The following is a 72,089-nucleotide window of genomic DNA, read 5'->3' as shown; positions in this document are numbered from 1 at the left end:
TTGCCATTTCCTTCTCCAACCCAGAAGGCTACAGACAATAAAAGCGACAAAAACAGGATAGTTTGAGTGCTTTTGCTTATGATGAAGTAAACTGCTCAGTAGAGGGAAAGGAACTGAATTAAACAAATTCCCTCTAATCTCTAGGGTCACAAGTTAAGAACAAATAACCCTGCACACTCTTCTGTTTACTCCCTCATCTCTCCATCTGTGTCTGTGCTCAGTCGAGTCTGACTCTTTGCAACCGCATGGACTGTAGCCCGCCAGGATCCTCTGTCTTTGGAATTCTCCAGGCAAGAATACTGGAGTGGGTTGCCATTTCCTCCACGGGGAGGATTTTTGCATGAAATGAATCAAGATTTAATGAATATCCACAGTAGCCTGAACAGGAAAACAAGTAGCAATTAAATGAAGGTGGAGATTACAGAAAATTGATTCTGAATCTTTTTTCCTCAGTACAAGGTTTACCCAAGTCACTGAATAACAGAAAACAATAAACAAATTAGATGGAAACAGCATTAGGTTCCAGGGTGGAGTAAATGCCACTCTCTTTCAAAGCCTGATTTAAAAATTGTGTAGTCTGAACATTACATATACAGAGTTTCCTATTTAAGATATTCGGTTTCAATTCAAGTCTCATTGATGAGGCAGGTCTATGTAGACCAGCTGATTTAATGTGTATCTGGTTTAACAGCTTCACCATCTTGTTCAGCAATTTACTGATAGAGTTTTCCTTGGACCACAAACTTAGATAATATCCTTATACTGTGTTTTCTTACTGGTCGTTGGATTATAGATAACTTTCTGAAATTTCCACTACCGTGGCTGAATTATTCTTAGTAATTATTAACTTTTATACCCATCTGACTCTCTTTTCTTTGATTCAATCAATACTTTTTAGCACCTTTAAAAATACAGAGCACTGAGTTAGGTTTACTATTTCAGCTCAGGGTAAATGTATTATATTTTTAAAGAATCTAGCCGGTAAAATTTCAGTTATCTTTCAAAATGCTACTGAAGTGTTATTCACTGCCCCATTGTTAAAGCAGGCAAGTAGCTAGGTTTGAGCAGAGAAAAGGGGTCAGGGACCAGATGGCAGGAAATTATGTATCTTGCAAACAGCGAGGGTCCATAGACAGACAAAAGAAAGCAGGAACTTTCAGACTGACAGGAAACCACACATTCGGGGTGATAACCTCCCAGTGGCAGACAAAGAAGGCGGGGAAAGGCAGGAGTCTTCCGCGTTCAAATGCAACCTTCCGCTCATTACGCTCTAACTCCCAGGTGGCACTAGAGGTAAAGAACCCGCCTGCCAATGCAGGAGACATAAGAGACACGGGTTGCATCCCTAGGTAGGGAAGATCCCCTAGAGGAAGGCGTGGCAACCCACTCCAGTATTCTTTCCCGGAGAGTTCCATGGACAGAGGAGCCTGGCAGGCTACAGTGCATAGTGTCCAAGAGTCAGACACGACTGAAGTAACTTAGCAGTAAAGTTAGCCTGACAGATAAGAAGTGCCCATCATGCACTGATGCCGTGACACTTCTGATCTAATAAATAAGGACAAAAATCCCTCCTCTCCTGGGAAAATGGAGCTGGGATGAAAATCATGAAAGATGACTTCCAGACTCCTCCTTCCCTCGAGACTATTCCACCCCTTCATTCATATGCCCCTCATAACCAACTTGGGGCTTCTCAGGTAGCTCAGTGGTAAAGAACACCCCTGCCAATGTAGGAGACTCAGATTCTATCCCTGGGGCAGGAAGATGCCCCAGAGAAGGAAATGGCAACTCACTCCGGTATTCTTGCCTGGGAAATCCCATGGACAGAGGAGCTTGGCGGGCTACAGTACTAGGGTCACAAAGAGTTGGACACAAATGAGCAACTAAATAACAGTGACATAACCTGCTTGCCACAGAAACTCAAGGCTGCAGCTCTTCATCTGTCTGCCCACTCTTGCTCTGAGAGTGTATTCTTGCTTAAATAACTTTCACTTTACTTTCTTAACCTCTCTGCTTTCACAACAAAGAACCTTAAATCCACCCAGAACACCATTACGAAGAAATACATTTAATCACCATTCTTTAATCATTTATACTAGCAAAAAAAAAATTACAATGAGGACCTTCCTGATGGCCCAATGGTAAGAGTCTGCCTTCCAACACAAGGGATAAGAGTTTGATCCCTGGTCAGGGAACTAGATCCTACATGCCTCACCTAAGAGTTCACATGATGCAAATAAAATATCATGCATGCTGCAACTTAAGGCCCAACACAGCCAAAAACAAATAATTTTTCTTAAAAAATTACCATGAAAAAGCTGAAAACTAAAGGAAAGACGTGATCCCTTAGCATTAGGTGTAATTTCCAAATAAGGAGATAAGTAAAACCTGCCAGCAAGATTTAATTTGCTCATGCTACAAAGAAACTTCTAAAATAAATAAATAAATAAGGAAACTTCTGAGAGTAACTAGGGCTTGGATAAGTAATTCTCAGTTGAGGATTAAAATGAAACAAAGGGCAAAACAGAGGCCTTCCTAAGGAGGAATAACCAGGATCTTCACAACAATGTGTAATTGGTGGGGGGGGGGAAGTATATTAACAATTAATAATATTAATATTTATTAATTCCCAAAGACATATTTAAACAGTAATTGATTAGATTTTTGTTCAGTTATTTCAAATAACATTAAAGGAAAGCATGAAGTTTAAAAATTATTTTTAAAAGTCAAAATGACTTCAAGCCTGAAAAAAGAAAAGCCTAGAAACAAAATATTCAGTTGTTGTCATAGTTGTCCTGGGCCTAATGGCCAGTGAGTACAGGGTAAGAAACCCTAGGCCAGCCTGACTTTAAATGCTGTTTGTGTTTCACTCAAACATGCCAGGCACATCCTACCTCAGGGCCTTTGCACTTACAGATATGCACTGACTTGCAGTATAAACATATTTCTTACTGTAGACCCTGACATAAAATATTTTAAAGACACTATATTACATCAAGCTGCTTCCACTTCTGTACATTCTCTTGCCTGAGGTTTCCTAAACCCAGGAACAGAAGTATATTATATTATATTTCTATATAATGAAATTAATTGATAAAGTAGTTGTATTTTTTAAACTAGATGATTGTGTCTTTCCATCGTCTTTCAGTTTATATATTACTGTGGATTTATTTGAGTATATCACACATTTTAAATTTCATGCAAAAATGTGAAAGAAAGAGAATTCCCTGGTGGTCCATTGGCTAAGACTCCATGTGTCCAGTGCAAGGGGTTCTGTGTTCAATTCCTGGTAAGGGAACTAGATTTCATATGCCAGAACTGAAGATCCTGCATGCTATGACTAAGACCTGGCACAGCCAAATAAATAGATAATTTTTTTTAATGTGAAAGAAAAATAATAATGTGTCAGAGTGGTATTTTCCTCACAGTCTTTAATTAAAAAGAAGATAAACAGTTTGATTAGATGTACTCAACTTGTGATTGTGAGAGAACTCAAGGTATCAATGTGTAACAGAAAGGTGGATAAAAGGTATAAAGTTCAGGAGAAAGATCAAGATCAGAGCAGTTCATTTGTGAGTCACTCTGCTATAGACTGAATATCCCCATATTCATATCTGGAGGAGAAAATGGCAACCCACTCCAGTTTTCTTGCCTGGAGAATCCCATGGACAGAGGAGCCTGGTGGGCTGTAGTCCATGGGGTTGCAAAGAATTAGACTTGACTGAATGAGCTCACATCCATGCAAATTCATATGTCATGGTATTTGGAGATGGGGCCTTTGAGGTGTAATTACATCACAAGGACAGAGTCCTCCTGAGTGGGATTTGTGCCCTTATAAGAGGGTCTGTATTTGGGCTTTTGACAAATAACCTAAAGTGTGGAAAGGAGCTTTGGAACTGAGCGGACATGGAAAGAGTTTTGAGGTACATGCTAGAAAAAGCTATATGGGGGCTTCCTTGGTGGTCCAATGGTTAAAGAATCTGCCTTCCAATGCAGGGGCTGCGGGTTCCATCCCTGGTTAGGGAACTAAGATCCTACATGCCACAGGCAACTGAGTCCATGCTCTGCTACTAGAGAAGCCTGCATGCCACAACAAAGGGCCCCATGTGGACAGTGAAGACCCAACACAGACAAAGACAGAGGAAACAAAAAGGAATCATTCACATTGCTCTGAATGAATCATTGAAGGTAATTCTGATGAGGACCCAGAAAGAAAAGAGGGAAGCTATAGAGAAAACCTGTCTTCCTAAGAACACCTCAATAATTCTGATGGTAGAAATGTTGAAATGCAGCATCACCCTGAGGGGCTCCTGGGAATGGTAGCCTTTCCACATACTCCATGTCTTGCTTGTAGGAAACAGGCTTCAGCCTCCATCACTTTGCCTGAGTTCCAAAGAGCAGGCTCAAACAATTGCTAATCAGGGAAGGAGGGGATGCTGAGATAAGGGAGGAGAGGTCAAGAAACAATAATGCAGCCTTGGAGCAAGGGCCAACTTCTGCCTCAAGTTCAATTCAGTCGCTGAGTTAACTGAAGTGTCCAACTCTTTGCAACCCCACAGACTGCAGCACACCAGGCTTCCCTGTCCATCACCAACTCCCAGAGCTTGTTCAAATTCATGTCCATCAAGTCGGTGATGCCATCCAACCATCCTTATCCTCTGTTTGTCCCCTCCTCCTCCTGCTTTCAATCTTTCTCAGCATCAGGGTCTTTTCCAGTGAGTCAGTTCTTCACATCAGGTGGCCAAAGTATTGGAGTTTCAACTTCAGCATAAGTCCTTCCAATGAATATTCAAGACTGATTTTCTTTAGGATTGACTAGTTTGATCTCCTTGCAGTCCAAGGGACTCTCAAGAGCCTTCTCCAACACCACAGTTCAAAAGCATCAATTCTTCTGCACTCAGCTTTCTTTATAGTCCAACTCTCACATCCATACATGACTACTGGTAAAACCATAGCTTTGTTGGCAAAGTAATGTCTCTGCTTTTTAATATGCTGTCTAGGTCTGTCATAGCTTTTCTTCCAAGGAGCAAGTGTCTTTTAATTTCATGGCTGCAGTCACCATCTGCAGTGATTTTGGAACCCCCCCCAAAAATAAAATCTCTCACTTTTTCCATTGTTTCCCCATCTATTTGTCATGAAGTGATGTGACCAGATGCCATAATCTTAGTTTTCTGAATGTTGAGTTTTAAGCCAGTTTTTTCACTCTCCTCTTTCACTTTCATCAAGAGGCTCTTCAGTTCTTCTGCCATAAGGGTAACTCAAGGGATATACTTAATACGCTTTCTGCCTCAAGGGATACACTTAATATCTTTGATCTTCTCTACTAAAAACTCCAACAAATGGAAGATTCCTGACGAAGCATTCATCATTCCAGAGAGCAAGTCCCAGTTTGATAACCTCAAGAATCCACAGAAGCTCATCAGGAAACCACTTGAGGTCAGATTAAAGGAATGTAGGCCCTGCACACACTCAGATCCTTATCAACAAACCCATCCTTGAATCATTGCTATAAAACTTCTTACCATATCCTCCCAGGTAGGGGGACACATAGTTTTGAGGGCATCGGCCTGCTGTGTCCTCTGCCTGGCAAAGCAATAAAACTACTCTTTTTTATTTTTAACAGTATAATTGCTATACAATGCTGTATTAGTTTCTGCTGTATAACAATGTGAATCAGCTCTATGTATACACGTATCCCCCACTTGGACCTCCTTCCCACCATTCCCATCCCACCCATCTAAGTGATCACAGAGCATGAAGAGGAGCTCCCTGTGCTAAATAGCAGGTCCACACTAGCTATCTAACTTACACATCAGTTCAGTTCAGACGCTCAGTCGTGTCCGACTCTTTGCAACCCCATGAACTGCAGCACACCAGGCCTCCCTGTCCATCACCAACTCCCGGAGTTTACTCAAACTCATGTCCACTGAGTCGGTGATGCCATCCAACCATCTCATCCTCTGTCATCCCCTTCTCCTCCCACCTTTAATCTTTCCCAGCATCAGGATCTTTTCAAATGAGTCAGTTCTTCGCATCAGGTGGCCAAAGTAATGGAATTTCAGCTTTAACATCAGTCCTTCCAATGAACACTCAGGACTGATCTCCTTTAGAATGGACTGGTTGGATCTCCTTGCAGTCCAAGGGGCTCTCAAGAGTCTTCGCCAACACCACAGTTTAGACACCATCAATTCATCTTGTCAGCTACAAACCGGCACTTGCCAATAGCATTTGCCAGCGATTGAACAGCAACAAGGGCGTTTGCCATCTGCCTGTGCTGCTGCAGCTGCTGACCTTTGAAATTTCCTGAAGGGATTTCAGGGTAGATAGTGAGGCACTCTGTGCTCCAGGAAAGCTGGTAGAACAGGTCTTTAGATAGTTAGATATTTTCAGGAACTGATTTCATGATCCCAATTCTTGGATCGCCTCATACCTAGAAAAGCACTAAATCCCTTCTTAGTGACATCAGGTTCTGACTAGCAGAAAACCTTTGGAAAATGAGTGCCTGATTGTACTGAACTCCCCCTTCACCGAAACCACCTTCCCCTACTGCCTCTTTGGAACAGTTCCTAGGAGCTATCTGAGGCACTGTCTCCCAGGCTGCTGGCCTCATTTTGCCCTAAATAAGACTTAACTTGCAACTCTCAAGTTGTGCATCTTTTAGTCGACAATCCCATGACCCAAAATCTGAGATTCAGTTCAGTACTGGTGCACAGAGGCTGTGTTCTGGTATCCAGATGGATGTTGAAGGCTATTCTGTTGAGGTCTTGATGCCAAAAGCTCAGCTTCTCTGTACAGCAGTGCTAAATCAAATCTCAGAGACAGAGATTTGGGTGAAACAGAAAAAGATAGCTTTTGTTTTTGCTTTGCCAGGCAAAGGGAGCCACAGCGGGATCCAGCTCTCAAAAGCTATGTGTCCCAACCTGGAGGATTTGATGAGAAGTTTTATAGCAATAGTTCAAGGGTGGGATTGCTAACATAATTAGGGTGTGCAGCATCTCATGTGGTTGGTTTCCTAATCTTAATGAGCTTCTCTTGTCTCTTTTGATGTCAAGGCTGTATATATTAAATATACTTATTTAACTCATATGCAGAGTACATCATGAGAAATGCTGGGCTGGATGAAGCACAAGCTTGAATCAAGATTGCCAGGAGAAATATCAATAACCTCAGATATGCAGATGACACCACCCTTATGGCAGAAAGCAAAGAAGGACTAAAGAGCCTCTTGATGAAAGTGAAAGAGGAGAGTGAAAAAATTGGCTTAAAACTCAACATTCAGAAAACTAAGATCATGGCATCTCGTCCCATCACTTCCTGGCAAATAGATGGGGAAACAGTGGAAACAGGGACAGACTTTATTTTCTTGGGCTCCAAAATCACTGCAGATGGTGATTGCAGCCATGAAATTAAAAGATGCTTACTCCTTAGAAGGAAAGTTATGACCAACCTAGATAGCATGTTAAAAAGCAGTGACATTACTTTGCCAACAAAGGTCCATCTAGTCAAAGCTATGGTTTCTCCAGTAGTCACATATGGATATGAGAGTTGGACTATAAAGAAAGCTGAGCACCGAAGAATTGATGCTTTTGAACTGTGGTGTTGGAGAAAACTCTTGAGAGTCCCTTGGACTGCAAGGAGATGCAACCAGTCCATCCTAAAGGAATCAGTCCTGAATATTCATTGGAAGGACTGATGTTGAAGCTGAAACTCCAATACTTTGACCACCTGATGTGAGGAGCTGACTCATTAGAAAAGACCCTGATGCTGGGAAAGATTAAAGGCGGGAGGAGAAGGGGACAACAGAGGATGAGATGGTTGGATGGCATCACCAACTCAATGGATATGAGTTCCGGGAGCTGGTAATGGACAGGGAGGCCTGGTGTGCTACAGTCTATGGGGTTGCAAAGGGTCAGACATGACTGAGCAACTGAACCAAACTGAACTTGTCTCTTTTATCTTACCTAAGGTGGTTTCTTCTCTCCTCCCTTAATTAGCAACTGTTGAAATCTGCTCTTTGGAACTCAGGGAAAGTCCTGGATGCTGAAATCTTTCCTATAAGAAATGGGAGACAAAAAAGTCCTTCACTGCCCAGGAGCCCCAGAAGAACTCATTTGGTTTCAGTCTCAGGTGGAAATGAAGAATATATTATTGGAAACTGTTATAAAGTGGCAAAAAACTTAGCCAAATTGTGTTCAAGTTCTAGTGTTTTGCAGAAAGTAGAACTTGCAAGTAGTGAAACTGGATATTTAGCTGAAGCTATTGGAGAAGGCAATGGCACCCCACTCCAGTACTCTTGCCTGGAAAATCCCATGGATGGAGGAGCCTGGTGGGCTGCAGTCCATGGGGTCGCTAAGAGTTGGACACGACTGAGCAACTTCACTTTCAATTTTCACTTTCATGCATTGGTGAAGGAAATGGCAACTCACTCCACTATTCTTGCCTGGAGAGTCCCAGAGACGGGGGAGCCTGGTGGGCTGCCGTCTATGGGATCACACAGAGTTGGACACGACTGAAGTAACTTAGCATAGCATAGCATTACTAAGCAAAGTGTTAAGGAGTGACCTGGATCTTCCTACCAGCTTTAGTATGATGAAACAAATTTTCACATATTGAAGTGAAGTCATTCTGGGGAAGTCATTCTGACTCATACATAAGTCAACTTGAATTTTTTTTTTTTCTTACCAAATTAGACAAGGAATTTTTATGCTTATACCAAATGAGTCATCCAAAATAACATAATATAATGATGTTTTAAGACTTACAAAATAATTTAGAGTACTGTCAACACAATTCAATAGGAAATGTGAAAACACACCATATCTGAGTAGGTCAAACATCTGCTATTTTGGTAAAGTGCCCACATTGAAAGCAGTTTAAAAAGCAGCCCCTGTTTTTCTAAAGTAAGTGCATGAGTGATAAGTTGCTTCAGTCTTGTCCAACCCCTTACAACCCTATGGACTGTGGCCTGCCAGGCTCCTCTGTCCATGGAATTCTCCAGGGAAGAATTCTGGAGTACGTTGTAATGCCCTTATCCAGATCTTCCTAACCCAGGGACCAAACCCTTATATCTCCTGCATTGGCTGGCGGGTTCTTTACCACTAGTGCCACCTGGGAAGCCCAAAGAAAAGTAGTGACAGTGAATAACTCATCATATTCTTTGGCTATTACACTGCTTTCATACAAATTCAGGAGAATGATACCCTGAACACAACATATTTCACATTAGTGAACAAATCTAAAATTTTAATGAAGTTTTGACTTTTGGCCAGAAGAGAAACTGTCTAACCTCTTAAATTCTAATTCTGAAAATGGCTCTATGACTTGTCTTTAAGTTTTAAAAAAAATGTATGAGAAGTATGAAATACATTTGTATTTATGTCTGAATTAAGAAACTAATGAGAAACTACTCAGTACAGGGAGCTCTCCTCAAAGCTTTGTGGTGACCTAGATGGGAAGGAAAGCTAAAAAAGAGGGGATGGTGTAGGCATGCATTCTTAGCATGCCTAACTCTTTGCAGCCTCATGGATTGTAGCCTGCCAGGCTCCTCTGCCCTGTCCATGCCTTATATGTATATATCCACATAACTGACTCACTTTGCTGTTACAGTAGAAACTAACACACCATTGTGAAGTAACTCTACCCTATAAAAATCAATTCAACTCCAATTTTATGCCAATTAAAATAGCCTATTCAAGCATACATTGTACATCTGCTCTAATTATTAAAGAAAAGGGCACACTGACCAGAAATAAAGAATGTCTGTCTTAAAAGTAAAAATGAAATGTCTCCCTGGAATGCCAATACTGTACTCCTTCTATGTAAGACTCCCTTCCCAGGTACTAAGGCCATACTGACTCACTATGGACGTGCTGATCTGTTTTTTGGAAATCTTGAAGGACTGTATTCCTGACATGTTTGATGTTCTTTGTTCTGACAAGGCATAAAACTGTCCTGTAAACCATGCTTCTCCAGAGTAGTTCCTCAGAGTTATCTGAGAATCTGTCATGGGGGCTGTGGACCTCAGTTTGGTGCAAATAAAATTCTTTTCTATTCCAATGATAGTTTGCTTATTGATTATTTTTATTGACAAGAAAAATGCAAAAGGAGGGAAATGACTTATTGATGTTACCGATCATCAAAAATGAAGTAGAGGATTTCCATGGTGGTCCAGTGGTTAGGAATCAACCTTGCCAGTGTGGGAGACAAGATTTCAATACTTGATCTGGGAAGATAGATCCCACATAACTCAGAGCAACTAAACCCACGTGCCACAACTTCTGAGTCTGCTCACTCAGGTATGATTCCTCCTGATGCAAATTGCTCTCCCGCTGTGAGCCTGTGAAACTAACATGCTATGTGCTGTCAAAATACAATGATGGGACAGACATAGGATAGGCAGTCCCATTCCTAAAGGGAAAAATAGGAGCAAAGAAAGAACAGGTCTCAGGTAGGTGCTCAACAATAAGAGAAGCCACCGCAGTGAGACGCCCGGGCAACTAGAGAAAGCTCGTGTGCAGCAGCGAAGACTCAGAGCTGCCAAATAAATAAATAAAATTTTTTAATTAAAAAAAAATGTAGAACATGAAGACTTGAAAAACTCTCAGCCTATTTATGTTGGGAAAAATGAGAAAGCAAGATTGAAACAGAAGGCTAAGTGTGTGCCCAAGTGATTGTTTCTTAAGGCGACTGGTATCGATCAACCATCTCACCAGAAGTTATTCTCGAAGAGAGCCAGAAGAACGAGCCTGAAGGCAGTTCAGAGATCTTTAGGGCTGCCCTCAGAAGCCCAGAGTACAAAGGCTCTGGAGGTGGAGCAATTTCTAAAGGGAGGGCATCCTGCGCCTACAGAACCTTGGCATGCCCTGCCCAGCGTGGCCTCACATCTTAGGTTCATTGCTTGAACTTTGGTGCCATGCCCTTTGGGCACACTGGGTGTGGGTTCCAGCGGGCTGGGGTAGCTGCCACTCCAAAGGTAGCAAGCTCTGGCAACATCAGTGCAGCACTTTCTTCATCGGCAAACAGAGTGTAAGGGCCCAGGGGCACAGCTGCCTCCACCTAGGTTTCAAAGGGCAGGGCCACCGCAGAGAGCCCTCCTTAGGGTCCAGTGGAGTGAGGGTGGGGCCCTCCACTGACTCCAGAGCGGCAGAGTCACCTTCACTTGACCTCAACCAGGAAAAGATGCAGAGTTAGGACTGCAGCCCCGGCGGGCATGGAAGACAGCGCATACAGTTGAAGAGGATTATTCCTTAGTCTCTAAGGCTTAGTTTTGTTTGATTCTTTAGGTTTTAGACTTATCTGGGATCTGTTCTTTCTTCGTTCCTATTTTTCCCTTTTGGAATGGGACTGTCTATCCATTGTATCCATTGCATCTTGGCAGCACACAGCATATTGGTTTCACAGCTGGAGAGCAATTTGCCGGAGGAGGAATCATACTTGAGTCTCACTATCTTATTTCAATAATATATAAATGAGACTTTGGATTTTAGATTTCGTACTAAAATGAGTTAAGTCTTTCGGCTGTTGGTATGTAATGAAGGTGTTTTTCATGTGTGAGGAACATGAACTTGGAGGGGGCAGGAGTGAAATGCTATAGACTGAATGTGTATGATCTCTTAGACATGACATCAAAAGAGCAAACAAATGGAAGTATACTTCATCAAAATTTAAAAGACACGTTTGTGCATCAAAGGACACTATCTAGCAAATGAAACAACAACCTGAAGAATGGGAGAAAGTATTTGCAAATCATATATCAGATGAAAGTCCAGTGTTCAGGCTATATAAAAACTCGGACAGCTTAACGACTAAAAGACAAGTAACTCAATTTAAAAATGGGCAAACAGAGACTTTCTGATGGTCCTGTGACTGAGACTCTGCATTCCCAAAGCTGGGAACCTTGGTTCAATCCCTGGACAGGGAACAAGATCCAATGTGCCACAACTAACATCCAGTGCAGCCAAATAAATAAATATTTTAAGATACATAATATACATGTAAGTAGGAATGGGCAAAGGACTTTAAGAAAATATACAGATGGTCAACAAGCACGTGGTAAGGTGCTCAGGCATCATTATTTAGTTCAGTTCAATTCAGTTCAGTCGCTTAGTCGTGTCTGACTCTTTGTGACCCCATGAATCGCAGCACGCCAGGCCTCCCTGTCCATCACAAACTCCCGGAGTTCACTCAAACTCACGTCCATTGAGTCGGTGATACCATCTAGCCATCTCATCCTCTGTCATCCCCTTTTCCTCCTGCCCCTAATCCCTCCCAGTATCAGAGTCTTTTCCAATGAGTCAACTCTTCGCATGAGGTGGCCAAAGTACTGGAGTTTCAGCTTCAGCATCAGCCCTTCCAATGAACACCCAGGGCTGATCTCCTTTAGAATGGACTGGTTGGATCTGTTGCTGCTACTGCTGCTGCTGCTGCTAAGTCGCTTCAGTCGTGTCCGACTCTGTGCGACCCCATAGACGGCAGCCCACCAGGCTCCCCCGTCCCTGGGATTCTCCAGGCAAGAACACTGGAGTGGGTTGCCATTTCCTTCTCCAATGCATGAAAGTGAAAAGCGAAAGTGAAGTCGCTCAGTTGTGCCCGACTCTTAGCGACCCCATGGACTGCCGCCCACCAGGCTCCTCCATCCATGGGATTTTCCAGGCAAGAGTACTGGAGTGGATCTGTTAGGGAACTGCAAATCAAAAACCACAATGAGCTGTGGTATGTGAATTATATATTTATAAAGCTGTTAATAAACAAAACTTGTGGACATAAATTCCAGCCCCCCTAAACTTGTCAGCATTACCTTGGCAAGTTACTTGACCTCTCTGAACATATCTTCCTTTGTAAATTGTAAGGTTTTTTTTTCTTCTCATTTATTCAATGTTTATATACCGTACCCTTCTCAAAGGGGAACTAAAAAGTCAAAGATATATCACAGGCTACACTTGCAACCTGAAACTATTGGTAAATGATCAAGTGGTTCCTGTTGATAGGGATAGAATAGGATAGTTATACAGGTAGCTGTGGAAATCTCAGTATGGAATTATAGATAGAGAGGAAAACCGAGAGAACTTTGGAAAACCCCTGTAAATTAATCTTTGCTCAAGAAAGCTATCAGATTATCATGGAACAAAGGAGGCTTGCTTAATTATAATGCCATAAATAAAAGCATGAGATATACCACATGTCATTAAGTGAAAGAAAAAATAAAGCCTGATTGTGAAGCAATTATCCTTCAATAAAGAATAAATTAATTTTTAAAAAATGAAGCCTGAGTTCTGCTGGTCAAATTCAGCAAGGTAACAATCCTGAGGATCAAGGACAGAAATTTGAGGGAAAGGTGACATTTCAAAGTAGGAGGGCCTCATTATATGGAAGTCTGAGATGATGCAACATACTTTAGTATATGTTACGATCCTTTTGCTAATTTGAATAAGTGCTATGACAGTCCTAGTTTGACCTCATAGGGTCAGACATTCTCCTGCCCTGTAAGAAGAAGGAGCTAGTGGTGTAAGCCTAACAATCTTTTCCTCCTCCCCCACTTATGTGGATTATCAAATTGTAGCCCACTTAATCCTGGAGTAGATAGAGTCCCTTGCCTGCCTGCTTGCATCTTTCACAAGCATCCTCTATTAATATAACTACATCTTGCTTACCACTTTGTCTCTCATTAAATTCCTTCTGCACTGAGACACAAAGAACCTGAGCCTCAGTAAGTCCAGACACCAGGTGAGTGATTCTGATTAAAAGACCGTGGGTTCAAGTCCCAATCTGAGTTTAGGCTGGGTTTGACTCTGGGCATGTAGGTTCAAGTCCAAATCAGAAGTGCATGGTTTCACTGTCAAACTCTGAAGTATTTGGGTTAATTCAGATTTGACTACAATAAAGGCTTTCAGTTTTGTCTGAGACTCTTGGTCACATCTGCAACAGCTTACTATGTACCAAATCCTATTCTGAGCATCCTATAAATATTATCTCATTGACTCTTCATAATAATCACAATACAATAGATACTATTCTTTTCTTTTACGGATGAGAACACTGAAACCAAATAGTTATATAACTTGCCTAAAGTCACAGATAGCAGTAAATAATTAGTTGAGCCAGGATTGAACTTCACGCCATCTGGCTCCAGAGTCTATTCGCTTAACACTTTGCTCTGTTGCCTCTCAAGTAGCCAAGTACAAGTAGGCCATACATCCATCACACACACACTCCTCCACCCCATCTATCTGCCTACAGAAAACTGGAATAAAAGCTTCACTGGAATACTTACGCAGAAGAATGTCCTATAGTCTTTGCTGTAAATAGCCCCTTCCCTGGTGGCACAGTAGTAAACAAATCTGCCTGCAATTCAGGAGATGCAGCTTCGATCCCTGGGTCAGGAAGATCCCTTGCATAAGGAAATGGCAACCCACTTCAGTATTCTTTCCTGGGAAATCCCATGGACAGAGGAGCCTGGCAGGCTACAGTCCATGGCATTGGAAAAGAGTCAGACTTTAAACAACAATTTGCTATAAATATTCTATATATAATATTTTAATGCTAATATTACCCTTTAATTGATTAGACAACAAAAAAACTCCGTGACTCACTAATAGATAGTGGTGTACAACTTACAAAACACAAGATTGGAACAGCAAAACTCTTCCCCAGTTGGTTAGAATTTCCTTTATTCTGCTTAGTTGCTGATGAAGCAAGTAACCTTGAGAACACTGAATGGATTTTAGAAAGTTTAATGATCTTAACCAAAATAGAGCTCACTATTCGAAAATGAGGGCTCTTCTTACATGGATCAACATAATTCTTTTTTCCTGAGTAGATTTAGGAGCAGGATTGAAAATAGCCTGCCCCAGTAGCTGCCTGAGTCATACCCACTCTCAGAACACAACTCAAATCCAACTTTCTCATAAGTCTTTCCTAACCACTGAAATCGATCTCCCTCTCTTTCGGGGCTTCCCAGGAGGCTCAGTGGTAAAAGAATCCACCTGCCAATGCAGGAGACTCAAGAGATCCCTGGGTCAGGAAGATCCCCTGGGGTAGTAAATGGCAACCCCCTCAAGTATTCTTGCCTGGAAAAGTTCATAGACAAAGAAGCCTGGTGGGCTACAGTCCATGGGGTCGCAAAGAGTCAGACGTAACTGAGCACACACGCACGTGCAAATATTTGCTTGTTTTCCCAGGGTAACTTACTGGTCTGACCTCTTACTTAGACTATAGATTGCTAAGGAGATGCCTTTTTCTCTACTTCATACCCCTCACCGGGCATTGCATATTGGATGCATAATAACATTTACTGAATTGGATTAAATAGAATTGATGTGCTGTGCTCAGTCATGTCTGACTCTTAGCGACCCCATGGACTGCAGACTGCCAGGCTCTTCTGTCTATGGGGATTCTCCAGGCAGAATATGGAAGTGGGTTGCCATGCCCTCCTCCAGAAACAGAGTTGATAGTAATTCCTTAATAGTATTTTAGTAGAAAGAAAAAAAAAGACACTAAAAGAGTCTGTAAAATACAGCTAAATTGATTAGAAGCATTTGATCTGAGAAATAAAACAGGGTAGGTCTGGGAATTCCCCGGTGGTGCAGTGGTTAGGACTCGGCACTTCTCATTGTTCGAGGTCAAGTCCTGCAAGCCTCATAGTGTGGCCAAAAAAAGCAAAAACACAAACAAATAAAACAAAACAAAAACCCCCAAAGAGTGTAGGACTAGGGACTGTCTTTTTGTTATCTTTCCTGTTGAATCATTTCAAACCAGATATATTCATTATTTTGAATTCATAAATTCAATACTTACTAAAGAAAAAATATCCAGTTGGATAAGCTAACATCTAAATTCTTCCAGTTCTAAAATTCAGACTTTAGAGCCAAGAGTGAAGGCTTCTACCCCAGAAGGACAAGATAACTATTGGAAGTACCTCCTTCATCACAACCTAGTCATCATTTCTGCACAGTCCTCCTCAGTACTCTTTAAAGTAACAGGGCAACTGTCTTTACTGATCTGTGTAATCACTAAGTTTCATGGCCTTTTGTTTTGAATCCATTAGAACTACTTGAGAAATAGCTGGTATGAGAATACTCTCTGTCTTCCTGAAAGCAAGACATAAATCTCCCCCATGAAAGGTACTGTACTATCATAAAACTTGGATTTGGCAGCTACAGGAAAAAATTGCAGAGACTATTCAGAATTTTCAGGAAATCTATAATGGAATTCTACATTGTGGAACTGTCACTTTATCCCCTATAACGGTGTAGGGCTGTTTAAATAAGAGGGAGAAATGAGTGTGACTTATTTGTGAACTTCCGTCTTCTGTGGTCTCCCTGCCTCTTATATATACAGGGTGACCATTAGTGATCCACATGACAGAAGTCTCTTTCCAAGCGCCGCAGAGTCTCACAAAAAGCCCCACACTTCAATTACAGTCAAGAACTGAATTGAGGGCTTCTCTGGTGGCTCAGTGGTAAAGAATCCGTCTGCCAATGCAAGAGACATGGGTTTGATCCCTGATCGGGAAGATCCCGCATGTCTCAGAGCAACTAAGCCAGTGTGCCCCAACTATCACACCTGTGCTTTAAGGCCAGGGAGCCCCAGCTACTGAAGCCCACCCACCCGAGAGCCCGTCCACAGCAAGAAAAGCCACCACAATGAGAAGCTCAAGCACTGCAACTGGAGAAAAGCCCCCCAGCAACGAAGACCCAGTGCAGCCAAGAACAAACAAATAAATAAAAATTCTTTTTTTTTTTTTTTAAGAAAAAAAAGAACTGAGTTGATAGATAACTAATGAAAACCTACTGTATAGCTCAGGGAATCCTACTCATTGCTCTGTGGTGACCTAAATGGGAAGGAAATCCAAAACAGCGGGGGTATATGTACACCGACAGCTGATTTCACTTTATTGCACAGTAGAAACCAACACAACATTGTCAAGCAAACATATGCCAATAAAAATTAATTTTTAAAAAAAGAACTGAATTTTTAAAATACATGTAAGGGACATTTATTAGGCTCTTCCTTCACACGAGACCGGAGTTCGGGTCTTTTATTTCAATAAACCATATGTAAGATTTTTTGTTTAAATCACCACTTATACATTGAATACTCACACACATCAGCTACTAAACAAGATTACATAGGTAATCTTTAGGCAAGATGATCTTCCCACTTTGTTATTTATCTGGGGGGCAATGATGTTTTTAACCTGGATAAAGATACAACAACTAAAGCGTAATATATGTTTTTGTGCAAGTTCTAACAGATGGAGTGAAAAAAAAAAAAACTTATCCAAATCCTTCCTTGTGGAAGCAGTCTCCCCGGATATGATCAGAATTTCCCTGCGGCTTGGTTATTGCCGCCCTTGAAAGGACAAAACTTCCTCGTCCTCCAGAAACCTGTGCAGAGCTCAAACTGAAATCTGGTATAGCGTCCTTTTCTCAGCCAGCGACAACAACCGGTCTTCTCTCGAGATTCCTTTTAAACAAGAAACCACATTTGCATCCCTTAACCAGGGTGGGGGAACCGTCAAGTCTCAAGAAAGCCTCTGGACTGAGGACACTGGCAGTTAGCCTTGTAACTTTAAAAGGAATTGATCACATTTACCAAAATAAGTCGCAACTAACCCTCCAAGGTCGGCCCGCAAGACCAAGAGAAAGTGAGGAAAAGATGAGCCTGGAGGCGTACCCACAACTCGGAAGCCTCGCTCTTGGCTGGGTTTTGCCCTCCCAGATTTCTGAGCTGGCGAGCAGTTTCTCCGCACTGCAGCCTGAGCCAATTGCTTAAGACCTAGCCAAGCCCAGCCCAGCGGAAGGAACCGTTACGGAGTTGTTCGTTTCTCTGAGATAAAGGAGCCCTTCCTTGTTCTCGCTTTTGTACTCGCCAGTCTTTGACGGAACAATCTCCCAGAAGCAATTTAGAGTGACTGGTAAAACGAAATATACCCAAAGCTCGCAGCAACAAAAAGGATGCAATTCTTTCTGGCCAGCTTCCTGCTTCTGCCCTTTCTGCTCGTCTGCCTCGTAGAGTCTCTCCTGAAGCTTTTTATTCCTAAGAAGAGAAAATCAGTCACGGAGAGATCGTCCTGATTACCGGAGCTGGACACGGAATTGGCAGGCAGACTGCCTACGAATTTGCCAAACTTAAGTGCAAGCTGGTCTTGTGGGATATAAATAAGGTAATAGTGTTTCCTGTGTTTTACTTTCTAGTACCTTTCATCTGTGTTGCATTTTGCTGGCAACAGCCCCTTACAGCATTTCTGTTAAGTAGGTAGGTAAAAATTACTAGTATTGCCATTTTATAGAAGGGGAAAACATGCATCAATTAATGTGTTGATGTTCACATGATAAACGAACCTAGAGGATGTAAGATTTCCAGTTACTGCTTGTCACTAATTTGACATTGTAAATTTATCTTCAGTTCAGTTCAATCGCTCAGATGTGTCCAACTCTTTGAACCTGATTTCACTAATCCCTCTGGCTTTTATTTTTTGACTGCTGGGCAGCATGTGGGATCTTCCCCAACCAGGGATCAAACTTGTGCCCCAACCAGGGATCAAACCTGTGCCCTCTACATCGGGAGGGTGGAGTCTTAACTATTGGACCACCAGGGAAGTCCCTGATCCCTCTATCTTATCCTGTAGGAAAAGTCATAGTTTTAGGAAGAGTATTAAAAAAGAGGTTTGCACCTATTAAGAGAAAAATCTTATGGTTACTGAGATAAGTACGTTTAAAAGATACCCAACAGAAAGCAACGTTACTCTGTCATAGTAACTTTCAAGAGAAATTTTTAAATCACCTTTTAGTTAAAAACAATGAAAAAAATCAAAAACAAAAACCAACTTTCAATGTAATTCCCAGAAAAGGTGTACTCTAAGGAAGGGAGATGAACTTAGACTCTTACCTTTTATTATTTGACCAGTGTTGGATGGACAAAGGGGTTTGGGGGAGCCACATGATGCCAAGAAACACCATCCCTTACACAATATCCAATGCCATAAGTGAATTCAGGGGGCTGGGAGCTAACCTGGCTTCCCTGGTGACTCAGAGGAAAAGAACCTGAAATGCAGTAGCCGTGGGAGACGTGGGTTCAATCCCTGAGCGGGGAATATCCCTTGGAGGAGGGCATGGCAATCCACCCCAATATTCTTGCCTAGAGAATTCCATGGACAGAGGAGCCTGGCAGGCTAGTTTATAGGGTCAAAAAGAGTCTGGCAAAACTGAAGCAACTTAATACACATGCATGAGAGCTACCCAGTGAGTGACTAATTGAGATGCCATCAACAGATACCATTCACTGTCTGTTGCTCAGATGTTAAGAACACAGTGGCAAGCAAGAGATAGAGTCCGCTGCTCTCAATCTTGTAGGGAAATAAGCATAAGTAATTACATGTCAGTGAAAGGTGGAAACTAGGCCCAACCTCCTCTGGACGTGGTCACAGCAGTAAGCTGGGGGAAGAGTGGTGTGGTCAGATGAACTCCACACTTCACGGCTAACTTACTCAGCATTGTGGGTAGCTTCCTAGAGCCTTAGGTTCCTTTACTGCAAAAGCAATAAGATAAGCGTACTTTCCTTAGAGGGATGGGAAATAAATAACTCACACAGAGCATGTAGAGCAGTGTCTGCCACATGGTTAACACACTGTTAGTTATTATTATCCCGTCACAAAATGAAGTTTAAGCTAAAGTTCAAAGATGTATGAGCTTGGTTACGCGTCTAGATTCGTAACTCCCGAAGTCCGGTGCTAGTTTATACAAAGTTTTTTCTGATCTGGAGTGAAGTACATTTGGTGGTGGTGGTTTAGTCGCTAAGTCGTGTCCGACTCTTTCTGCCCCATGGACTGTAGCCTGCCAGGCTCCTCTGTCCATGGGATTCGACAGGCAAGAATACTGGAGTGGGTTGCCATTTCCTTCTCCATTACTAAACAAATATTTATTGAGCACCTACTATCTGCCAGACACTGTTCTAATGCAGAACTGAGGATACAGCAGTGAGGAAAACGTTATGAGCTAGGGACAATAAACAGTATATACTAAAATGTGTAATTGTTGGATGTTGTTAAGTATAATTAAAAAATAAAACATGAAAGAGGATAGGGACTCTGCTTGTACTGTGGGGATGGCAGAGGTGGGAGTGTTGATCTTATACAGAAGGCCTCACCAAGATGGAGGCAGTTGAGTCAAAGTCAGAAGAGGCTGAGGGTACAGTGAGTCCCTGGCTTATCTCTGCAGAGAGGGATCCACAAAGGCAAAGCTTGGCACAGAAGGGAGAGAAGTGAAAGAAAGCTCTGTGCTACTGTTGTTTGGGTGCAATAGTAAATATTAGTCACCAGCCACTTGTGGCTGTTGAGTGTTTGAAATGTGACTTGGCAGAATTAGGATGTGCTTTAGGTATGCATGGCTTCCCTGGTGGCTGAAACGGTAAAGAATCTGCCTGTAATACAGGAGACTAGGGTTTAATCCCTGGGTCGGGAAGATACCCTGGAGAAGGAAATGGCAACCCACTCCGGTACTCTTGCCTAGAAAATCCCATGGATGGAGAAGCCTGGTAGCCTACAGTTCATGGGGTTGCAGTTATATAAAATGAACTAAATTTAAAAATTTTAAAAACAGTTAAAATTAAATATATGTGGCTTGCACTATATTTTTGTGAGATGGCTCTGGCCTAGAAACTGAAGCAACAGCAGCTCCAATCATGAAGGTTCCTGTAGGCCGTTTGTGCTTCAGCTTTTACTAGGGAAGCCGGTGGAGGGTTTGGAACCCAGATTCTGTGAAGAGGTTCCTCTGGCTGCTGGGTTGCAGGGAAAGCAGATAGGAGACTATTGTGATAATCCAGGTAAGAAGAGATGGCTTCCCTGGTGGCTCAGCTGGTAAAGAATCCACCTGCAATGTAGGAGACCTGGGTTCAATCCCCTGGGTTGGGAACATCCCCTGGAGAAGGGAACCTCTACCCTTTCCAGGATTCTGGCCTGGAGAATTCCATGAACTACATAGTCCATGGGATCGAAAAGAGTCAGACACGACTGAGCAACTTTCGCTTCACTTCAGGTAAGAGACAATGTCGGCTTGTCAGACCCGGCTGGTAGTAGCAGAAGTGGTCAAAAATTAAGGATAATATAGGGAACATGTATTATGTTAAATTCATTTAATTTAAATAATTTATCTTTTACTTTGAGATGATGTTCTTTCTACTCTTTGGTGGATTCTGTATATAGATATAAATCTATTGTTCAGTCGCTCAGTCATGTCCAACTCTTTGCAATCGCATGGACTGCAGCATGCCAGGCTTCCCTATTCCTTCACCATCTCCAGGGGCTTGCTCAAACTCATAACCATTGAGTTGATGATGCCATCCAACCATCTCATCCTCTGTCATCCCCTTCTATCTATATATATCTATTTATTTAATGAAATTATAGTGATAGTAAGTATAAATAGCTGCTGTGTTAGTTTTTAATGTCCTTAATTGGCTAAATAAAATTTTGGCAGTCCTAGTTCAGTATATTCACCCATCTACTTTTCATGGAGTTTACAGATTTTCAAAGTATGAAAGTCTGAGAACCACTAAAGCTCACTGGGAAAGGAGAATAGATGGAAATTTCAAGCAGGCCAGGCAGCAGAACCTTGAGAGGTAAAACTCTGGACTGGTAGATCTGTGGAGAATGAGAAAGAATGTGAAAGAGAGTTTAAGATTGTTTTAGGACCCAATTGAAAGGGTTGGGAGGGGCCATATCAAATGCTTTTCACCTAGGGAACAAAGATTGTTCCTGGGGCAATTTCAAGTGTTAACTCAAGTGGCAAGGCTAACAATCTCCAACTCTCCAACTATCTCCAGCTCTCCAACAATCTCCAACTCTTCAACAGTCTCCAACAATATCCATCTCAGAATGTGAGGGACAGAGGTCTTCATATTCATCATGAAGTCTGCAAAAAAATTTGAATTTAGGGAGGGATTAAGGATGTCTTCTTTTTTATTCTGAGGCTAATGCCATGAATGATTCATTCTGTTTTATGCAGATAATCCCATACTTCTTTTTTTTCTTTCAATTGCGCTGCACAGCAAGTGGGATCTTAGTTCCCCAACCAGGGATCCAACCTGTACCACCTTCACTGGAAGGTGAAGAGTTTTAGCTAGACCACCTGGGAAGTCCCAATCCATTATTTCCTGACCATTCTCACCCCCATACTTGGTTAGGTAAGCTTGGGAAGATATAGTATGTATTAGACAGTGTATTAAAAGGCAGAGACATCACTTTGCCGACAAAGATCCGTATAGTCAAAGCTATAGTTTTTCCAGTAGTCATATACAGATGTGAAAGTTGGACTGTAAAGAAGGTTGAACACCGAAAAATTGATGCTTTTGAACTGTGGTCCTGAAGACTCTTGAGAGTCCCTTGGACAGCAACAAGATCAAATCAGTCAATCCTAAAGGAAATCACCCCTGATTATTCATTATGCTGAAGCTGAAGCTCCAGTACTTTGGCCACCGGATGCTAAGAGCTAACACATTGGAAAAGACCCTGATGCTGGGAAAAATTGAGACCAGGAGAAGAGGGCAACAGAAGATGAAATGGTTTGAACAAACTCCAGGAGATAGTGAAGGACAGGGAAGCCTGGCATGCTGCAGTTAATGGGGTTGCCAAGAGCCTCACAAATGACTGAGCAACTGAACAACAACAATAAAAATTTTTTATTGAATGATGAAGTGGATTAATGAAGAATTGGAAAATAGTATTAGAAAGAATCAGAAAAACATTATGGTTAGTGATCTAGGTAATGGGCAGAAGGTTTTAGTACTGGGGATAGAGGGCAAAGAGTGATTCATGAAGACTAAAGAGGAGCCCAGGATTTAAATTTGAGAACTGGATTCAATACATGAGGGGAAAAAAGGTTACCAAGGGAAATCCTGAAAAATGATGAGGAGTTCCACTGTGCTGAGAAAAATGTTAAGGGAGGAAAGCATTCTTTCTGCAAGTCTGCTTATTTTTTCTTTCTTTCTTTTTTTTTTCTTTTTCCTATGTGGGACCTTAGTTTCCTGATCAGGGATTGAACCTGACCCTCCTGCAGTAGAAGCACTGACTCTTAACCACTGGGCTGCCAGCAGAGTCCCAATATTTTTTCTTTCTATTTTTTTCTTTTTTTGGTCTTTAAGTTTTTATTTCTAGCTCTAGATTATTCTATATGTTGTACAATATGACTTTGTATCAATCTTCTAAAATGTATTTATCTATTCACACAGTGATGAATATTTGGAGTTGTTTTCTTTTTTTTTTTTCATTACTATGCAAATAATGCTACACTGCAAACTATTGTTCATGTCTTCCTGCATATAATACCACAAGAATGTGATGCAAAAATCAGTCCCAACTATCAAAAGAAGTTCATGTCAGTTATTCAGTTAAATATTCACCCGACATTAACAATTTACTATTAGGGCTTCGCACGTGGCTCAGTGGTAGAGAATCCACCTGCCAGAGCAGGAGACGTGGGAGATTTGAGTTTGATCCCTGGGTCAGGAAGATTCCCTGGAGTAGCAAATGGCAACCCACTCCAGTGTTCTTGCTGGGAAATCCCATGGACAGAGGAGCCTGGAGGGCTACCATCCATGGGGTCACAAAGAGACAGACATGACTTAGCAACTGAGCATGCAATGAACTTGGACACTGTCTAAAACTTTTTTCTGGAGGAATTCAGAACTTAAATTTGTTGCATAGTTCAGAAGGGGTGGAAAGGAGACCTAGGCCCTAAGAGAGGAAGACCAAGGAAATTCAGGAAAAGTGAAGCTGCAGATGTAAAGGAAGGACCTTTTCGCCTCTACACACTCTGTCCACTGACAGAGAAAGCCAACCAGTAATGAGCAAATCTCAGAAAATAAAATAAATGGTGAATGGATTTTATTATAAAATTTGCTCCAAATAAGCCCTGAATCTTATAAAGACTCAATCCCCACCAAAACAGTCAACATGCTTTTTATCCTTTTTTTAAATTGTGGTAATATATATATAACATAAATTTTTTCACTTTAGCAATTTTTAAGTACAGTGGCATTAAGTATTAATACATTCATAAATATCAAGCAATGATCCCTGTTGCCCATCTCTAGAACTTTTGCATCATCCCAAATGGTAACTCTACCATTAAACGAATTCTTCCCACTTCTCTGTCCCCGTAGCTCAGTTGGTAAAGAATCTGCCTGCAGTGCAGGAGACCCAGGTTCAATTCCTGGATTGGGAAGATCCCCTGGAGAAGGAAATGGCAACCCATTCCAGTATCTTTGCCTGGAAAATCTCATGGACAGAGGGCTGCAGTCCATGGGGTCGCAAAGAGTCGAGCACAACTGAGCAACTAACACACAACTCTCTCCCCTGGCCCCTGGTAGCCACATTCTACTTTCTATCTCTGAATTTGACTCTTCTAGGTAGCTTAGATAACTGGAATTATATAATATATGACCATTTGTATCTGGCTTATTTCCTTTGTAGCATGTGTCAAAATTTTATTCCTTTTGAAGGCTAAATAGTATTCCATCATATGTATATTCCACATTAATAAAATATACTTTTCAGGAAAGTGTTAAAAGCTGTCTGTTAGATATAGGAAAGTAACCTAAGGGTTGTTGTTTAGTTGCTACGTCCTGTCCAGCAGGAATACTGGAGTGGGTTACCATTTCCTTCCCCAGGAGATCTTCCCTACCCAGGGATTAAACTCACATCTCCTGCATTGGCAGAAGGATTCTTTACCACTGAGCCATTTGGGAAGCCCAACATAAGGGTTATCTGAGATATTTCCTTGTTTTTGCTTGTTAGTTTTTCCTTTGGCTATGCTGCTTGGTTTGTAGGATCTTAGTTCCTGGACCAGGAATTGAACCCGGACCCTGGCAGTGAAAGCACCAAGTGTTGACTGCTAGGCTGCCAAGGAATTCCTCCTGAGCTATCTTGATGTCTCTTGGGGAGTAAGCGCTCCTCAGCACAGTATACTATTGAATACAACTTGTATAGGAGATTTCGGCAAAGGGAAAACACTCTGTTTCCTTTAACTACCCCAATAAGTTCACTGCACAAACTGCTACTTCTTTCCTTAGCTGTCCAAATTTGGTTTTTCTGCAAGAGCAATTGCTGTTTCCCAGCAAATTTGCACACTGGTGTTCTGTTTACCCATTCGCCCCATGGGAAAATGTAGTAAATTCTGTTACTGCATTTACTGCAGGTCAGTGTAGTAAGCCTGTGCACTCGTGTACTAGCCGAAAATAGTCTGGGCATACAGGATTTACAGACTGAACCTCTCCCCAAGGTGTCTTTTGAGACATTCTTCATAGAAAATTTAAACAGTGGATCAGGAGCAAGCCAACAAACAAGCAAAAACAGAAACAAAAAGACAGGGATTTCCCTGGTGGTCCAGTGGTTAAGACCCTGCCTTTCCAGTGTGGGGTCACAGATTCCTTCTCTGGTCAGGGGACTTGGATCCTAGTTCACTTAGTTGCTTCTTTTGGTGGGGCAAAAAAACAGGACCTTACCATCTGATCCTGAATTTAAAGTGGCTCAAAAGTAATGCCCCCAGTTGAGATCATCATTGCTTGTCTCAAATCTGGTCTCTTCTTGTGATTGCCAGCTGACATGTAGCCAAGGACCAAAACTGAAAATTAAGGGCATCAGCCTTGGTTCCCTCCCACCTTTTTCATCCAGTCACCAAATCCTGATGCTTTTGCCTCCTGGAGATACATTTTAAACATTATTTTCTTCTCTACACCCTTTCAACTGGAACCACAATTCAAACTTGTATCATCTGTTCTGAAACTGCCTGCTAACTTTTCTCTCTTCCTTCAGTATTGACCCCTAAAATCTGTCCTCTGTACATTTTTTTTTAAACAAGTTTATTTGGCTGTGTCGTGTCTTCATTGCAGCACGTGGGATCTTTGTTGCATCATGGGGGGTCTTCTGTTGTGGTTTACGGACACAGGTTCAGTAGTTGCGACAGGCGTGCTTAGTTGCTTCTCCGCATGTGGGATCTTCGTTCCCCAACCAGGAATCAAACCCCTGTCCCCTGCATTGCAAGGTTGATTCTTAACCACTGGATCACCAGGGAGGTCCCTGTCCTCCGTACATTAGAAAAAGTAATCAATAGAATACACAAATTTGATTCTGTAATTTAATCAGTGGTTCTACACTAACTTTTTGGATAAAATGTAATACGATATCTATTGCCCTTTAATCTGGACTCTTGCTGGCCTTGAACATTATGACCAAACAAAAACAATCTGCTAGTGCTTATCTTGTAGGACCTTTCTCCTGCCATCCCTGTGCTTACACTGCTGGCATGCCCTTTCCCCTCTTTCTACCTGCCTGCTCTCCTCACCAGCTCAGGGGCCTCTTCTAGAATTACACTGCACACTCATCCTCCTTATTCCCATAACTCTTTTTATGTTATTATACTCAACACAATAAATTAGTTTGAACCGTATGAAACTGCCAATATTCAGTCCTTTATTCCAAAGCAGTAGCAATTTCATACGGTCCTACCTAAATGTTAGGGCTTTCCTGGTGGCTCAGACGGTAAAGAATCCACTTGCAATGCAGGAGACCCAAGTTCAATCCCTGGGTCGGGAAGATCCCCTAGAGAAGGGAATGGCAACCCACTCCAGTATTCTTGCCTGGAGAATCCCATGGACAAAGAAGCCTGGTGGGCTACAGACCATGGGGTCACAAAGAGTCGGATATGACTGAGCAACTTAACACTACCTAAATGTTATACTTATTTTATGTTGTTTACTACACTGAAAATTCTTAAAGAGATGGAAATATCAGACCACCTGACCTGCCTCTTGAGAAACGTATATGCAGATCAGGAAGCAACAGTTAGAACTAGACATGGAACAACAGACTGGTTCCAAATAGGAAAAGGAGTACGTCAAGGCTGTATATTGTCACCCTGCTTATTTGAAGAGGAGCTAAAAAGCCTCTTGATGAAAGTGAAAGTGGAGAGTGAAAAAGTTGGCTTAAAGCTCAACATTCAGAAAACAAGATCGTGGCATCTGGTCCCATCACTTCATGGGAAATAGATGGGGAAACAGTAGAAACAGTGTCAGACTTTATTTTGGGGGGCTCCAAAATCACTGCAGATGGTGATTGCAGCCATGAAATTTTTTTTTTTTTTTAGTTTTTTATTTTTTAAATTTTACAATCTTTAATTCTTACATGCATTCCCAAACATGAACCCCCCTCCCACCTCCCTCCCCATAACATCTTTCTGGTCATCCCCATGCACCAGCCCCAAGCATGCTGCATCCTGCGTCAGACATAGACTGGCGATTCAATTCACATGATAGTATACATGTTAGAATGTCATTCTCCCAAATCATCCCACCTCTCCCTCTCCTCTGAGTCCAAAAGTCCGTTATACACATCTGTGTCTCTTTCCCTGTCTTGCATACAGGGTCGTCATTGCCATCTTCCTAAATTCCATATATATGTGTTAGTATACTGTATTGGTGTTTTTCTTTCTGGCTTACTTCACTCTGTATAATCGGTGCAGCCATGAAATTAAAAGATGTTTACTCCTTGGAAGGAAAGTTTTGACCAACCTAGATAGCATATTAAAAAGCAGAGATATTACTTTGGCAACAAAGGTCCATCTAGTCAAGGCTATGGTTTTTCCAGTGGTTGTGTATGGATGTGAGAGTTGGACTGTGAAGAAAGCTGAGTGCCGAAGAATTGATGCTTTTGAACTGTGGTGTTGGAGAAGACTCTTGAGAGTCCCTTGGACTGCAAGGAGATCCAACCAGTCCATTCTAAAGGAGATCAGTCCTGGGTGTTCATTGGAAGGACTGATGCTGAAGCTGAAACTCCAGTACTTTGGCCACCTCATGCGAAGAGTTGACTCACTGGAAAAAAACCCTGATGCTGGGACGGATTGAAGGCAGGAGGAGAAGGGGATGACAGAGGATGAGATGGTTGGATGACATCACCGACTCGATGGAAATGGGTTTGGGTGGACTCCGGGAGTTGGTGATGGACAGGGAGGCCTGGCGTGCTGCGATTCATGGGGTCGCAAAGAGTCGGACATGACTGAGCAACTGAAGTGAACTGAGCTTGCTGAAATCTGGACTTTATCTCACTCATATGTGTGTCTGCAGGTTCTGCTAAGCACGGTGACAGTTAAAATGTTGGAGGAATGGATGACTGAATCAATGGATGAACTGTAGTTAACTCATTATTTATGTATTTTGCAGCCAGAAAGTTGATATCCATGAATAGTGTTTAGTGACATAGAAAGAAATCTCAATATCATTATTTAAAGCCTGATACAGAATACACAGGGCTTACCAGTTGGTGCTAGTGGTGAAGAACTCACCTCCCAATAGGAGACATAGGAGGTGAGGGTTCGATCCCTGGGTCAGGAGGATCCCCTGGAGGAGAGCATGGCAACCCACTCCAGTTAAGAGTATTCTCCCATGGACAGAAGAGCCTGGCAGGCTACAGTCCATGGGGTCACAACGAGTCAGACACGACTGAAGTGACTTAGCATGCACGTGAAATACACACATACGTAGAGTCACAGAGCATGACACGACACCATAAAGCAGCTATACTCCAGTAAAAATTACTTTAAAAAAGGATGTGAAATTCATGCATACATGCTCAGTATTTCAAGACTTTTCTCTGCTTTTAAAAGCTTGCTTTCAATTCAGTTCCAAATAAGAGAAACTAGTTGTAGTACAGAGAGTGAAGTGTGCCTATATCCCTGTCAAAAATACATCAGTTAAATTCTTGCCCAGTGCTAGACCAGAGAATCTGAATCCCCTTAGCTGTTTTCAGCTGTGTGTATAATCTGATCATGTCATTTATCTTGTTCTCCTTGCCCTTCGTTGCTTTTTGCAGCATGGACTTGAGGAAACAGCCACCGAATGCAGAAGACTGGGTGCGAAGGCTCATACCTTTGTGGTAGACTGCAGTAACCGAGAAGATATTTACAGCTCTGCAAAGAAGGTAAACTTCTTTTAAATTTGGTTCCAATCGTATCGTACCAGAACTGGGGAGGATTTGGGAGATGACCCAGTTATGATGTAGGCAAAGTAAACAGAAGTTTTGTGGTTCCTCCAAGGTTGTCCGCCTGGCCATTGGCAGGTCCCGAACCTGGAACTGAGGCTCTCAGACTGTAGTGTGTTCTGGAGTTTTCCGGGGAACTTGGTAAAAATAAATATGCACCCCGAGGACTTCCCTGGTGGCCCAGTGGTTGAGAATCTGCCTTGCAGTGCAGGGGACACGGGTTAGATCCTTGGTTGGGGAACAAAGATCCCACATGTCGTGAGGCACCTAATCCAGGGAGCTGCAACTACTGAGCCGTGCAGTCTGGAGCCAGCAGGCAACAAGAGAAAAATCTGCGTGCTGCAACCAAGGCCCAACGCAACCAAATAGATAAGTATTTTTTAAAAATATGTACCCCAGAGGTTTTCTTGTAGTTGGCCAAGGGCTGAACCCGGGAATCTGTCTGTTTAGCGCCCTCCACACCTACACTTTGCCCATCTGATTCTGCTGCAGGTGAATCTTTGATGACCTGCAAAATCACTGATGGGATCTTCTGAAGCTCAGTCAAAGAACTGGGTTAGTAAATTAGGATAAACCGAACTATTTATCAGGCTTCGATCATATGTAAATCTATAAAAAGCTATGACAAACCTAGACAGCTTATTAAAAGCAGAAACATCACTTTGCCAACATAGTCAGAGCTATGATTTTTCCAGTAGTCACGTACAGATGTGAGAGTTGGGCCATAAAGAAGGCTGAGTGCCGAAGAATTGATGCTTTCTAGCTGTGGTGCTGGAGAAGACTCCTGAGGGTCCCTTGGACTGCAAAGAGGTCAAACCAGTCAATCCTAAAGGAAATCAACCCTGAATATTCATTGGAAGGACTGACTCTGAAGCTGAAGCTCCAATACTTTGGCCACCAGATGCAAAGAGCTGATTCATTTGAAAAACCCTGATGCTGGAAAAGATTGAGGGCAGAAGATGAAGGGGCCAACAGAGCACAAGATGGTCGGATGGCATCACCAACTCCATGGTCATGAGTATGAGCAAACTCCAGGAGACAGTGGAGGGCAGGGAAGTCTGGCGTACTGCAGTCCATGGGGGTTGCAGAGTCGGACATGACTTAGTGACTGAACAACAACAACAATCCTTGTTCTAGAAAGCGTTATTTTCCTCTTCTATATACAACCAAGATGTGCTACATATATTAGGCTTTTACGCCGAATGCGTTTATGCACATCCTTGTTAACTAATTACTGTAATGGTAGAAAGGTCATTTGGACCTGGGAAATTCTTTAAAATACACATTCCTGGACCTCACCTCTGTACTGATTCAGTACAGTATGAAGATTCCAATTCTACTAGACTTCAGAATCTCTTTGTTTAGGAAATGTTAGATTTGGGAACCTTTTTAACTTCTCTTTTCATTTTTTTATTGGCCACACTGAGCGGCATGTGGGATCTTAGTTCCCCGACCAGGGAGCAAACCTATGCTCCCTGCATTGAAAGCTAGGAGTCTTAGCCACTGGACTGACAGGGAAGTCCCAACTTTTATTTTTAGATTTTAATTTTTAATTTCAAATGGATGCCTCTTTATTATAAGTGATACCTAAGCTAAGTCAAAAGAATAAGTAGAAATTACCCAGGCAAGTGATGGGAAATGGCTTTCCCAGAAAGAGGTACAGTGAGAGCAAGGCCTATAGGTAAGAAATGTCCGCATTTTGTTAAATATCTGTTAAACATTTGTTAAAAATGCAGATAAAATATCTGCATTTAACAATGACTGTTTTACTTAAGGTAACAGTGATTCTCCTTCATATAGATGAATGCTCTTTCAGTTAACTGTGCAACTTTGAGCAAGTTGCTTAACCTCTCTGTGCCTTTTTTCTTCATCATATACTTTAAATGGATGTGTTTATTACACTGGTTTATTATATAAAAAGTTTTTTAAAAATCCACAAACCTACAGTTTAAATATATAAGGTCTTTCTTTCTTTTTCCTCTGCCTAACTTTTCTCAATTACAACATGGGGATCACAGCAGTATCTACTTCATAGGGTTGTTATGAGGATTAACTGGATTAATGATGCAGACTTCTTATAAAAGTACTTGGCACTTAGTAGCCACTTTGTAAGAATAGTTGTTAGTATTAATAGAATCACCAATCTAATAGAATCACCAATTAGTAGAATCACCAGTGCTATCTATGTAATTTTGTTATTGCCCATTGTTAAGGGGATTTACTTGGAGAAGGCAGTGGTACCCCACTCCAGTACTCTTGCCTGGAAAATCCCATGGACAGAGGAGCCTGGAAGGCTGCAGTCCAGGGAGTCGCTAGGAGTTGGACACGACTGAGCGACTTCACTTTCACTTTTCACTTTCATGCTTTGGAGAAGGAAATGGCAACCCACTCTAGTGTTCTTGCCTGGAGAATCCCAGGGACGGGGTAGCCTGGTGGGCTCCCGTCTATGGGGTCGCACAGAGTCGGACACGACTGAAGTGACTTAGCAGCAGCAAGGGGATTTACTAGTTACCTAAAATGGAATACATTCATTTCCAGACTTATCTGGGCAAAGGCTTTCTGGAAAAGATAGTTTTATTATTTGAACCTATTCATGTGTTTTAATTATTGTGTTTTTACTAAAATTATTCCAAAATAAACTATATACTTAAGCAGAGTTTACACAATGGAGTTGTGATTATCAGATAAAAGCATAGGCTTTCTAATGTCTCTTTTGGTTTTTATGCAACGTAAACAATTAAACTCTCAGCCTGCTTTCATTATTAAGAAATGTGAAAGCCCTAGGGTGGCATATTATGTGATGATGAGGAGCTCAAGGATGAAGATAAGGTCAAGAGTGTCACTGGCAATATAAAACAGTAATTTATATCTTGTTCTTGATGTGTGTGTGTGCTTGGTCATGTCTGACTCCACGACGCTATGTCGCCAGGCTCCTCTGTCCATGGGATTTCCCAGGAGAGAATACTGGAGTGCGTTGCCATTTCCTTTTCCAAGGTATCTTTCTGACCCACGGATCAAACCTGTGTCTCCTACATTTCAGGCAGATTCTTTACTGTCCGAGCCACAAGGGAAGTCATGAATTTATATCTTGAGTCCTGTTACTTTGGAGGCATAATGGCAGCTTCATCAGTTCAACCACACAAAATGTCCTGTTTTTCTCAATAACTTAGGAGCTTTATTCTGAACAACAGTTTTTATATTGTGCTAGAGACGTGGATACAGGTACACAAAGTGTTTGTCAAGGGCCAGACCACTCAGCTTGACCACTCAGTGATTTACATACAACCTGATGAAATTCATTTCTGACTGCTGAGCATTTGGCAGTGACACACTCATGTCCTCCTGATGTGCTGACCGGCCTTCACTCCGACTTCCTTTCTGTCTGAAGTGGCTTATCTTGGGCTCTGAAGTCAGATAATCTGGGAGAGTCTCATCTCCATGTGACCTTAGATATCCACGTGACCTTGGGCAAGAAACAGCCCTTCTATGTTTCATGTTTCTGACCTTTAAAATGAGCATATAAGAGTTACTACTTCGTAGAATGGTGAGACTTCAGTGGGATAAATACTGCAATCGTGTGAAATGCATACCGTAGTGAAAGGCTTTAATGGGCTACATACCACCTCTCCTTCAGTCCCCCAGCTGCTGCGGGGCTGAGGGGGGCGAGGGCGGTGGGTACTGGCCCATGACCTGTTAGGAACCAGGCTGCACAGGAGGTGAGCAGTGGTTGAGCAAGTGAAGCTTCATCTGTATTTACAGCTGCTCCCCGTTGCTCGCATGACCACCTGAACTCCGCCTCCTATCAGATCGGTGGCATCAGATTCTCACTGAAGTGCTCACCCTACTGTGAATTGTTGTTTATCTGTCACTGATTAGGTTTTTGTTAGCCAAATGCCTCTTGGGTTCTAATCAATAGAGACCAAAGTCAAGAGACTGAATTGCAAAAGAAAATTTCTGCCTATTAGACTTACAGGCAGGGCCATTTTGCAATTAAGTACTTAAAAAAAAATTTTTTTTTCCCCGCTTGACGTATAGGTGGGGAAAAGTCAAACGACTTTTTTTTTCACATATAATAGAAAGAGTTATACTCTGTTAAGAGTCATTGCATGCAGACCTATTCCCAGACCTCTAAATGTTGCAAATATTTTAATTTTATTTTTGAAGGTGAAGGCAGAAGTTGGAGATGTTAGTATTTTAGTAAATAACGCTGGTGTAGTCTACACATCAGACTTGTCTGCTACACAAGATCCTCAGATTGAAAAGACTTTTGAAGTTAATGTCCTTGCACATTTCTGGGTAAGTATGATTTCTTTTACCAAAAACATTCCCTTTTGTGCAACCCGAGGATTAAGTTTAAAGTGAAGCTTTCAGCAGACATAAGGTTGAATCAAATCAATACTGACATTTTCTCCAGATACTGAGAATAATATTATACAAAGAAATCATTTTGCATCCTATGACCAAATCCAATCAATCATTCTTCTCTTCCCTAAAAAATTATGAATAATATGAATTAATAATAAGAATAAACTTTAGGTGTTATATATGTTTTCATTCTAAGCTAGATTTTTACATTTCTGTGTGATCTGTTTAGAGATGAGGGAGGGATTAGAGATTATCTGAGTCACTTTCTGTGATTCTATAAAAGGTGAACCCAGTCTACCTGTTTACTTTCAGAGTCTCATAAGACTCAGGCCTTATATTATTTCTTGGTTCCAAAATTGCAAACTTTATCAGGAACTTCACCATTCAGGATCTTAAATGGTGAGAGAGAGAGAGAATGAGAGAGAGAGTCTAAATGTTGGTCAAATAACCATTACATAAAAGAGCCCCTTAAAGATTTCTTGGATGTGAGTTTGGGATGGATAATCTCAGAATGTAAATTGGTATAGTCACTGTAGAAAATAGTATGGAACTGCCTTAAGAAACAAAAAAGAGAGCTACCATATGACCCAGCCATCCCACTCCCAGGTATATGTGCAGAAAAAATGAAAACCCTAATTTGAAAAGGTACATATACCCCAGTGTTCATAGAAGCATTATTTATAATAGCCAAGACATGGAAACAACCCAAGTGCCCAGCAACACACAATTGAGACTTAGAAGGTGTAGCAAATATGTATACAATGGAAATTTACTCAGCCATAAAAAGAATAAAATATTTCCATTTGCAACAACATGGATGGACCTAGAGAATATATTTAGTGAAGTAGATCAGATAGAGACAAATATATGATACCCTTTACATATGGAAAATGAAAAATAATATAAATTAATCTATATACAAAACAGAAACAGACTCACAGACACAGAAAAACTTACGGTTATCAAAGGGGAGAGGGAAGAAAAAGGGACAAATTAGGAGCCTGGGATTAACAAACTTCTAGGCATAAAACTTCCCTGGTGGCTCAGACGGTAGAGTGTCTGCCTACAATATGGGAGACCCGGGTTCGATCCCTAGGTTGGGAAGATCCTCTGGAGAAGGAAATGACAACCCACTCTAGTACTCTTGCCTGGAAAATCCCAAGGATGGAGGAGCCTGGTAGGCTACAGTCCATGGGGTCACGAAGAGTCGGACACGACTGAGCGACTAAACTAAACTAAAACTAGGCATAAAACAGATAAGCAACAAGGATCTACTGTATAGCACAGGGAATTATATTTAATACCTCATAATAACCCATAATGGAAAATAATATGAAAGTGTGTGTGTGTATATATATATATATATATATAAAACTGAATCACTTTGCTGTGTACCTGAAACTAATACAATATTGTAAATCAACTTTGCTTCAGTTTAGAAGAAGGGATATTGGGGTTGTTGAAAATGCAGTATTGTTTCATTTTATCAGCCCAAGTTATTGACATCCATTTTTTATGTTCTTATGCCTTTAAAGTTTGTGTCTTTCTGCCACTCTGAAAAATGTAGTTTTTTCTGAATCCTCAGCATATAGTAGGTGCTCAATAAATACTTATTGTATAAAATCATTCAGTGACTGTTGCAAGATTTTTGTCCCTTCAATATCTTGATGATATAACCAAACTCTTTTCTAACAATTTCACCTTAAATGTAAAATTTTCCATAACTCTAGATATTATACTTGTTCAATATCTGAGAAGAGAGAAGGCATCAGTGATGGAAGGTGGAGGAACTGGAGACATAGGAAATTGACAATTTAATTGAGATGGATTCTCAAAGCTTCCAGTGTTCATTGTTTCATTTAGCTTTTCTAATCTGGGTGTCCTATCTGCATTATGTTGCCACATCTGGTTTTTTTTCTCCTATGAAAATTAATCTAGGTTTTTTTCATTGATGAAATGTTATGGACAATGTTAAAATACACCTTCATTTTGAAATATTCCCACTGGGTTTGCAAATCAGAAATAATTGTCTCTTAATAAAACCATTTCTAGACTACAAAGGCATTTCTTCCGGAGATGATGAAGAATAATCATGGCCATATTGTCACTGTGGCTTCAGCAGCTGGGCATATTGGGGTCCCCTTCTTACTGGCTTACTGGTATGTGAATATGTGTTTTTTTCATTGGTTCCTGTGCTTAACTCGAGTGTGATTTCTTGAGTGTAATGAAGACTATTGTTAACAATGATAGGCTTTCCTGGTGTCTCACATGGTAAAGAATCTGCCTGCAGTGCAAGAGACCTGATTTCAGTCTCTGGGTTGGGAAGATCCCCTGGAGAAGGGAATGGCAACCCACTCTAGTATTCTTGCCTGGACAACTCCACAGACAGAGGAGCCTGGCAGTCTTCAGTCCATGGGGGGCACAAAAGAGTCAGACACAACTGAGCAAGTAACACACAGACTTCCAGTGTTGCTGAAATAAGCAGATGGAGTTGCACAAAGTCTCTTGCACAACAGCCTTATCAATCATTAATCCTCTCCTAGGCTGACCATTTGAGAGGTGGCTACAGGGAAATTATCCAATAGGAAGCCAAGTGCTTCAAGCATTTCTCATCCCTTTTAGCAGCAAGGAATTAGAACGAGGGCAGGATTTTTGCAAGATGAAAAAGTTAATACCATTTTAATAAAGTAATTTTGGGGAAACTAACCATTAGAAAGAGAGAATATAATCTGGGATTCCAAATTAAAAACATCCAGACAATGAAATTGTTGTAAAAGTGAATTTTAATAGTTCTTCTAAAAACCCATGCTATTATAATAACTAAGAAGTTACTGTAACAAGTAGGGCACAGTAATGGTGTGCTCCCCATGTGGAGAATTAATCCGTGAGGTCATAATAGCCGTGGTCTTCCTGCTGGTTGCAGGCACCCTGGTAGTTGTTAGCTGTTTCTGTATGCTAGCAAATTATCACCCTTTAATGTTGAATTATGACCGTGCAGGTAATAGATATTGCTCAAATTTGTTTTCCACCAAACAAATGTGATCTTTTGGAATTAAGTGTCTAAATTTTAGAAATAACACAGATGTAATTGTAAATGTAGCCATACTGCTACTGCTGCTAAGTCGCTTCAGTCATGTCTGACTCTGTGCGACCCCATAGACGGCAGCCCACTAGGCTTCCCCGTCCCGGGGATTCTCCAGGCAAGAACACTAGAGTGGGTTGCCATTTCCTTCTCCAATGCATGAAAGTGAAAAGTGAAAGTGAAGTCGCTCAGTAGTGTCCGACTCTAGCGACCCCATGGACTGCAGACTACCAGGCTCCTCCGTCCATGGGATTTTCCAGGCAAAAGTACTGGAGTGGGGTGCCATTGCCTTCTCCGAATGTAGCCATAGATATGTGTATAAATATGGGATTTCCCTGATAGCTTAGTTGGCAAAGAATCTGCCTGCAATGCAAGAAACCCTGGTTCAATTCCTGGGTTGGGAAGATCCGATGGAGAAGGGATAGGCTACCCACTTCAGTATTCTTGGGCTTCCCTTGTGGTTCGCCTGGTAAAGAATCCACCCATAATGCGGGAGACCTGGGTTCGATCCCTGAGTTGGGAAGATCCCTGGAGAAAGGAAGGGCCACCCACTCAAGTATTCTGGCCTGGAGAATTTCATGGACTGTGTAGTCCATGGGGTCACAAAGACTAAGACACAAGTGAACGACTTTCACTTCACTTCACTTCAGGCTCTGGTGGATAACTTATTTTCTTATGACATAAACATATGAGCCTAGCAGCAGAACCTGAAACTATCTTTCATCAAGGGAGTGATATACACGTAAAAATCGAATTAGCATTTAACGGCTAGGGGCTAATTACTTCAAAAGAGACAGTATGCAGTCTAGGCACAATAGGCCTGTCCTGTGACTGCTTTAGCAGTATTTCATCTTTTTTTAAAAAAACTCAAGTCAAGGTTATATTTATTTCTAAAACTATTAGAAAATAAATATATACCAACAGAGAAAGAAAGAAAATGTAGATGAACAAAAGAACAAAATAAAAATCACTTCTCTTGCCATTGCCTAAGAACAACCAACCAGTCTGTGGATATGGTTAGACTAACTTTGCAAATTTGTTTGTTCTTTTTGTTCATCTATAAGCTCTAGCTGATATATTTTGTCAATTCAAATAGCCAATTTATAAGCATGAAAGTTACCAGTATGGAAAGACATGCCAAAATTGAGTTCTAATCATTAGCTTGTAATGGAATGTTATCCAAAAGAATAATTTGGAATAAGAAAATATTAATTGAGGTTATTGATAGTAAGAAGAAACTTAGTGGGCTTTCCTGCTAGCTCAGATGATAAAGAATCTGCCTGCAATGCAGGAGACCTGGGTTCAATCCCTGGGTCAGAAAGATCCCTTGGGGAAGGGAATGGCTACCCACTCCAGTATTCTTGCATGGAGAATTCCATGGACAGAGGAGCCTGGCTGGCTACAGTCCATGGGATCACAGAGTCAGACACGATTGAGCAACTAACGCTTTCACACACACAAAGTGCAGTAAAAAAATCCACTTAGAGTTAGCTTTTATATATATATATCTAAAAACAAATTCACTCAAGTTCAAAAATACAAAATTCTTTCAACACACTCAAGATCATTATGAGTTTTAATATATTTCTGCATTGTTGGTTCACTTCAGAAAAAAACAGTTTACTAGAAGAGAAAAGAATATTTATTGATAATCTCACCACACAGAAATAACCATGATGAGTGTTTCTTATCATTTTTTAGGACATTTTTAATGTAGAAATACAGTCATACCTTGAAAAAGATATACATATGTAATCTTTTTTTTAAGTGAACATTTTGCATGTTAAATATATATATGCAATGTCATTTTCAGTTTTTGTTGGATAATTTATTTTTCCAGATTCTTTCAGTTGCAAGGAACACAAAATGTATACTGCCTCACACCAAAAGAGGAGAAGTCTTAGGGAGGCTCTCTGTTGCCAAGATGGCTACCAGCCTTGCTGGAATAGTATCTTCTCAACTCCCAAGTCTAGCAGCAGTGGGGAAAAGCCACACCTCCCAGTGTTCTAGTCCTGGAGTTCACTCTTAACTAGACCAACTTGGATCCAACTGCTGAACTGGGGTGTAAGCCAGCAAAATGAAAGCCATCTTAGCAGAAAGAGGGAATATGAATGCTAACAGAGGCAAAAACAGCCTCTGTCCACTACAGACATTTTCAGCTCTTTCCAACGATTTGACTTCATGAACTGGATACCCCAGGGACTATCCTTGATTATACATCTTTAGAAACATGATTTTTTATTTCCTTGGGATAAGAAATTAAAAGAGAAATTACTGACTCTAAGAGTATAGCATAGATAGATAGAGAAATGGTTAGATAGATAGAATTTTTTTTATTTGGCTGTTATCTCGTGGCATGTGGATCTTTGCTCCCCAGCAAGGGATTAAACCCACACCCCATGCAGTTTAAGCACAGTCTTAACCACTGGACTACCAGAGAAGTTTCAAGCATGGCGTATTTTTTTAATGAATTTTATACCTTTTGCCAAATTGTCTTCCAGAAAATGCTGCCAACTAACCTGTACTTTGGAAAACTGCCATTTAACCTATACTTTGGAAATTCTGTTGAACGTTCTCTCATATTTTTTTCTTAAAGCTGAGACATATGATTTAAAAATATTGCCAATCCAATTCTATAAAATGAAAGTATTTTGTACACTGAAAACAACTCAAACAAATAAAAAATTTCCTACTATCCTTAATGTTACTCCTAGGCACAACTTTTATTTTGTATTTATTTTGTATTTATCTTGTATTTTGTATTTATCTTGTATTTATTTTGTATTTATATTAATTACCCCTGAAAAGATAAAACATTTCATATACATATATCTATTGGTTTTGGGGGGCTTCCCAGGTGTCACTAGTGGTAAAGAACCTGCCTACCAGTGCAGGAGATGTAAGAGATGCGTTCGATCCCTGGGAAGATCCCTTGGAGCAGGGCATGGCAATCCACTCCAGTATTCTTGTCTGGCAGGCTACAGTCCATAGGGTCGCACAGAGTTGGACAGTTGACTGAAGTGACTTAGCACTCATACACATTGGTATTTTTATTTTGTAAATTTTCTGCTAACGCCCTTAGGCATTTATCCATTGAATATTGTCTCATTCATTTGACTTGCTCAGTGGCTCAGTGGTAAAGAATCCACCTGCCAATACAGGAGATGTGGGTTCGATCCCGGAGTTAGGGATCTTGCCCTGGAGAAGGAAATGTCAACCCAATCCAGTATTCTTGCCTGGAAAATCCCATGGACAGAGGAGCCTGGCGGGCTACAGTCCATGGGATAGTAAAATGGGTCAGACATAACTGAGCATGTTCATTCATTTATAAAAATTGTTGTTTATTCACCTAATTCTTACTTCACCCTAATCCTTACTTTACCCTAATCCTTGTCCTGTAAGTTGCAAATGCTTTACCAGTTTGTCATTTACCTCTTAACTTGGTTGTTGTTGCTTTTGTTTAGTCACAAAGTCAATTTCCCAGGCAAGAGTACTGGAGTGGGTTGTCATTTCCGTCTCCAGGGGGTCTTCCCCACCCCGGGATCAAACCCGCGTCTCTTACATCTCCTGCATTGGCAGGCAGATTCGTTACCGCTAGTGCCACTGGGAAGCCCTTAACTTGGTTAGGAGCTGATATAAGTTTCAACCATATCATATTAGAGGTCTGATTTGCCACCCAAATTTAAAGCCTAATTCCACTACTTTGTTTTTTGTCTTTGGGCAAGTTCTATAATCCCACCACTACCTAAGTTTCTTTTTTGGGAAATGGAGATCATAACAATATCGGTTTCACAGAATTGTTGTAAGGGATTAAATCAAATAATGCATCTGAATAACTGAGGTCAGTGTCTGGCATATAGTAATCAATTTTAGATATGATTATTTTTGTTTCTGTTGTGTACAGAAGATTTACATTTTATGTAACTGAATCTAGCAATCTTTCTTTTAAGGCTTCAATAAATGTCTAAGCTTCAGGAAAAAAAAAGTAAAAGAGAACTGTCCACAGCTTTCTGTTTTCCAAAGCACAGGTTAATTGGCAAGAATTTACTTTGTATAATTGCTAATCTGTACAGGCTTAGAGAAAAGCAATCTGTCTAGTAATTAATGGTACTGAATTATACACTTAAACATAATTAAAATTGTAAATTTTACATTAAAAATATTTTGTATAATTTTAAAAATTAATAAAGTAATATTCTAAAACCCATTGAATTGCATTCCTAAGTGAGTCAATTATATGGTATGTTACTTCATATTTTTCAGTAATGCTACTTTCTCTAAAAGCCTAGTTGGAAAAGTAATGTCCACTTAAAATATGGCTAATTTCCCTTCTCTTTCCAAATGAAGGCACTATGATGATAAGAATTGCTTTACATTTTGATTTATTCACTTGAAAAATATTTACTGAACACCTATTATATGCCAAGCACTGTGCCAGGTCCTGGGGATTCATTGGAGACCAAAACAGTCATAGCGATTATTATAGTGAAGTTATGGGGCCAGACGTTTAAAAAGTTCATCCAAATGAATATTTAATTACAAATTCAAGATGTGCTTCATGGAAAACTGAAGATTACTGTATAAAGGGGAAATAATTTAGACTAGGGTTTTGGAAATGCCTCTTTGAAGAAGACAAGCTAAGACTTTAAGGAAGAACAGGACTTATCCAGGAGAATTTCCCAATAAATTCCGTGAACACGTTGTAATAAATAATGAACAGCCTATAGTGACATTACATTTTAGGGAAATAGCAACAACAAAACCGAACACCCTACCAGTTTTCTTAACAAGACATTTAAGCCTACTCAGTTCTCTGATAAATGCTGAGATGCAGTAAATGCTTCTTAGACTTTGTTGTTATTTGTTGGTTTAGTTGCTAGTGGTGTCTGACTCTTTTGCAACCCCTGGACTGTAGCCTGCCAGGCTCCTCTGTCCATGGAATTTTCCAGGCAAGAATGCTGGAGTGGGTTGGCATTTCCTTCTCGAGTGGATCTTCCCAACCCAGGGATTGAACCCAGGTCTCTTGCATTGGCAGGCAAGTTCTTCAGCGCTGAGCCACCTGGGAAGCCCTCTGCGACTTTACTATGCCTATCAGTTTGCCCAAGGGTCATCTAAAATGCAGATTCTAATTCAGCAGGTCCTGGCCAGGCCTGAGATTTAGATGTTGCCCATGCTGTTTGGCAGAGCACCACACTTAACTAAGGAAAACAGATGTGTGAGTTAAATACATGTAGCCGCTTTCTTGAATTATTTTATGAACTCTGTTTATTTTCAGTTCAAGCAAGTTTGCTGCTGTTGGATTTCATAAAGCTCTGACTGAAGAATTGAGTGCCTTGGAAAGAACTGGAGTCAAAACAACATGTCTCTGCCCTAATTTTATAAACACTGGCTTCATCAAAAACCCAAGTACCAGGTAAGTTGACGCAAAACATGGAGACAGAAGGATTGGTGGTTGCTATGAATATCAACCATTCTATAGGTTTTCCTGAGTATTTTAATCCTTAAAGCATCTCATATTCGAGGCCCTTAGCTCATCTCAGTTTCAGCTTCTGGAGACTATGGGAGTATCTAGAGAAAGAGAGAGAATGTATGGAAACAGATATGAATGACACCGTGAAGTTGCTTAGCCTTCCTTTTTTCTTCGCTTAGGTGGTGGTTCTCAGACTTCAGTACTTACACCTTTCTCTAGGAGTACTGGGAACCATGCAGGGGTCCCACCCCCAGACTTGTGCATTTCTTCATTTTGATCGAGATAGAGTAATGGTGGAGAAGGGAGCCTGGAACTCTGTATATTTAACAAGCATCATAATTAGTTCTTTTTTTATTTTTAAAAAATATTTATGCATTTATTTCACTGTGCTAGATCTTTTTGTGGCACGTGGGATCTTCCTCCTTTGTAGCATCACGCGAACTCTTAGCTGTAGGATCGAGTTTGCTGATCCGGGATTGAACCCAGGCCCCCTGCATTGGGAATTCGGAGTCTTAGCCACTGGACCTCTAGGAAAGTCCCACATCACAAGTAATTCTGATAGAGGTGACCAGTACCAGTGTAAAAAGAAAAAAGAGCTTTCCTTTGGTAATCTAGAGATCATCCTTCAGATAAGTTCAGTTCAGTTCGGTCTCTCAGTCCTGTCTGATGCTGCAACCCCATGGACCGCAGCACGCCAAACCTCCCTGTCCATCACCAACTCCCGGAGTTTACCCAGACTCACGACCATTGAGTCGGTGATGCCATCCACTATCTTATCCTCTGTCATCCCTTCTCCTCCTGCCTTCAATCTTTCCCAGCATAAGGGTCGTTTCAAATGAGTCAGCTTTTCACATCAGGTGGCCAAAGTATTGGCGTTTCAGCTTCAACATCAGTCCTTCCAATGAACACTCAGGACTGATCTCCTTTAGGATGGACTGGTTGGATCTCCTTGCAGTCCAGGGAGGCTCAAGTGTCTTCTCCAACACCACAGTTCAAAAGCATCAATTCTTCTGCACTCAGCTTTCTTTATAGTCCAACTCTCACATCCATACATGACTACTGGAAAAACCATAGCCTTGACTAGACAGACCTTTGTTGACAATATAATGTCTCTGCTTTTTAATATGCTGTCTAAGTTGGTCATAACTTTTCTTCCAAGGAGTAAGCATCTTTTAATTTCATGGCTGCAGTCACCATCTGCAGTGTTTTTAGAGCCCCCCAAAATAAAGTCTGCCACTGTTTCCACTGTTTCCCCATCTATTTCCCATGAAGTGATGGGACCAGATGCCATGATCTTCGTTTTCTGAATGTTAAGCTTTAAGCCAACTTTTTCACTCTCCTCTTTCACTTTCAACAAGAGGCTCTTTAGTTCTTCTTTGCTTTCTGCCATAAGGGTGGTGGTATCTGCATATCTGAGATTATTGATATTTCTCCTGGCAATCTTGATTCCAGCTTGTGCTTCATCCAGCCTGGCATTTCTCATGATGTACTCTGCATATAAGTTAAATAAGCAGGGTGACAATATACAACCTTGACATACTCCTTTTCCTATTTGGAACAAGTCTGTTGTTCCATGTCCAGTTCTAACTGTTGCTTCCTGACCTGAATACAGATTTCTCAAGAGGCGGGTCAGGTGGTCTGGTATTCCCATCTCTTTCAGAATTTTCCACAGTTTACTGTAATCCACACAGTCAAAAGCTTTGGCATAGTCAATAAAGCAGAAATAGATGTTTTTCTGGAACTCTTTTGCTTTTTTGATGATCCAGCAGATGTTGGCAATTTGATCTCTGGTTCTTCTGCTTTTTCTGAAACCAGCTTGAACATCTGGAAGTTCGCGGTTCACATTTTGCTGAAGCCTGGCTTGGAGAATTTTGAGCATTACTTTACTAGCGTGTGAGATGAGTACAATTGTGCGGTAGTTTGAGCATTCTTTGGCATTGCCTTTCTATGGGATTGCAATGAAAACTGACCTTTTCCAGTCCTGTGGCCACTGCTGCCTTTCCCAAATTTGGTGACATATTGAGTGCAGCACTTTCACGGCATCATCTTTCAGGATTTGACATAGCTCAACTGGAATTCCATCACCTCTGCTAGCTTTGTTCATAGTGATGCTTCCTAAGGCCCACTTGACTTCACATTCCAAGATGTCTGGCTCTAGGTGAGTGATCACACCATTGTGATTATCTGGGTCATGAAGATCTTTTTTGTACAGTTCTTCTGTGTATTCTTGCCACCTCTTGTTACTATCTTCTGCTTCTGTTAGGTCCAGACCATTTCTGTCCTTTATTGAGCCCATCTGTGCCTGAAATGTTCCCTTGGTATCTAAGTTTCTTGAAGAGATGTCTAGTCTTTCCCATTCTGTTGTTTTGCTCTATTTCTTTGCACTGATCACTGAGGAAGGCTTTCTTATCTCTCCTAGCTATTCTTTGGAACTGTGCATTCAAATGGGTATATTTTTCCTTTTCTCTTTTGCTTTTTTGCTTCTCTTCTTTTCACAGCTCTTTGTAAGGCCTCCTCAGACAGCCATTTTGCTTTTTTGCATTTCTTTTTCTTGGAGATGGTCTTGATCCCTGTCTCCTGTATAATGTCACAAACCTCCGTCCATAGTTCACCACTCACTCTGTCTATCAGATCTAGTCCCTTAAATCTATTTCTCACTTCCACTATATAATCATAAGGGATTTGATTTAGGTCATACCTGAATGGTCTAGTGGTTTTCCCTACTTTCTTATATTTAAGTCTGAATTTGGCAATAGGGAGTTCATGATCTGAGCCACAGTCAGCTCCCGGTCTTGTTTTTGCTGACTGTATAGAGCTTCTCCATCTTTGGCTGCAAAGAATATAATCAGTATGATTTCAGTGTTGGCCATCTGGTAACGTCTGTGTGTAGAGTCTTCTCTTGTGTTGTTGGAAGAGGGTGTTTGCTATGACCAGTGTGTTCTCTTGGCAAAACTCTGTTAGCCTTTGCCCTGCTTCATTCTGTACTCCAAGGCCAAATTTGCCTGTTACTTCAGGTGTTTCTTTTTTTTCTCTTCTCCCCAGGTGTTTCTTGACTTCCTACTTTTTCATTCCAGTCCCCTGTAATGAAAAGGACATCTCCTTTTGGTGTTAGTTCTAAAAGGTCTTGAAGGCTTCCCTGGTGTCTCAAACTGTAAAGCATCTGCTTGCCATGCAGGAGACCTGGGTTTGATTCCTGCGTCAGAAAGATCCCCTGGAGAAGGAAATGGCAACCCACTCCAGTGTTCTTGCCTGGACAATTCTATGGACGGACAAGCCTGGTAGGCTCCAGTCCATGGGGTCGCAAAGAGTCGGACACAGCTGAGCAACTTCACTTTCTAAAAGGTCTTGTAGGTCTTCAGAGAACTATTCGACTTCAGCTTTTTCAGCGTTACTGGTCGGGGCATAGACTTGGATTACTATGATATTGAATGCTTTGCCTTGGAAACGAACAGAGATCATTCTGTCGTTTTTGAGATTGCATCCAAGTTTTGCATTTCAGACTCCTTTGTTGACCGTGATGGCTACTCCATTTCTTCCAAAGGACTCTTGCCCACAGTAGTATATATAATGGTCATCTGAATTAAATTCACCCATTCCAGTCCATTTCAGTTTGCTGATTCCTTAAATGTCAACATTCACTCTTGCCATCTCCTGTTTGACCACTTCCAGTTTGCCTTGATTCATGGACCTGACATTCCAGGTTCCTATGCAATATTGCTCTTTATAGCATCAGACTTTGCTTCTGTCACCAGTCACATCCACAACTGGGTGTTGTTTTTGCTCTGTCTCTTCATTCTTTCTGGAGTTATTTCTCCACTGAACTCCTGTAGCATGTGGGGCACCTACTGACCTGGGGAGTTCATCTTTCAGTGTCCTATCATTTTGCCTTTTCATACTGTTCATGGGGTTCTCAAGGCAAGAATACTGAAGTGGTTTGCCATTCCCTTCTCAGGTGGACCACATTTTGTCAGACCTCTCCATCATGACCCGCCCATCTTGGGTGGCCCTATGGTCAATGTGATTAGGTTGGTTAGTTTTCTGTGACTGTGGTTTCAGTCTGTCTGCCCTCTGATGCCCTCTCTCAGTGCCTACCGTCTTACTTGGGTTTCTCTTACCTTGGACTTGGGGTATCTCTTCACGGCTGCTCCAGCAAAGTGCAGCCGCTGCTCCTTACCTTGGACGTGGGGTATCTCCTTTTGGCCACTCCAGTGCCACCCGAAATTAGTAACAGATCAGAATCTTTTCAAAATAAGTACCGGATCTGAATCTTTTCTTGGTTAGAAAATAAAATTACAAAGGATTGGCACTGAGGTTAATTTTTAATGTTTCCTGTCTTTGAGAATAGCTTTAATATTTTTATAAACATGATGGTTACTTTAAAAAACAATTCCAACATACAGAAAAGTACAGATAAATTTTTTTCCATTTCATTTAAACCCTCTATCCAGTGGAGACTATTTTTAACATTTTGAAGAACACTCTTTTGGACATCTCTTTGAAAATGAAAGTGATAGTAACTCAGTCGTGTCTGACTCTGTGACCCCATGAACTGTAGCCCACCAGGCTTCTTTGTCCATGGGATTCTCCAAGCAAGAATACTGGAGTGGGTTGCCATTTCCTTCTCCAGGGGATCTGTCTCTAGGGATTGAACCCAGGTCTTCTGCATTGCAGGGAGATTCTTTACCATCTGAGCCACCAGGGAAGCATGGATATCTCTTTTTGTACAGATTAAATGTCTAAATTTCATATAACTGGCATATATTACACATGAGATTCTAGAAGCAGTAAGTAAACTGCTTGTTCCCTCAGCATTATGATTATAGACAAGTTATTAGTATTGTTTAGCCACTAATTCATGTCCAACTCTTTGCGACGCTATGGACTGCAGCCTGCCAGGCTCTTTTTTCTATGGGATTCTCCAGGCAAGAATACTGGAGTGGGTTGCCTTTTCCTTCTCCAGGGGATCTCCCAGACCCAGGGATCAAATCCTCATCTCCTGCCTAGCAGGTGGGTTCTTTACCACTGAGCCTCCCATGAAACCCAGCAATACTGTATTTACAAAATTCAAAGTTGCTTAGAAGTTAGATTTTAAATGTTCCCATCACAAAACAGAAATAAATATGTAATGAGATACAAGTGTTACCTAATGCTAAGGTGGCAGTCATATGGCAATATATAAATATATCAGATCAATTAGTTGTACACAAATTTATATGATAGGTAAAATATATAGGAAATAATTTTTAAAAGTTCACTGAAACTGAAAGGTATTCTCAAAGCTGGAGGAGAGTGTTTTATCCCCAAGATAAAGTTTGCCAATATTTAGACACTAAAATAATATACTTGAGTCAAGCTTATCACTTAGACTGTCTTTCAGCAGTTTTCACTGTAATTGAATTTTTCACCCTTGCCCCCAGAATAAGCCTGAGGAAAGCTGACATTCATGATGGCAAGGGTGACCTCTGCTGGCCAAACTCTGCTAGTACAACTAAAAATAATTGGGACACTTGCCTTAAGTAGCTTCAGTCATGTCCGACTCTGTGCGACCCCATAGACGGCAGCCCACCAGGCTGCCCCGTCCCTGGGATTCTCCAGGCAAGAACACTAGAGTGGGTTGCCATTTCCTTCTCCAATGCATGAAAGTGAAAAGTGAAAGGGAAGTCGCTCAGTCGTGTCCGACTCTGTGCGACCCCATGGACTGCAGCCTACCAGGCTCCTCCGCCGGCGGATGATGAGGGGAAGTTTAAGTAGAAGTCAACCTGATTCTAGCCTGATCGAGAATATAACCTGACTAAGGAAGCGTCTGGGGCTTGTCCTGCCACACGAATCCCCTTGAAGATAAGCTGAATTAGGATGCCAAAGGTGAAGTTGGGCTTAATGTAGAAACTGAGTTTCAATTCAGTTTGGTTCAGTTCAGTCGCTCAGTCGAATCCGACTCTTTGCAACCCCATGGACCGCAGCAAGCCAAACCTCCCTGTCCATCACCAACTCCTGGAGTTTACCTAGACTTCCAACCATTGAGTCGGTGATGCCATCCAACTGTCTTATCCTCTGTCATCCCTTCTCCTGCCTTCAATCTTTCCCAGCATCAGGGTCTTTTCCAATGAGGTAGCTCTTCGCATCAGGTGGCCAAAGTACTGGAGTTTCAGCTTCAACATCAGTCCTTCCAAAGAATATTCAGGACTGATCCGCTTTAGGATGGACTGGTTGGATCTCCTTGCAGTCCAGCGGATTCTCAAGAGTCTTCTCCAACACCATAGTTCAAAAGCATAATTCTTTGGCGCTCAGCTTTCTTCACAGTCCAATTCTCACATCCATACACGACTAGACTAGACTAGACTAGACTAGACGGACTAGTCTAGCCTTGACTAGATGGACCTTTGTTGACAAAGTAATGCCTCTGCTTCTTAATATGCTGTCTAAGTTGGTCATAACTTTTCTTCCAAGGAGTAAGCGTCTTTTAATTTCATGGCTGCAGTCACCATCTGCAGTGATTTTGGAGTCCAGAAAAATAAAGTCTGCCACTGTTGCCACTGTTTTCCCATCTATTTGCCATGAAGTGATGGGACCGGATGCCATGATCTTAGTTTTCTGAATGTTGAGCTTTAAGACAGCTTTTTCACTCTCCTCTTTCACTTTCATCAAGAGGCTCTTTAGTTCTTCTTCACCATAAGGGTGGTATCATCTGCATATCTGAGGTTATTGATATTCCTCCCAGCAATCTTGATTCCAGCTTGTGCTTCATCCAGCCCAGCGTTTCTCATGATGTACTCTGCATAGAAGTTAAATAAGCAGGGTGACAATATACAGCCTTGACATACGCCTTTTCCTATTTGGAACCAGTCTGTTGTTCCATGTCCAGTTCTAACTGTTGCTTCCTGACCTGCATACAGATTTCTCAAGAGGCGGGTCAGGTGGTCTGGTATTCCCATCTCTTTCAGAATTTTTCACAGTTGATTGTGATCCACACAGTCAAAGGCTTTGGCATAGTCAATGAAGCAGAAATAGATGTTTTTCTGGAACTCTCATGTTTTTTCAGTGATCCAACAGATATTGGCAATTTGATCTCTGGTTCCTCTACCTTTTCTAAAACCAGCTTGAACATCTGGAAGTTCACGGTTCATGTACTGTTGAAGACTTGCTTTGAGAATTTTGAGCATTACTTTACTAGTGTGTGAGATGAGTGCAATTGTGCGGTAGTTTGAGCATTCTTTGGCATTGCCTTTCTATGGGATGGGAATGAAAACTGACCTTTTCCAGTCCTGTGGCCACTGCTGCCATTTCCAAATTTGCTGGCATATTGAGTGCAGCACTTTCACGGCATCATCTTTCAGGATTTGACATAGCTCAACTGGAATTCCATCACCTCCACTAGCTTTGTTCATAGTGATGCTTCCTAAGACCCACTTGACTTCACATTCCAGGATGTCTGGCTCTAGGTGAGTGATCACACCATTGTGATTATCTGGGTCATGAAGACCTTTTTTGTATAGTTCTTCTGTGTATTCTTGCCACCTCTTGTTACTGTCTTCCGCTTCTGTTAGGTCCATACCATTTCTGTCCTTTATTGAGCCCATCTTTGCATGAAATGTTCCCTTGGTATGTCTAAAATTCTTGAAGAGATGTCTAGTCTTTCCCATTCTATTGTTTTCCTCTATTTCTTTGCACTGATCGCTGAGGAAGGCTTTCTTATCTCTCCTTGCTAATCTTTGGAACTGTGCATTCAAATGGGTATATCTTTCCTTTTCTCCTTTGCTTTTCACTTCTCTTCTTTTCACAGCTATTTGTAAGGCCTCCTCAGACAGCCATTTTGCTTTTTTGCATTTCTTTTTCTTGGGGATGGTCTTAATCCCTGTCTCCTGTATAATGTCACGAACCTCCGTCCATAATTCATCAGGCACTCTATCAAATCTAGTCCATTAAATCTATTTCTTACTTCCACTGTATATTCATAGGCATTTGATTTAGGTCATACCTGAATGGTCTAGTGGTTTTCCCTACTTTCTTCAATTTAAGTCGGAATTTGGTAATAAGGAGTTTATGATCTGAGCCACAGTCAGCTCCCGCTCTTTTTTTCGCTGACCTTTGGCTGCAAAGAATATAATCAGTCTGATTTCGGTGTTGACCATCAGGTGATGTCCATGTGTAGAGTCTTCTCTTGTGTTGTTGGAAGAGGGTGTTTGCTATGACCAGTACGTTCTCTTGGCAAAAGTCTACTAGCCTTTGCCCTACTTCATTCCGTACTCCAAGGCCAAATTTGCCTGTTACCCCAGGTGTTTCTTAACTTCCTACTTTTGCATTCCAGGCCCCTATAATGAAAAGGACATCTTTTTGGGGTGTTAGTTCTAAAAGGTCTTGCAGGTCTTCACAGAACCATTCAACTTCAGCTTCTTCAGCGTCACTGGTTGGGGCATAGACTTGGGTTACCGTGATATTGAATGGTTTGCCTTGGAGACGGACAGAGAGCATTCTGTCGTTTTTGAGATTGCATCCAAGTACTGCATTTTGGACTCTTTTGTTGACCATGATGGCTACTGCATTTCTCCTAAGGGATTCCTGGCCACAGTGTTAGATATAGTGGTCATCTGAGTTAAATTCACCCATTCCAGTCCATTTTAGTTCACTGATTCCTAACATGTTGACATTCACTCTCCTGTTTGACCACGTCCAGTTTGCCTTGATTCATGGACCTGACATTCCAGGTTCCTTTGCAATATTGCTCTTTATAGCATCAGACTTTGCTTCTGTCACCAGTCACATCCACAACTGGGTGTTGTTTTTGCTCTGTCTCTTCATTCTTTCTGGAGTTATTTCTCCACTGATCTCCAGCAGCATATTGGGCACCTACTGACCTGGGGAGTTCAATTTTCAGTGTCCTATCTTTTTGCCTTTTCATACTGTTCATGGGGTTCTCAAGGCAAGAATACTGAATTGGTTTGCCATTCCCTTCTCAAGTGGACCACATTTTGTCAGAACTCTCCACCATTACCTGTCTGTCTTGGGTGGCCCTACATGGTATGGCTCATAGTTTCATTGAGTTAGACAAGGCTGTGGTTCAGTGTGATCAGATTTGGTTAGTTTTCTGTGATGGTAGTTTTCAATCTGTCTGCCTTCTGCTGGAGAAGGATAAGAGACTTACGCACACTTCCTGATGAGAGGGATTGGCTGTGGGGGAAACTCTGTCTTCTTCTTATGGGCAAGGCCATGCTCAGTAAATCTTTAATCCAGTTTTCTGTTGATGGGTGGAGCTGTGTTCCTGCTGTTTACCTTGGGCCAAACTATGCTGGCCAAACTCGCTCCAGCACCACACAGCCACTGCTCGCTCCAGCAGAGTTCTAATTAGAGGACAGAAAAATTCTTACTTCAGTTTGTATTTTGAACACTAAATAAAATCTCTAGTTTTCTTAAACCTCATCAACAGTACTTTGCTTAGAGAGATCAAGTAACTTGACTGTAATTAGCAGAACTGAGTTTCAGATTGAAATTTCCTTTTCTTTGCAGAGGGACAAGCCTTTGAGAAAAAAGGAAGCAATCCTCTAAGGGACCAGTTCAGAATAATTTGCTTTATACTTATGTTGGAACTTAAATTCTCTTTTAAGGCACATCAAAGATATAGCTTATTGTTATTATATTTACATATCTAACACACTGCAAAGAAACTGTTTTACTGTAAGGTTTATAATGTAGCATAATCTGAGTTTATTGGAATTAAGTGTAATCAGGTGCTCCAAGTAAGTTTTTTGACAGCTAACAGTTATTTTTGTTAAATAAACTTGGTTATTGGGCTTCCTCGGTGGCTCAGTGGTAAGGAATCCACCTGCCAGTGTAGGAGACACAGTTCTGTCTCTGATCTGGGGAGACCCACACGCCTCAGAGTGACTAAGCCCGTGCACCACAGCTGTTGAGCCTGTGCGCTAGAGCCCCAGAGCCACAACTACTGAGCCCACAAACCCTAGAGCCCGGGCTCCGCAATCAGAGAAGCCCCTGCAGTGAGAAGTCCAAGCACCGCAACTAGAGAGGAGTGCTTGCTCTCTGCAATTAGAGAAAAAAACCCTCGCAGCAGTGAAGACCCAGCACAGCCAAAAATAAATAAGTTAGTTAATTAAAAAATAAATATACTTGGATATCAAGAAATCATCTTATTAAAAGCCTTTATTGAAAGCCTACCAAATACAAGGTACCCTGGTGGCTCAGACGGTAAAGAATCCACCTGCAATGCGGGAGACCTGGGTCCGATCCCTGGGTTGGGAAGATCCCCTGGAGAAGGGAATGGCTACCCACTCCAGTATTCTTGCCTGGAGCATTCCATGGACAGAGGAGACTGGCAGGCTTCAGTCCATGGGGTCACAAAGAATCAGATACGACTGAGCAACTTTCACTTTTCCACCTTTCACTGAAAGCCTACTAAATACCAGGTACCCTACTAGGTCTAGATACCTGACATAAATTGCCTCTGATCTTTAAGATGGGAGAACTTGATTTGGATCCACACCATCGGTTGCCTCCCCCAGCTCTAGTCCTTATAACAATCTGCAAGATTGCCCATTTTATGGACAAAGAAACTGAAACTTGGAGAAGTTAAGAAAATTCCCCAAGGTTCCGCAGTCCCAGAATGGCAGACTGGAATTCTTTCCTGGGTCCCTGACTCCAAATGCCCCTCTATTCCTAGCTTTCTTTTTTCGACATAATTTTTTATTGAAGTTTTTCCCCAAGAATCATTATTTTTAAAATGTATATTAAGTGTTTCATTGGAAATAGCTTCATTGCTTTTAAAGAGTCTACGCTTCCTAATTGATTTCCTTTTTCTGGTACCTGGAAACATACATGCTATTTATATAAGCTACCTTTCTGATAACAATATGCTGCCGTTAACTTTCTGTGTTGATATATAAAGAGCTAACTTGTATGCATGTGCTCAGTCATGTCCGACTCTGCCACCCCAAGATCTATAGCCCGCTGGACTCCTTTGTTTCCCGGATTCTCTAGGCAGGAATACTAGAGTGGGTAGCCATGCCCTACTCCAGGGATCGAAGCCCAGTGTCCTGCATTGCAGGCAGAGTCTTTACCATCTGAGCCACCAGGGAAGCCCAAAGAGCTACCTTACTCTTCCTTTTTCTTACCTTACTCTTTCTTTATTTTTATTTTTGGCCACACTGTGTGGCATGTGGGTTCTTTGTTCCCAGACCAGGAATCCCACCCATACCCCCTACAGTGGAAACTCAGAGTCTTAATGGCTGTGCTGCCACGGAAGTCTCACCTTATTCTTTTTAATGTTAGCCTAATGATCCTTGGATGTAAATTTTCTCTGTTGATGGACATTTAGATCTCAAATCTTTCATTATTGCAATAAATGCATATTTTTGTGTGCATGTATACATGTACATATATATACGTTATGTGTTTATATATTCACATGTATATATATAAGTGTGTCTGTATCTTTGCTTTTTCTCTTTTCCCTTGTTTTTATTTTTTTCTTAATTTAGTTTTAATTGAACGATAATTTAGTGTTGGTTTCTGCTGTACATCAACATGGATCAGCCATAGTTATACATATGGCCTCTCCCTCTTGAGCCTCCCTCCCACCTCCCACCCCATCCCCCCACTCTAGGTTGTCACGGAGGCCTGGTTTGAGTTCCCTGAGTCATATAGCAAATTCCTACTATCTATCTTACATATGTTAGTGTATATGTTTTCATGCTACGTTCTCTGTTCGTCACAGCGTCTCCTTCTTATCCCCTCCCCAGTGTCCATAAGTCTGTTCTCTATGTTTGCATCTCCGTTGCTGCCCTGCAGATAGGTTCATCAGTACTATCAATATATGATATTTGTTTTTCTCTTTCTGACTTACTTCATTCTGTATAATAGGCCCTAGGTTTATCCACCACGTTAGCACTGATTCAAATGCATTCCTTTTTAAGGCTGAGTAATATTCCATGTGCATAGGTACTACAGCTTCTTTATCCATTCATCTACTGATGGATATCTAGGATGCTTCCCTGTCCTAGCCATTGTAAATAGTGCTGCAGTGAACATTCAACCATCTTATTATAATTATTTTTTTGAAACAAATTATTGGGTCAAAATGTAGGAACTTACTTTTGATTGATTGATTAGATTACCCTTCTGAAGGACTGTTTTAATTTATCCTCCCCCTGGCAGGGTATAAAGTGTCCATTCCTCTCATCTTTGCCAACTTTGAATATTCAGTTCAGTTCAGTCGCTCAGTCATGTCTGACTCTTTGCAACCCCATAAACCGCAGCATTCCAGGCCTGCCTGTCCGTCACCAACTCCCAGAGTTCACCCAAACTCATGCCCATTGAGTCAGTGATGCCATCCAACTATCTCTGTCGTCCCCTTCTCCTCTCACCCTCAATCTTTCCCAGCATCAGGGTCTTTTCCAATGAGTCAGCTCTTCGCATGAGGTGGCCAAAGTACTGGAGTTTCAGCTTCAACATCAGTCCTTCCAATGAACACCCAGGACTGATTTCATTTAGGATGGACTGGTTGGATCTCCTTGCAGTCCAAGGGACTCTCAAGAGTCTTCTCCAGAAGAAGGAACCCTCTTACACTGTTGGTGGGAATGCAAACTAGTACAGCTACTATGGAAAACAGTGTGGAGATTCCTTTAAAAATTGCAAATAGAGCTGCCTTATGACCCAGCAATCCCACTGCTGGGCATACACACTGAGGAAACCAGAACTGAAAGAGACACATGTACCCCAATGTTCATTGCAGCACTGTTTATAATAGCCAGGACATGGAAACAACCTAGATGTCCATCAGCAGATGAATGGATAAGAAAGCTGTGGTACATAGACACAATGGAGTATTACTCAGCCATTAAAAAGAATACATTTGAATCAGTTCTAATGAGGTGGATGAAACTGGAGCCAATTATACAGAGTGAAGTAAGCCAGAAAGAAAAACACCAATACAGTATACTAACACATATATACGGAATTTAGAAAGATGGTAATGATGACCCTGTATGCGAGACAGCAAAAGAGACACTGATGTATAGAACGGACTTTTGGACTCTGAGGGAGAGGGAGAGGGTGGGATGATTTGGGAGAATGGCATTGAAACATGTATACTATCATGTAAGAAACGAAGTGCCAGTCTAAGTTCGATACAGGATACAGGATGCTTGTGGCTGGTGCACGGGGATGACCCAGAGAGATGATACAGGGTGGGAGGTGGGAAGGGGATTCAGGATTGGGAGCTTGTATACACCCGTGGTGGATTCATGTCAATGTATGGCAAAACCAATACAGTATTGTAAAGTAAAATAAAGTTAAAAAAAAAAAGAGTCTTCTCCAACACAACAGTTCAAAAGTATCAATTCTTCTGCACTCAGCTTTCTTTATAGTCCAACTCTCACATCCATACATGACTACTGGAAAAACCATAGCCTTGACTAGATGGACCTTTGTTGGCAAAGTAATGGCCTCTGGTTTTTAATATGCTGTCTAGAAAAGACCCTGATGCTAGGAAAGATTGAGAGCAGGAGGAGAAGGGGACGACAGAAGATGAGATGGTTGGATGGCATCACTGACTCAATGGACATGGGTTTGGATGGACTCCGGGAGCTGGTGATGGACAAGGAGGCCTGGCATGCTGCAGTTCCTGGGGTTGCAGAGTTGGACACGACTGAGTGACTGAACTGAACTGAACTGAACTGAGCTAGGTTGGTCATAATTTTTCTTCCAAGGAGTAAATGTCTTTTAATTTCATGGCTGCAAGTCACCGTCTGCAGTGATTTTAGAGCCCCCCAAAATTAAGTCAGCCACTGTTTCCATTGTTTCCCCATCCATTTGCCATAGAGAGATGGGACCAGATGCCATGATCTTCATTTTCTGAATGTTGAGCTTTAAGCCAACTTTTTCACTTTCCTCTTTTACTTTCATCAAGAGGCTCTGTAGTTCTTCTTCACTTTCTGCCATAAGGGTGGTGTCATCTGCTTATCTGAGGTTATTGATATTTCTCCCGGCCATCTTGATTCCACCTTGTACTTTATCCAGACCAGTGTTTCTCATGATGTGCTCTGCATATAAGTTAAATAAGCAGGGTGACAATATACAGCCTTGGCATACTCCTTTGCCTATTTGGAACCAGACTGTTGTTCCATGTCCAGTTCTAACTGTTGCTTCCTGACCTACATATAGGTTTCTCAAGAGGCAGGTCAGGTGGTCTGGTATTCCCATCTCTTTCAGAATTTTCCACAGTTTACTGTGATCCACACCGTCAAAGGCTTTGACATAGTCAATAAAGCAGAAATTGATGTTTTTCTGGAACTCTCTTGCTTTTTCAATGATCCAGCGCTCTTAATCTTGGCCATTATGATAGGAAAAAACAGTGCTTCTATGTGATAGTATATTTTTGCTTATTAGAAAGGCTCACAGTCATCTTTTCATGTTTAATAACTCCTATTATCTTCTCTGTTTCACTCTGGTTATACAGATCAGACTGCCTTGTACAAGTGCTTAGAAAAATAAGGTTGAGGAAGTTCCCTTATGTTCCTGGGTTGTTGAGTAATTTTTTTTCATGGAAGAGTGTTAGATTTTGTTAAATGCTTTTTCTATGCATATTGAGATGATCATGTGGGCTTATCCTTCATTCTATTAATATGGCATATTACATTATCTTATTGCTATATTTGATTTGATGGTATTTTGTTGAATATATTTGCATCTGTATTCAGAAGAGATATTGGTAGTAGTTTTCTAGTGATATCTTTCTCTGGCTTTAGTAACAGGGTTATTGTGGCCTCATAGAATGAGCTGAGAAGTGTTCTCTCCCCTTCTGTCTTTGGAAAGACAATGAGAAGGACTGATGTTAATTCTTTAAACTCCAGTGGAGTTCATCATGAAGCCCTCTAGTGCTGGTCTTTGCTGGGAGTTTTTTGATTATTTTTGTTAAATGTTTTGTTAAAGATGTTTTGTTAACGCACTACTCATGTTTTCTATTCCTTCTTGTGTTAGTTTTGGTGCTTTGTGTGTTCCTGGGAATTTGTACATTTAATCAAACTTATCTAATCTTTGACATATAATTATTCATCATATTTTCATAGTCCCTTTTATTTCTCTAAGATTAGTAGTAGTGAACTCAGTAATGAACTCAGATTTATTCTTGATTTCAACGGTTTCTCTAATCTCTTTTTTTCTTGGTTAGCAAAAAGTTTGTCAGTCTTGTTGATCTTTTCAAAGAGCCAGCTTTCAGTTTTATTGACTCTATTGTTATCTGTTCTCTCATTTATGTCTGCTTTAATCTTTATTATTTCCTTTATTTTGCTTGCTTTAGAGTCAGTTCTTTTCTCTAGATTCTTCAATTGGGAAGTTAGGTTATTGATTTGAAAAAAATTTTTTTTTAATTTTTGGCTGCACCTCATGGCTTGTGAGATCATAGTTCCTTGACGAGGGATAGAACCCAGGCCTCTGGCAGTAGAAGCACTTGAGTCCCAACCACTGGATCACCAGGGAAGTCCTTTCTTGATGATCTTCTGTCTAGTTGTTCAATCCATTGTTGAAAGTAGGATTAATGTCTCCAGCTCTTATTTTTAAACTGTCCATATCTCTTTTCAATTATGTCACTTTTTGCTTCATATATTTTGGGGCATTATTATTAGGTATATGAATACTTTTCAATTAAATGCGTTTGCCTTAAATTTGTTTTTCTTTTCCATTAGTGATATAAACAATGCCACATAATCTGGATTCATTTGTCGAGAATAATTGGATGCTCTGATACATTGTTTTAAAATGTCTACTCTCCTATGTGTAATATACATAACAAAATTTATTTTCTCTAAAAATTTAGCTTTTGTGGGTTCCACAGAAAGACTAGGCTTCCCAGGTGGCACTAGTGGTAAAGAACCTGCCTGCCAATTCAGGAGACAAAAGAGACGTGGGTTCGATCCCTGGGTCGGGAAGAGCCCCTGGAGGAGGGCATGGCAACCCATTCCAGTATTCTTGCCTGGAGAATCCCATGGCCAGAGAAACCTGGCAGGCTACAGTCCATACAGTTGGAAAGAGTCAGACACAACTGAAACGACTTAGCACGCACAGAAAAATAATTAGTTTTTCATTGGCTAGTACCATAAAAAAGTTGTTATATAAGAAGGTGACAAGTAACATTTGTATAATATAACTCTATAAGTATTTATATGTACATTTTCCATTTAACTGTCATATTACCCGTGGAGTGCAGAAGACAACTTATATTCCTTTGGTGACACCATGCTGGTAACTTGCAATTGGCTATGTTGGGAGTGTTCATATCATAGAATCTGAAAATGCTACAAAACTGATAACTCTGTCCCTTGGAGAGTCTGTTGGTACCACTGCATTATCTCCTGTTTTCCAATTAAGTACAAAGCCAAAAAATTTTGAAAAGTAGAGATGTCATCCCCCAAATTACTCAGCTACCTAAGTGGTGAAATTAGATAACCACTTGGGTAGTTCTACCTGAAAATACTTTCTCCCTGAGTATTCTTAAGATCCCACATGCATTCGTCTTCTCCATCCCAACAGATAGGCCTGAAGTGTTTTTGAATAGTTTCAACAAAATCCATTATCTATATTTATTTAATAGGATTCGCAACTCTTGTTAACATTAGACTATCGAGGAAAAGGTATTTCCATATACTGACATTTTAATGATTTAGATTTGATTTTGCTAAGAAACTGAATTTTTTCTGGAAGGCTTTTCTTACAGTCTTTTTATCATGCTACTAGACAGTCTTTAAATTCAGTGAAAATTCTTCTGGCAGAGGCTAAGACTTTAGGTAAGGAGATCAAGTAACTAAGAGGTTCAGTGATGTCCAACATCACTGGATTGGTAGGTTAGCAAGGCCACAGTGTGAATGAAGACATGTGCTGTCCTGTTTACACAGGTGTTTGTGGGATTTGATGGAGCTTGGGGATACGGAAGCCTGGCAGCAATATGCTTGAATTTCCCTCTGAACACTTTTCAAGGCATAAACATCCTTCAGTTTCTAGAATCACGCTGCTTGGCACTGTTTACCTGCTAATCCCACAGGCTAAAGGACTGCTTAGTCTTCTTCAAGTTGTCATTGCTTTTCATTGGTGCCTCTATTGGGCCAAAATCCATCACTTTCATTATTACATTTCCTCTGCATTTCATATGTAATATTGTTGCACCAGGGTTCTGGGGTAAACCCAGGATTCTAATAAATGACCTATTCTGAGAATGAACTTCCTGGTGGCTCAGTGGTAAAGAATCCACCTGCCAGTGCAGGAGACGCGAGTTCCATTCCTGGGTTGAGAAGGTCCCCTGGAGAAGGAAATGGCAACCCACTCCAGTATTCTTGCTGGGAAATCCCAGGGACAGAGGAGCCTGGCAGGCTACAGTCCATGGGATCACAAGAGTCCGGACACGACTGAGCGACTAAACAACACAATGCTGAGAATGAGAGATTATACCACGTGTGATTTAAGCTCTGTTTTCCTTCATGTATCCAATGATCATGCTCACTTACTTATTTATTTTTTTTGGCTGTGCTGGGTCTTTATTGCTGCATGAGGGCTTCTCTTGTTGCAGAGCACTGGCCCTAGAGCTCAGCAGTCTGATTGTGGTGTGCTGGCTGGGTTGCTCAGAGGCATTTGAAATCTTAACTCCCCTACCAGGGATTGAACTCATGTCCTCTGCAGTGAAAGATGGATTCTTAACCACTGGACCATCAGGGAAGTCCCCTCATGTTCACTTTTAAGTACATGCTACACTTTCCAGCTGTCCCAGTCTTACTTTACTGCATCTTCTTCTTTCTGAATGAACTATTCTGTATTTGTTCCTAAAGAATCTCATTCAATTTGTTTAATTTTGTCCCACTTAACCAGTCACACACATTTAAAATCTGCCCTCCAAAATGTTAGTCACCCAGTTTGATGACATTTGCCAATTTAGTGAGTAAATTTGATTATGCATCTTTTTTTTTCTAAGTCATTAATAAGATATTAAAAATTCAGGACCAACTCTGGTGCAACTCCAGCCTAAGTGCACTTATTTCAACACCCAGACTTTTTAGGGACTACATGCTACTCAGTAGTACATATGCCAGGATGATTACACAGTAAAGATGTAACATGAGCTAAGTAACAAAGCTGAAAATTAAAACAAGACTTAATAAAGATTCCATATGGAGATCAAGGACTTAGAGCTGGGCATAGTCCTATGTTTTAATTTTTCTGATTCTTCAGAAATGGTTCACTAAACTGTCTTAATAGAATAATACAACATATTATGGAATCTGACTTCTTTCTTAAGACTTCTAGAGATTTAAAAATGAAATTTATCAGTCCTACCTAATCTAGTTAAATTAATTTGAGTCCTAGTTATTCCTATAGTTCTTATTTGAAAAATAAGGACTCTAGTATCTCCTCTTTGTAGAGTTGTTGGAAAACTTTAGGGAGATGATCTGGGTAGAATGTTTAACACAGTATGCAGTACATGATAAGCACTGTCTTGCTGTTTGCTGAACCCAGGGTAGGCAAGGTGTGAGTTAGGAAGCTGGAAGAAGCTGCGAGGAGCCTTAGGAACTACAGACATGCTTTATTCGCTGATGGCTGATGTAGCCGCAAGGGCTGTTCAGGTGGTGCTTATATAGATATACAGAACAACAGTGGCATGTGGCCAAGTGAGTACATCATGATGTGTGTGTGCGGTGCTATAAATAATCTCAGCTGTTCCGTAGCCATGCAGAGTCATTGTTTACAGGATGTGGGGCATGAGCAAGAGGACAGGGATGGGGGCGGCAGGGGGCAAGAGAGACTAACCATTGCCATCTTGGCTAATTGCTCTTCCCTTATAAGCACTAAATAAGTGGTTTTATTTTGTTATTATTATTGCTAAAATAGATACCATTTTTGAGCACCTGTGTTGGGCTGGATGCTAACTATAAATCAGTTATATAATGGTTTGTATGGTAACTTAACATACTCATTTGGCACCAAACCAAAGCTGAAGCCTCAGTGAAATGTTTTGGTTCTGAAGACTACTTCTGTTTCAGTTTGGGACCCACCCTGGAACCTGAGGAAGTGGTAAACAAGCTGATAGATGGGATCCTAACTGAGCAGGAAATGATCTTTGTTCCATCTTCTCTCAACTTTTTATCATTGATGGAAAAGTAAGTGGCAGTGATGTTTGTCCCCATGATAAATTTTTCTATTACATGTTTTAACTCAGCTTTAAAGCCAGGCATTTGATAAAGCACATGGATTAAGTTAATAAAAATAATAGTTAAGCTTAAGGAAGCCATCCATTTTTAAAACCACATTTGTTAATCATTCAAGCAAGATTGGAATGGGCTTCCCTGATAGCTCAGTTGGTAAAGAATCCACCTGCAATGCAGGAGACCCCGGTTCGATTCCTGGGTCAGGAAGATCCACTGAGAAGGGGTAGGCTACCCACTCCCGTGTTCTTAGGCTTCCCTTGTGGCTCAGCTGGTAAAGAATCCACCTGTAATGCAGGAGACCTGGGTTCAGTCCCTGGGTTGGGAAGATCCCCTGGAGAAGGGAAAGGCTACCCACTCCAGTATTCTGGCCTGGAGAATTCCACGGACTGCATAGTCCATGGAGTCACAAAGAGTCGGACACGACTGAGCAACTTTGACTTTCAGGATTGGAATAGCAATAGTTAATTGCAATAGCAATTAGGCAACTAATTTCTATTAAGTTTTTAAAAAATATTTTTTTAAAGAAAGAAGTTTGTATATTTCTGGAAGTCCTATCATAAATGAATGCATATGAAGGAGGGTAATTTTTAAGCATTATTACATAATGGAATTATGTGACATTGATATTCGAGATCATAGTCAAGTTTTAGACATTCATTTTAAATATACAACAGATAATCACTGAGCTCTTACTTTGTGCAAAATTATACTGAAGCATATTGCTAAATAATCTTTTATACTAAAAGAATTGCTAAATTATCTTTTATAATTTTAGAGACCCTTGAGACTTGCTACTTCAGATCTGGCCCATGGACCAGCAGCCTAGGCATCACCTGGGAGTTTGTTTGCAATACAGAATCTTCTGATTCCCCAAATCAGAATTTGCATTTTAGTAAGACCCATAGGTGATCTGTATGCATATTCAAATATGAGAAGCATTTCTTTGGAGCAGTAGCTTTCAACTTTGGTGCCATTGGAATTCACCTGGGACTTTTAAAAAAAATGCCAACACCTGACATCTGCTCCCAAGATTCTGATCTAAATGGTCTGTAGTGTGGCCTGGTCTTTGAGAGATACAGCCTTCCAGCGATTCCAATGTACATCCAAGATTGGAAACTGCTGGTTTAAAGAATGTCTCATAACACATTACCCCGTTACTTTTCTGGGAAGGCTGTGTGCCGATGAGGCTGCTTGAGGGGAAACAGAAGAGATGACTTAGGTCAGAGGGGGATAAAAGCCTCTTGCTGCTTGTCCCTAGAGTCAGGCTTCCATGACATAGATCATTTGGGAAGTCAGTTTGAAAAATAGATACCTGGATCTTACCTCTAGAGATTTTAAGATAAGATGTTCGAGTTGGGATCCAGAAATCTCTTATTTCAACAGGCAGTTGTTGCAGGCATTCGGTTCAAAGATCATACACTGAGAGTTAGTGACATAGAGTCCAAAAAAAAAAAAAAAAAAAACACACCCAAGAGATCAAAAGCACAAGTGGCTTGCGTCAAGCTTTTCAAGCCCCTTCTGCTAGGAACTGTGGTTGAAACTACCTTAAAGTTTAGGTAGTAAAACTCCAGGGTCTTCTTGGTGAATAAATGAGTTAAAACCTGTGAAGTGTTTCACATTACACTTGTATTATGTAAGTGCTCAGTGATCAGTCCTTTAGAATGTAACTCTCTGAGAGCAGGAATTTGCCTGGTTTTCATCACTGTATCCTCACACTTTGGAGAGTTAATGGACACGTTTGTTGTTGTTGTTGTTAACCACTAAGTCGTGTCTGACTCTTTTGAGACCCCATGGACTGTAGCCCTCCAGGCTCCTCTGTCCATGGAATTCCCCAGGCAAGAATACTGGAGTGGGTTGCCGTTTCCTACTCCAAGGATCTTCCCAACCCAGAGATCGATCTCGAGTCTCCTGTGTCTCCTGCACTGGCAGACGGATTTTTGACCACTGAGCCACCAGAATTAGTTAGACAGGTTGTCACATGGGAGGCACGAAAATGTCTGTTTATTGATTAAATAAATTAAGATTACCTAGACCATTAGCATAGAGATTCACAGTTTGTGTTCTAGAGTTAGATGAAGCTGTGTTTTTATAACTTGCTCGCTACATGAACATGGATGAGTTATCTAACTATTTTGAAGCTCAGTTTCTTCATCTGTCATACAGAGACAAGACTTTGCAGGAGCGAGGAATAAACAGAATAATGCATTTAAAATATCTAGTATATGATAAAAATACATTTTTATATATTGATGCTACTATCATTGTAATTATCACTACTATTAATATTGCCCTGATTTTCCTCTGACTGTGAATGTTTAGTGCTCAATTTTCAAACCTTATTTTAATTCCATCTAAGCAGATGTCTGTATATAGTTACACTGACTTACATATTCTGTTTAGTTTTTTCTCAGACTCATTGGAATGTGACAAGTTCCTCAGTATTCTTAAGTGTAGGGTAGGGAGAAAAAAATTAAACCTACTATGTGTCCATCACTGTTTAAAGCATTTTATGTATTTTAAAATGTATTTATTTTTAATTGAAGGATAATTGCTTGACAGTATTGTGTTGGTTTCTGCCATACACCAACATGAGCCAGCATTTTATGTTAACATCGATTCTCCACAAGAACGCTGTGGCATAAGTGCTAATTCCTTCATTTACATGGAAGGAATTTAAGCTCTTCTGTTAAATAACTTGTTCAGTACTATGTTCAAAACCAAGCACATTGCCTGCATTTTCTTTTAGCAATTCTGCTTTTTTGGTATCTTAATGGAACATTTTAATAGTTTCTGAATTGCAAAGTATAAAATTAGTTCCTATTCTTACTTCCTTTTCAATGTCAATTTTCTTTTTTTAAGAGCCTTTAGAGTCTGAACTATTCAGTTCTATACACCTTGTCTTTTAGGTATTTTTAAAAATATTCAAGTGTATTTATTTTGAAGGCTAAATCTTTCAAGTCACTCTTACTGTAAAGAAGCCTAAACCTCTTCTCTTTTCCTTTTCAAAAGGAATTGGATTTCTTTGGAAAGAACACATAATAGTGACTCAGAGTTAATGTTCTTAATCTTATTTAACATGGACATGAAATATGATAAATATAAGTATTCTTAAAGATATTTTACAAATGTACTTAATATTAATGTCCTAATTATTTTTATGTATCTTTCTTCTAGGGTCCTTCCTGAGCGTTTCAAGGCAATTTTAAAACGAAAGATTGATATTAGGTTTGATGCAGTTATTGGATATAAAATGAAAGGAAAATAAGTGCTTACGTTTCTTAAAAACTGATTTACCAGGTTTAGGTTGATTTCATCTAATTTTAGTCAGAATTTTAATGTTTTTAAAAGTATCTTTTAAATAATTAACTTGTTTTCCTTCAATATCACCTTTTGAGGCTCTGTCAGGTCCTAATTTCATATAATACAGAGAAATATATTAGGAACTGATTTTGTGGGGAAATGGAGAAAAAGAGAAACAGTTTTGTAATAATTTCTAAGATTTTGTGACTCATTGAAAGCTTTGCAAGGTATGTAATGTGAATATTTAAGATACATGTTTACTTTCATTCAGCTTTTACATAATTCACATTCCTTTTTCTATTCTACGTAAGAAACAGAAATTTCAAGCTTGCTAAATGTAATGAAGGACTGTATCTAGTGGCGTTTCATAGTGTCACGTGAGTGTGTGTTCCTTGGCTCTTTGTCTCATCACAACAAAGATTTGGCGCGACGGACATTAAAGCCCTCGGCGCGTCACAGCTCTCGGGTCTTGGACAAACCGTGTTATAGCTCTTAGGCAAATCAGTGTTACAGCTCTATTTTATTGAAAAGATAGCAGGAGAACCGTCCTCAAAGCGTGAGGGCATGCCAACTCAAAGATTTGAAGGGAAGAGAGTGGAGGAGCGCATGGGAGAGGGGGAGAGAGAGAGAAAGAGCGCACACATGCGGGAGAGGAAGAGAGAGAGAGCACGCGCTTTGGCTCCTCCTTTTTTGTTTTTCCTCCACCTGGGCCTGCCGTATGCAAATTGGGCTTAGCCAGGAGTCCTGTTTGTTCTACCTGAAGTCTTCACTCTGGTCCTCGGACCTTCCTTTGACCTTCCTTGTTTTTTTAGCCACCACCATTTTGGACTCCTTTTCCCTGTTCTACCTACCTAACAATAGTGAATTTCATGTGATGTAAGAAATACTGCCCAAACATTTCATCCTACATCTTACTACTCTGTTTTCTGAGAAATACCTCATATTCCCATGTCAAACATTTCAGCACAGGGAAAATGGAGATAAATAATGTGTTGCAAGTATAAAAGCATCATTGGGATTTGAGACAAAGAATTGGGAAAATGTACCCATAAGTGGCAGCAATAATAAATGAATTGAACTCAGCTCTTGGTGTTTCTGTCTTTTTATTTTGAGCAGAATACAGCTTAACCTTCAAATGAAAGGAAAATGGATTATGTAATCACCGTTTTTTATTTATTTTTTTCTCTTTTTAGTATCTGGAAATTTGTTCAAGGAAAGTTGGAGTGGTAAAGTGGAAAGTTGCCATTTCCTTCTCCACTAACACACACATACTATAGGTTCTATTACATATAAGGAAATTTCAACTGAGGTATCATTTCTATAATAAATTTCTCCCTCTTTCTCATCAACTAACTTCTTTGATACAAAGAATCAAAACACAATTACTGTTAAACTATATTCTGTGTTTAACTGATATAAATACATACCTGAATAAAAAATGCCTGCTTTCCAAAAACATCATTATATTTGAATATTGTAACTTAGGGTCCTCTCCATACTTCAGCTATAGTACAATATCAATCGGCAGAGTTTATATATTTAATGAGATCCCATCATGTTAACAGAGAAAGACACTAGAAGGTGGAGAGTCTTCTAACTCATTTTGAAATAGATTGTTTATTCTTTTGATTACTTGTTCCAGGTTGCCAAGAAGCAATTTTCAGCAGACTAGGAGAAAGCCTTTACTGAAGTTTCAGTAAAAGAACTGAGGCCCAAAATGCACTAAGTTTCCGCTTTCACAATAAACATGCTTTGGCTTTTAACACAATTGTCTGAAATTAACCCTTGGATGAATTTTGGCATTGACCATTATGAGAAATAAGTACTACTTGTCTTGTTTGTGGGGTACTTCTTGGTTATTATGCTGACAGAATGGTAATCAGTCCCTTTTATTGAATGCTAGCTACATCCTAGGCACACTTTGCCATTTAATCCCCCAACAATCCTGTGTCACAGGCAGTAGTGAGGAGGTTCCCAGGAGAACCTCAGAGGCTGGAAGGTGAAGGAATGCGGCAGGTGTTCTGAATGTTGTTCCCTGCACATTTTTATTTGAAAAGCTTGCTTCAGCTCACCAACATCAGGCAATTACTGCTGTGACTCTAAGTCTGAAGACTTTTCTCTGTTATTTGAATGAAGTTAGTCCTAACTCTGATGGCCTCCCTGGTGGGTTAGTGGTAAAGAACCCGCCTGCCAATGCAGGAGACATAAGAGATGCGGGTTCAGTCCCTGGGTCAGGAAGATCCTCTGGAGAAGGAAAGTTGGAGTGGGTTGACATTTCCTTCTCCACTAATAGTAACCCACTCCAGTATTCTTGCCTGAGAAATCCCACAGACAGAGGAGTTTGATGGGCGACAGTCCATGGGATCGCAAATTCGGATATGACTGAAGCTACTAAAAAGCAGCAGCCCTAACTCTGAACCTACTCTGCCAGGGTCCAGCCCCGCAGGATCCAGGGGAACCTGAAGGAGAAACAGCGTCAGCGAATGATTGAGAGAGAGATAAGGAAAGAATATTGTAGATAAGAAAATAGAGGAGAGAAAGAGGCTGATATTCCTTGGTTTACACAGAAAGCTAACAAAGTCTTAGAAGCTCAGGCAGGAAAGTGAACGCAGAGAGCCTCTGTGTTCCAAGGGATCAGCCTGAAAGAGAGGGAGGGAGAGGGAGAGAGAAAAAAAGAAAAACATGGGGTGCCCAAGCTTCTTTGGTGAGCGAGGCCCATTATTTTATTTTCAAAAGGGACTTTTATACCTTAACTTGTACATAGAGGGAAATGAAAGATGCAAAGTCATACAGAGTCAGCCCAAACATTACATCTGTTTTGTCTTTATCAAAACCAGGATTTTTTCTGCATACCTTTCCCATAAACAATATTGTGTACATTATCCTTTGGCCTTGGAGGCCTGTGAACATTTTATGACCCTCTTTTGATAAAGGTTGCTCACCCAGAAATTTTATTTTCCCTTGAAATGTTTTTTCTTTATATTTCTGATCTATGTCAGCCTCAGAAAATGTTAAACAGAGTTACATTTCTCACGGAGCAAAGGTGCAGTGAGTTACAAGAAAGAAAGAACCAACTAGCTCAAAGGTCTGATGGGGTTAATTTCAAGGCTACACTTGTTTTTCTTACATTCCAACTATATTAACTAATACACTCCCTGGTGCACAGTGGATAAGAGTTATGGGAACTTAGCAACAAGCATTGGCCCAATAATGAAGTCCTACACCATCACAACTCTAATAACTTTTAACTCTTTAAAAGGCTCTATGTTTTAGGTTTCCTGTCCCTCTCACAGTTGGGAGGCTGTGAACAATCATATGCGTAGCTGCAAGAGTCTGGATAAACCTGCCAAGCAAGCTAGAATGCTAACAGAGGGGGGGTTGAATTGAAATATTCCTCTCATGTCCAGGAGACTTATTAGCTAGAGCCCTAAGTTGATTTTCTCCAGAGAAAGATGGTTGGGGATAGCCCCCTGTATGTCAGAAGAGTTGGTGAAAGGCACAAAATAGTAAGACAGACATATACTGGTTTTGGGGTAGATGCTCAAGCTGGTCTAGGGAGACCCTCGAGTCCTAAAGCCTTGCTTAACAGTTCTGTTCCACATGACCTTGTCATGGATGAAATGGCCCGTGCTGGCTCCCAGCACTACTCCTCAACAGTTTAATGGGAAAGTCCATTTCAGCCATCAACCAGGCTATTTGTAAGGGTCATGCCCAAATCCAAAAGGCTCACTTTGTCTTGAGATGAAAGGGGAAAGACTCCTAATTGTCAACTGTCATGGTACCCTGAGATTGTAACTGGGACCTTGATGACTGACAGCTCTCTCCTTTGCAGGGTGCAGAAATCCTGACTGTGCCATGGAACTCCCCTCCATGGACACCTTTCTCTGAGCTCTTGCTGTCATGCTGGACCCTGCCATGGGACAACTGGGACTCACCAGCCTCTCTCCTATTCCCTTTGAGAATATTCCCGTGCTTACTTCTCTTTTTCACTTCCCCCCTAAAGCCTTGCCCCCACCCCATACTACCATTCTCGCTTGCCAGAAATCTACGCTTCTTAATGAAAATGAGGATTAGAAATAGTAGGGAATCAGGCCAAAGAAAAGGGTCGAGATTGACCTTCAGGACCTCCTCAACATCAATTTGGCTGATGAGTAAATGGCTAATAAGTATCTTACTCAGGGAAAGGGAGCAATTAAGAGCTTCCTCTGCCAGACTGGGTGATAGATTTGCATGTGCATGCATGCTGAGTCATGTCTGACATTGTGCAACCCCATGAACTGTAGCCTTCCAGGTTCCTCTGTCTGTGGAATTTTCTAAGCAAGAATACTGGAGTGGGTTGCCATGCCCTCCTCCAGGGGATCTTCCCAACCCGGGGATCAAATCCACATCTCTTCTGTGTTCTGCATTGGCAGGCAGATTCTTTACCACTAGCGCTGCCTGGAAAGCCCAGTCTTAATCTACATTGGAATCAAATCCTTCTCCCAGATAGATAGGAATTTCTACATGATCTGAGAGCCAATCTGATCAATTTATTTTTCCTTTTCTTTCTTTGTTTTTGTTTTTGTTTTTGTTTTTTGTCTAGGGATGACTAGGTCAACTTCAGAATCGGAGAGATGTACCTTTTATAGGCTTCCCTATAATTACAGGCACCCTAGTATTGCAAAAAGAGCACTTGGTCATTCTAATTCAATCTAGCTAATTCTGGAACCTTGGTTTCTTCATCTATAAAAGGATCAACTTAGATAACATAGTTTCCTAGATTATCTCCAGTTCCAGTTAAACAGATCTTTAAAATTCAACAAATGCAAAACCTAGCCTCCTCTCGACACTGTGTTCTAACAAAGAATGACACTTTTAACAAGTGTCCAAGCCCCAAACCTGGTGCTGTATCTGCCTCCTTCCTTTCCCTCACCTTTATCTCTCTAAAATCCCCATCCCCAGCACTCACATTCAATATCAATCACCATTCCCACATATATATTTCCAGCCTGAATCTTCCCTCTGAACACCAAACAGACATCCAAATACCTTCTTGATATCTCTGCCTGTATGGCCAATAAGCATTTCAAGGTAGTATTACTGACAGCGAGCTTTTCACGTGATCCCAAACCTGCTCCAAACCCCATTACTCATTAGTCCAGTTACTCAGGCCAAAAAGATTTGCATCATCCTTGACATCCATTGGAAAAGAACTATTATTTGCTCTACCTTGAAAACGCATCCAGAATTCTGTCACCTCTTAGCATCCCTACTGCTAATTTGTATATGTGCTCAGTCATGTCCGACTCTTTGATATCTTATGGGATTTCCCAGCCAAGAATACTGAAATGGGTTGCCATTTCCTCTTCCAGGAGACCTTCCTGACCCAGGGAATCAAACTCATGTCTCCTGCATTGCAGGTGGACTCGTTACCACTGAGTTACCAGGGAAGCACCACCCCCGCCACTGCTGTCCCCTAACCCAAGTCACCGTCACCTCTTGTTCCCCTTTCTGCTTGTCCCAACACAGTAGCCAGACTGATTCTTTAAAATATGAGATCCTGTCATGCGTCAGTTGTAAGTCTTTCATTAGCTTCTCATCTGAAACGTAAAGCTAAAGCCCTTTCTATGACCAACAAGGCCGTCTGTGGTCCAGTCTTCTTACCTGCCCCCTTACTGCCCGATCTGTCAGGGTTCCCCAGAGAAGCATAAGCAGTAGGAAGTTATATATATATATATATGAGAAGGAAATGGCAACCCACCCCAGTGTTCTTGCCTAGAGAACCCCAGGGACGGGGAAGCCTGGTGGGCTGCCGTCTATGGGACTGCACAGAGTCGGGCACGACTGAAGTGACTTAGCAGCATATACACACACAAACTGGCAGAGAGAGAGTGGGAAGGGAGAGAATGGATTTCGAGGAATTCAGGAATCAGCTCACATGACCGTGGTAGCTATAAAATCTGAAATTTGTAGGGGAAGCTGGCAGGCTGGAAACTCTTGAGAAGATTTTTGTTTTGTTTTGTTCAGTTTTTATTATTTTATTTTATTTTTCACTGCACTAAGTCTTTGTTTCTGCCCAAGGGCTTTCTCTAGTTGCAGCGAGCAGGGACTACTCTCGAGTTGTGATGTTTGGGCTTCTCGTCACAGTGGCTTCTCTTGTCCTGGAGTATGGGCTTTAAAGGGCATTCAGGCTTTAGTAGTTGTGGTCCACAGGCTTACTTGTTCTGCGTCATGTGCGATCCTCCCAGACCAGGGATCGAACCCATGGCATCTGCACTGGCAGATGGATTCTTAACCGCTGGACCACCAGGGAAGTTCTGTTGGGCAGATGTTGATGTTACAGTCTTGAGGCAGCATTCACTCTTACTCAGGATGTGTTAGTTCAATCTGCTATAACAGACTGCCACACACTGAGAGTGAGAGTAGCTCAGTCATGTCCAACTCTTAGTGACCCCATGGACTACACAGTCCATGGAATTATCCAGGCCAGAAGACTGGAGTGGGTAGCCTTTCCCTTCTCCAGGGGATCTTCCCAATCCAGGGATTGAACCCAGGTCTCCCACACTGCAGGCAGATTCTTTTTCAGCTGAGCCACCAGGAAAGGCCAGGAATACTGGTCTTTCTATTCTATTTCTTCTCCAGCAGATCCTCCTGACCCAGGAATCGAATCTTGGGTCTCCTGAATTGCAGGCAGATTCTTCACCAACTGAGCTGTCAGGGAAGCCCACCACAGACTGGGTGGCTTATAAATAACAGGAAATTATTGTCTTCCAATAGTTAAAAAAAAAAAAAAATCCACCTGCCGGAGATGTGGATTCAATCCCTGGGTCAGGAAGATCCCCTAGAGGAGGAAATAACAACCCACTCCAGTATTCTTGCCTGGAGAATCCCATGGACAGCGGAGCCTGGTGGGCTACAGTCTATGGGGTCACAAAGAGTCGGACACGACTGAAGCAGCTAAGTATGCATGCGCATTCTTCACCGTTCTGGAACCTGTAAGTCCAAGATCAAGACACCAGCAGATTAGGTGTCTGGTGAGAGCCTGCTTCCTGGTTCTCAGCCAGCCAGCCTGCCTGCCTGCCTTCCCTGTGTCCTCACAGGACAGAAGGGGAAGGGGAGCTCTCTGAGGTCTCTTTTTTGTGAGACACACATCCCCTTCATGAGGCCTTTACCTTCCTGACTTAATCACCTCCCCAAGGCCCCAAGATGTGGTGTGAATTCTTTTGTGCTATGATTCCTATTCATCTTGTGTGAAATGCATAGGATATTAAGCTTTGTTAGGTACTTCAAAGTGGAGTCACAATGGCCAGGGTCAACTTCAATGTTAATTGTTTTGAAATGTCCAGGATAGATCAGCAAATGTCTTAGAGGGATAAATTGAGTGTTTTATTTTTCTTAATTATCTATTTATTTATTTGGCTGCACCACGTCTTAGTTGTGGGGTGCAGAATTTTTTTAGTTGAAATATGTGGGATCTAGTTCCCTGACCAGGAATCGAGCCCAGGCCCCATGCCCTGGAATGTAGAGCCTTAGCCACTGAACCACCAGGGAAGTCCTAAGTGTTACTTTAAATAAGCAAATCGTTGAGCAGTGTCTATGGAAAGGCTTCAGTGAAACAGAAAGAGTAACTGTTAGACACAAAACCCCATGGGGTGTAACCATGACTCCTTTAAATAG

At 41.2% G+C, this 72,089-nt stretch overlaps 1 protein-coding gene across 1 annotated transcript; it reads left to right on the top strand.

The window, feature by feature from the left end:
• Positions 1–17,858: 17,858 nt before the first annotated feature.
• HSD17B11 (hydroxysteroid 17-beta dehydrogenase 11) lies at positions 17,859–65,515 on the top strand. Its single transcript, XM_004009981.5, is given in 8 exon segments — positions 17,859–18,051; positions 18,054–18,160; positions 28,856–28,963; positions 33,188–33,319; positions 35,441–35,547; positions 41,746–41,883; positions 60,969–61,085; positions 64,308–65,515. Coding segments are annotated over 8 exon segments (900 nt in total). The 5' UTR covers positions 17,859–17,951; the 3' UTR covers positions 64,399–65,515.
• The last annotated feature ends 6,574 nt before the right edge of the window (positions 65,516–72,089 follow it).

This window comes from Ovis aries, chromosome 6 (genome assembly GCF_016772045.2).
Source record: "Ovis aries strain OAR_USU_Benz2616 breed Rambouillet chromosome 6, ARS-UI_Ramb_v3.0, whole genome shotgun sequence".
Taxonomy (NCBI): Eukaryota; Metazoa; Chordata; class Mammalia; order Artiodactyla; family Bovidae; genus Ovis; species Ovis aries.
The sequence above is the reverse complement of the archived record's forward strand: the minus strand, read 5'-3'. Positions and strand labels throughout refer to the sequence as shown.